The sequence below is a fragment of the Castor canadensis genome, chromosome 11 (assembly GCF_047511655.1).
Source record: "Castor canadensis chromosome 11, mCasCan1.hap1v2, whole genome shotgun sequence".
NCBI lineage: Eukaryota > Metazoa > Chordata > Mammalia > Rodentia > Castoridae > Castor > Castor canadensis.
In genome coordinates, this window is record NC_133396.1 from 101,865,836 (window position 1) to 101,937,924 (window position 72,089).

A 72,089-nucleotide genomic window follows, 5' to 3' on the forward strand; every position below is an offset into this window, starting at 1 on the left:
TTCTTTTTTCCCTTTCCTCTTTGATTTGTCTTCATGAAAAAGGGGTGATTCAAAATATTCAAGGAGTGAAGCATACTACAATACACAATTTCTGAATGTCCATACTTATTTCCACCATCCAAGGACATCCCTAATAGGATTCAAGCTATGTGTGAATCCACAATTAGGGGCTTCTCCTTCTACTAGTACAGTTTAGTTACTACACAGGAGAAAGCTGGTTAAAATAATCATCATGGTCTCATAAAGCAACTACAGAATCTGGGGCTGGGTTGCTTGTGTTTAAATTCCAGCTTTGAGGAATTTATTTAGTCATTGCAGGTCTCAAGTTTTCTCACATAAAAAGTAAGAATAATAATTTATCTACATCTTAGATTTATAGTGAGGATTAAATTAATAAGGTGCTTAAAATAATGCCTATTACTTAGGATGTTTTCAGTAAGTGTACCAAAATGGGTTATCACAAAAGGGAGCAAATAGCCTGAAAATATTAAAATATAAAAGGGCTGCTTGCTGATGCTAATTGTATTTTAGCTGCCCACAGCTGTCTTTCTTCATTTTTATTTTTCTTTTAATGAATGACTGTGGAGCATCTACTATGTCCCAGGCACTGTTCTGTGTACAACAGATGCAAAAAGGACAATCAGAATGAAGCCTGGCTTACTGCCTCGTGTATTTAGATAGCGGCTTGCTTAAGTCAGGTTCTCTAGAAGTAGAGCCTGAATCAAGGGCCCAGACGCAAGGAAATGATTCAGGAAGTACTGTCAGAGAAAAGGGAGTGACAGAAGCAGGATGGGGAAGGGAAAAGCTCAGCAAAGATGTGGTCTCAGTTGGAGTTTAACTCAAGCTTAGTCTAATTAGAGGGCTCTAGAATGACACCCTAGAGTTGCTCCTATCTTGAGGCAAAATGGGTGTCCTTGGTACCTTCCAGGTCTTTCAGGCATTCCTTGTGGGATGCCCTTGTCAAGATGGGGTATGTATCCTCTTGGCTTCCTTTCAACCAATGACAATTCTTCATAGAGGAGTGTAGTTATGAGTGGTTAGCATTTCAATATTTACATCAACTCAGAGAGGATGCAACAGTCCAGCAAAGGGAATCTGGGCAGAGCCCTGACTTTGTACTACTGAGGGTGATGGAGTATGAAAGATGGAACTCTTCTTTTGCAAATATCTTACGTGAAAGAAGACATTTTAGTGGCTTTTGTTCTAGCTGCTCAGAATTTAAACTTCTCAAACTGCTTTTAAACTGATTATTAACGTTTGTGTCTGACAACTTTCTAGGGCTCATAATGCAGTAATGGGCATGAAGTAATAATTAGCGGAATGAATTTTGTTGCTGTTGTAAACCAGAATGAGAAGTGCAGCTCTGGAAGTGCCATGTGTAAATAAGGAAGAATCTGCAATTTTAGTTTCTTGAGTTTCATACTGAGGCCATGTTCTACTTTCCTAAATTCCTGTGATATGATAACGGATATTCTCCCCCATCCTCCCTGTTGGTTTACCATACAGTATGCCAAGAATAAAAAATTATGTTTAAAATTATAGTTCAGTACATGGATATGGTTTATTTTACTTGATTTTCATCACCTATGGTAAACCATCTGTCTGTCCAACTTGGCAAATCCATTCACTCACCTCTTCTTTTGTTAATATTTCCCTTCCTTGTTTAACTCTATCCCAGATGCTTCTCATATCAGGCATCTGGTGTCCTTATACCATCCCTTCTCTGACTGGCTCCCTCACTGTGACACCTCACTAAACTCTTTTCATTTTGTAATTAATACTGACCATCACCTACTACAGGGGTTTTCTACCCAAAGCTCTGGGCAAGGCATTCTTGACCTCTTTTTTCCTCACCTGCCTTCAACAGGTAGTCAGCAATGCTATGATGGCAGTGTACCTCATAGAGATAAGTCTGTCCTAAAGGGAATTTTGGGATTTGGGTTTAGATAGGTGAAGGAAGAACAGTTGTAATAACCATTGTGAGGTCTGAAACATAATTGGCAAAGGACTTTTTCAGCTCTCAGATGATACCATCTTGAGGACGGTGGTGACAATCAGGTCATAGGCAATGAAGATCAAGTCCATGGGCAGAACAAGAACACAGGCTGATGAGCAAAGTGATACATTCCTTTGTGGTAGGGTAAGCACACTTCTGGTATTGCAGAAGGGTGTGATGAACGCAGAAAGCACTTGAATGATAGTTGTGCTCAGGCTAATGCTCTAGAATCCACTTGGCCAAATGTGTACATACACACTGTGAGTGAAAATTGTTGGGTATTACAGATGGCCACATAGCAGTCATACCCTATCACTGTGAGCAGGAAGCAATTATTGACACAAAAAGCGAGGTAGAAGAAGAGCTTAGGTGGTACAGCCTGGAGTGGCGATGACTTGTTGAGGGCCGAGGAGACAAGGGAGTATCAGGGATAATGGCCACAGTGTAATAAGCCTCACAATTGGACAGCATACTGGGGAAGAAGTACATGAGTGTGTGAAGTTGATGATTGAGAGATAACTGTCAAATGATAGTATTGGTGACAAAGAACAGCAGGTGTAAGACCAAAAAGACCACAAAGAGGATGAGAGAAATGGAGTGCTTCAAAGGTAAACTCTGTCATAGCTGTGAAACTGGGACTTGGCATTGAGGAGACTGAAATAGATGAAGTAGGAAGGTTGAGTGTCCATGTTGGAAGTAGTAGGCTGGCTCAGGGTCATCATTAGCCATATACAGGGCTTCACAAATGGTTTAGCTCTAGGTAACGGAAGTTCTCAACATTTAGACCCTGATCAAGCACTCAAAGACCTATCAAGGTTCTCAGGGACCTGGGACTGTGGGGAGAGGAGGAGAGTAAAAATGTAAAAGGAGTACTAGAAACCCTAACTAGCTTGGCTAGAAGTTTTCTGTGGATCAGAAAAGGCACTAGGATGAGAATGCACTGCCATGGACCTCCACACAAATTCATCTGGTTTGAACCATCAGTGATCCATTATGTGTCAGAGACCTAATGCAAAGGGGACAGTTAGTGTGAGTTTGTTCAAGCTAGGGACAAGTCATATATGAGGCACACCCTTGGGAGGTACAAGGACAGCTCTCATCTATTCTGAAAGGTTTTTGTTGGTAAGTCGAGACACAAAAACACTGTGTCCTTTCATGACTCAAATTCAAAATGTCTAATGTCTGCAATGGGGCAGTGAGAAGAAACACCACCTTTTTTTTCTTTGAGAAGAGTCAAGTCTGTGGACCCAGAACATTCCATTGTCCAGAGCCAACTGTTTGTTCAGTCCTGCTTCGTCCTGTGGCTCCTAGCTATCACTTGTTTAAATGTCTGTTTCTCCTTTCTGTGTGGAGGGCATTTCTACTTCTACTTTGAATCTCCAATTAAATACAATAACAGCTCTGAAACTTCAAAATATTAGTAACTATCAGACAATAACCAAAAAGTAACAAAATAGTTAAATTTATAGAAATCTCTGGCCTTAACCCCAGTGTAAATAAAGAGACGCCTGATTTTCTTTGCTCATTTCATTTGTCTCCATTTGCTTACCTATAAAATGGGATAGTAATATCTACTCCATTGTGTTGCTATAGAGATTATGTGAATTACTGTATGTAAATTGCCATGCTCAGTCCTTGGTACATAACAGGAAAACATTAAATTTCTGCTTCCTCCCTTTACCTTGTTAGTAGTGATAGTCTCTCCTATCACCACTCCCCACAAATCTGGGAGGTACTTTGTGTTTTCAGGACACACACACACACACACACACACACACACACACACAGTTTCTCTCCTTTTTATTCATGCATGGTTGTTGTTAATCCCTATGAATTGGAAAGTCCTATCCTCACTTTGCATACCCACCTGCCTTCCACCTTAGATTCTGAAGTATGTGGGGATGCGGTATGGGATAGTTAGGAATCAAATCAACCCTAGCTCCACTTACTTCAAATATTTCTCATCTCTTCAGGCCTCACTTCCCTCACATGTAAGATAAAGACAGTGTTAATATCCTCCTCAGAGGACTGATGTGGGGATTCCCTGGGTCTACACCTATACAAGAGAGTTAGAAGACCCTAGCAGAGTATGCAGTCAGCAAATGGGACCTAGTGATAAATATTACCACACATTTCACACTACGAATATTTTAGGTCTTTGTTTTAGTTCATATATTTTTTATACATAGAATGAAAAAGAATAAGGACATTTCTGACTCTTCTCTCCCAAACCTGGCTTCAAGGGTAAAGGTGATCATCAACCATCCAGCACCTGTGTGGCAGTTTGCAGTTTAGAGGAGGCTTTTCAACCCTTTGGAGACATGAGAAGGAGCTAGCAGGGAAGGAAAGACAATATTCAATCAGGGAGAGAATCCCAAGGGGCAGGGGAAGAATCTGGATGTTGGTAGGCATGGATGAGCATTCCTAGTACTTCCCAGCCCTGCAGAAATTCTTCAGGAGTCCCTGTGGCCAGGGCTTCCCACTTGAATCCTGCACTCATGCAACACTGATGTGTCAACCTGATACGTCCGTTGACCTGTGTTTTCCTGTCCTCCAGTTGAGATCTGGGGCAGGAAAAGGAGGAAATAATGGGGACTTCTATGTTTAGAGAAAATGTCCCTTCCAATATAAAAAGGGAGAAGTAGGTTCATTCAGCCAGGGTCAGACTTTCCATTACTTGCCTCCAGGCCCCATGTACAAGTAGTTTGATTGAAAGTAGTAGAGAGAAGACTAGATGTTTCCAATTCCCCTGGCTCACTCAATGTGGCACCAATTGTCACATTGGGCTAAATTGACCAATTGTGCCATTTGAAAGCTCTTTGAGATTCTCTAAGGCTAGTGATTTTTTTCTTTTTAGTATTTATATGGTTTTTTATTTCTAAGTTTTGTGACACAGAGTATACTTTTTAAAAGTGTGCCCATTCTTTCATATTTCAGTTCAGTTTATGTTTTAAAAAATTTTGGTACTGGGGATTTTGGTACTGGGGATTGAATTCAGTGCCTTGCACATGCTAGTGAAGAGCTCTACCACTAAGCTATATCCCAAGCCCTTTGTATACTCATTTTTTTCTCTTTGTCAATATTCCCAGGAAAGAATAGAAAAACAAAAGGGGGTATACTATGAGACAAGGGTCATAGGCCACATTCAGTCACAGAACAAGAATCCGGCTTCATCAAGTTGTGTGTGGAATAGGATGTATATCTCATTGAGCAGGGCTGAGGCTCCTCCAGGATTCAGGAACATGAAGCCCAAAGTCCATTGTGCTGTACTAGGCACAGTGCACAAAGAATCATTCGAAGGGAAGGACTGTAAGAAAAGCATAGAACTCACCAGGGTCTATGCTTTAGTTAGATCTGGGAGCAAGAAACGTACAGAAAGCAGGATCAGGTTCTCCCATGCAGTACTTCTTTAAGTCTGGGTTGTAAACTGTCAGAAAAGATCATTCTTTTGTGCCCTAGGGCTCTGGGGTCCCTCTTCTCAAGTCACAGTGACAGTCCCTAAGGCAGCAATAGAAAGGTCCTACAACATGACGTTTGGGGATCTCACAAGAGATGGGTCAACCCAATCTTGTATAAAGAGCCTAGAGAATCTGGGCTTCCCCACAGGAACAAGGCCTCCTCATCAGGACATAATTCAGCCCTGCTCAAGAGTTGAGGAGGACCTCTTGATCACTACTTGACCAGATTCTCTAACCCCAAGCATGTTTAATAACATGGCTTAAGTAGACATGTTGCTCATGCTCAAGGGTATCTCAGTCCTAAGAGCTGAAGGATCTATCTCGGAGGTTTTTCTCAATTTGAATTTCTAGAAAATATGATTCATTCCTTTATTGATTCAGCAAATACTCAGTGACCATCTCTCAGCCAGACACAAGGAATGCAGTACAAATGGGATTCATGCCAGTTCTGCTGGTTTTTCTGTAACTGAGCATCACTGTTACTGCCTAAGAAAAGCTGAGGACCTTCACCATGAGGAAGATCAAAGGGGCCTTCCTCAGAGTCATTTCTGCAGCCCTGTCTTTCATTTCCAGCCATTAGTGAGTCAGTAGACTCAGCCTTGTTTCCCTTTCATAATATGAGTCTAAGAGAGATCTTTTCAAGGATGAGAGAAGAATTGCATGTCCACCAGGTTTCCTAGGGATTTTGGCTCTTCAGGAATTCATAGTTCCAGTGCTCAGTTTATGCTTTTCTCTTAGAGACTCACAAAGCAGGAAAGGTTCCCTTTTTAAGTTCTAGTATACTGAGAAATGAATACTTGAAAGCAAGATAGTTTTTTGCTGGTGTCTTTGACAAGCCAAGTAATCTGAGAGAGCCTGAGAAGCATGGAAAAGCAGCCAGGCATTTAGTTCATTCCACACGATCTCTTTCAAAGTCCTCATACATTTGCCCAAGAGAAATTGGAAGTATTCAGGCTCATAAACCGTTATGAACTGAGAGATAAACACATAGTATTTATTACTACTTGAGAATGGCCAATGTGGAATCTCATCAGACACATTTGAAACCCAAAGGAAGACAGAGTGGGGCAGTAGGTCTTATTAGGACCTTGAAACAGTGAGTTAGTCTTGGACTTTATTTGTCAACATCCCTTCTTTACAGTTTTTCTGGTAGCTCTATTTCAATATGCAGCTCTTCAGAATTAGAGGGAATGGAATGGAAACCCATGAGAAAGGAAAGGAAACCCTGACACTGAAATTGTGAACTGTAAAATGACTTTTTAAAATGTGATTCTTACTGTATGTTTATCTGAAATAAGACAGGTTTAAGCTGAAAAGTCTGGAGTGAGTGATTTTTTCTGAGAAGGGAAACAATATCTAGGTAATTATATCATGTGCATATTTTGACAGCTTTGTTCTTTTTCCATTCTGAGTTTTGTGTCTCATTTATTTTGACTTAGCATGTTTGGTTGTGAAATCTAATATTGAATGCTAAAAGTTATAAAGGCGTTTTTATCTTTTTCCAGATTTTCATTTAAATATTTCTCATGTTTCATTCACCATTAACTGTGAATGATCTCTGATGCCTCTTATCAGGGTAAGGAAGTTCCCTACTATTCCTGATTTGTTTGCAAGTTTTTCATGAATGGGCTCTTAAATTTTCAGCTAGTTCCTTTTATGTATCCATTAATATAATTACATACTGTTTATTCTTTAATTAGTTAGGGGTGAATTATATTAATAGATTTTTCTAATATTGTTGCATTTATGTGCTTTATAGACTAATCCTAGTTGCCCTTTTTATACACTGTTGAATTCAATTAGCTATTTTTTCATCTATACATTATTGACTGAAAATTATCTTTTCCTACTTTATCTATTTTTGGTATCCAGGGTTTGCAATTAGCAACCGGTTTAAATGTTGGGGAAATTTCACACATTTCTATGCTCTGAACTTGATGTCCTTGTAACTACTACCAAATTCCATTTGGGGGGATTATTAACCTAATAAATTTTCTATTTCTTTCTGGTCTAATTGTGGTGTTGTGGCTATCTATTTATCTATCTATTATCTATCTAATCTACCTACCTATATACCTATGGTGTACCTCCCAAACATCCAAATATACATATATAACCCCACAAAATATATCTTATATATCTTCCATATATATATATAGTATATATAATAGACATCCTACATATAGTATACATCCTCCAAATATGCCATTTTATACACTTTTTCAGATGGATCAATATAAATTTGCTCAGGGTATGTTTATTTTTATAAATATTTTGCTTGTCTGTATCTGTCTTTGCATTGTATTTCCTTTTTATTTACTGTGTTTTCTGATTTTCTTTGATTGACGTTGTTAAAGATTTCATTTCTAGGCAGGTGCTCTAAGACTTCTGCCACCCTGCCCCAGCCCAAACTTTCACTTCTAAATTAATCTTTTAAAAAAAATCTAGATTTACTTTTTATTTTGATAAGTTTCTATTTTTTTATTATTGGCTTCTAGTTTCACTGTGTTTATTTTACCACTCTTTTACAAGCTTCTTTTTTTGTGTGTGTGGTACTGGGGCTTGATCTGAGGGCCTATACCTTGAGCCACTCCACCAGCCCTTTTTTGTGAAGGTTTTTCCCAGATAGAGTCTCATGAACTATTCACCCAGCTGACTTCGAACCGCGATCCTCCTGATCTCTGCCTCCTGAGTAGCTAGGATTATAGGTGCAAGCCAGCAGCACCTGGTGGTTTTACAAGCTTCTTGAATTAAAACCTTCATTTATTATTCTCCAGTAAATACATATCTATCTGAGGATTTTTGGTGTTTGTTTTGATATGTATACTTTTGTGAAGTTGTACTACACATTTTTTTAGTTTTAATTTTTAAATTTTCATTCTATTTTTGAATTAGCATACATTAATAATATGAGGGGATTTCATTGTGATAATTCCACACATGTATACAGCATACACTGAGTAAGTTAATCCCGCCATCATATTTCCATTCCCTTTCCTCCTCTTTACCAAATATTGTTGGGTTTCATTATGCTGTCTTCATATGTATATATGTATATATGAAGCCTACTTCTATCCTCTTCATCCTTCAGTGTCCTTTCTTTCTCCTTCCTCCCTTCTGCTTATCTCCCCAGAGAGTCCATCATTTACATTCCTGTCTCATTATTTTTATTATTATCATCACCATCATTTTAGGCCTAGATTCCACAAATAAGTGAGAACATGTGATATTTGCCCTTTCGAGCCTAGCTTATCTCGCTTAGTATGCTGATCTCCAGTTTCACCCATTTTCCTGCAAATGAGAAAATTTCATTTTTCTTTATGGCTGAACATATATATGTGTATATATAATAATTATTATTATTATTTCACCTCAGTCACAATGGCAATCATCAAGGAAACAAAGAACAAATGCTGGTGAGGATGCAGGGAAAAGGAACTCTCATACACCATTGGTGGGAATGTGAATTAGTGTAACCACTATGGAAACAGTATGGAGTTTCATCAAGAAACTAAAAATAGTTTTCATTTTTCTTCTACCCACAGTTTATTTAGAAATTTACTTGAGGGGAAAAACTACCATAATTCAAGACCTCAGACCCTCTATTCAAGTCCCTGGGTTCATGTCACACTCTGCCACTAGCTATATGACTTTGTAGAAATTACTCAACTTCTCTCTGCTTCAGTTTTCTTATTTGTGAATTGTGAGGAATAATAGTATCTATTTTGCACAATTGTTATAAATACTTTAAAGTGCTTAGAATAATGGTTATATACAGAAAGCTCTATGTAAGTATTAGATAAATACTCAAATCTATAAGGCAGGGCAATAGAAGAGGGTTTGGCTACTTTCTTTCTTTAGACCTATTTTTTTTTTATTTTATTGTGGTCTGTGAACATATAATATCAATGCTGAGGTATCACTGGGGTCAGAAGCTTGAACATTCTCTGTATAAAAGAGTTTTAGATCATGATTGTTATAACTCTTTCAAGTCACATCAGTCCATTGACTATTTGATCAATCAGTTTTCAAAAGAAATGTGTTAATATCTCCTATTGTGATTGGCTGTTTGTAAATTTCTCCTGGTAGTTTTATCATTTTTTGGTATAACATATGGTGAAGCTATGCTGTTAGGACATCATAAATTTATAAATGAAATATCTTCCCAGTGAATTAATTTATCAATGTTTTAAGTCCCTTAGTGGGTTTCATTTTGAATAGCATCTTCTTGGCTATTAGTAATGTAGCATTAATTTTCTTTTTTGCATTTGACTGAATACCACTTAAATTTCCTTATTTTCTACTTTTCTGTGTCATGTTATATTTTTTAAAATAGTGAAGTATCAGATTATTAAGTCATTCTGAGAACTTCTTTATTTTAATGACCTAGTTTAATCCATTCACAGTTATTAGAATTAGATCAATTGGTGGATATTACTGTCATCCTATTTTATATTTCAATTTACTAAGACTTCCTAACTTCTACTTATTTCCTCCCAGTCTTTTGCTTGATTGATTAATTTCTTATTTGTTTCCATTTTCTGGTTAGAAAATTATACATCCACCTATTCTGTTTTTCCTATAGTGATATGTGTTATAATTTAATTGTATTTTGACAAATCATCCAAATATAGAATTAAAAATGTGGAATTGTACTACATTATTTGAAAAATTATTTTTCTATCTACTCATAGTTCTTGTTCCTTATAGGCAAGCACTTTCAGCTCTCTGCCTGTTTTTTATTTCATGCACCTCCATATTCCTGCTGTACTCCGGATAATGTGCATATAATGGTGTTTCTTGATTCCTAAATGTTAGGCATTATCCCTTGACTTTCTAGCTCATTTGTAATCTCATCTGCGTGCATATGAACATAAACATACCCACATAGCTTCCCCTCCTGCCATCTTCTCAGTAAAAGTTAAATCTATTTTCAGAACATACATTAATATGATATGCAAATATTCACAACTGAGTTACATAGCTTACTATAAATGCACATCTCTCCCTGTGCAATTTTATCTTGCTAAATTTTTATAATTGAATGCTTTTATTTGTTTAGTTTTCAATTATCTGTAATTAATCAACATTTAAACTTTCTACCAGAACTATAAAACTTTTCACATAGCATTAGATATAGTCAAACACATCAGGTAATTGCCACAAGTCATATTTATTTATTTATTTACCCCTACTTATTTAGCTTCTTTTGTCTGAAGACTACCATTTTGGAGATTTTCCCTTCCTTCTCCAGTCTGAATTGGGTTCCCCTCTAGTATGGCTAAGGTGGTGTCATCCTTTGAGCTTTTCTTCACTAGCATTTTGGAATTCTAGGTAGAATGTCTCTTGCCTTTAAGTTACCTTATTTCCTGGATCTCTCATTTTCCTGAAGCACCTCTTCAGTAACTTTCCGAGAACAAGAATATAGGATGTTCCTTATTTACTGCATCCACGTGTGTTGTGAGTAATTTATAGATGTATTAATTCAACTTGGAAATACTTGTCCCTCATAATTATGAAGGCCTTACCTCATTGTTTTCTAACTTCTAGTATAAGTGTTTAAAGTCTAATTTTATTTTAAATCTCAGTTTTTTATTATGACTTGTTTTCCTTCCTTTCTTTAACTGGGATCTTTTAGCATTTTCCTTTGTCCATAAAGTTTTATATTACATGATAATGTTTCTCAATGTGTGTTCTTTTCTTATTTTTCTCCACTACGCTAATCACTCAATCTGAAAAATTACAGACTTCAGGATTTCAAAATATTCTTTTCATTGATCTTGTTTCCCCTCTATTTTCTCATTAATTGTTCTGAAACACAAATTTGTTAGGCCTGATACTTATAAGTTCTCACATTGTCTATTTTGTTTCTTATTTTCAGACATTTTTTTTACTACACTTTCTGGATGACTACCTCAAAATTCTCTTCTAACTTGTGAATTTATTAATGGAATAAATTGTTTCAGTTTACAAATTTTTTATAGGAGCCTGATTTTGTTTCACCAACGCATTCTGTTGTCTTATCTTTTAGAGGCTATTAAACTTTCATGTGCATATATCTTAAAAGGTTTTTCTCCTCTTTAATGAGTTAGCTCTCTGTTTTCCAGTTTTCTTATTTTTTCCTGTTTATTTCTTTTGGCATAGTTTTCTGTGGTAGAAACTGCCTTCATATCTAAGGAAGAAGCTCTAAGAAACCAATTAGAAGTTTTGGGTGTGTGGGTCTGCCTAGACAGGGTAATAGAGTGAAAAGTAGTTTTTCACTGAGAAGCGTCCAGATTTTAGTGTCTATAGGCATATTCTCTGGAGATTCTCCAGTTCCCGGAGAAGGGTTTCTTTCATGTTCTTTCTGGTGGCTGCAAACTTTTTTGGCAGGGTTGTGAGGATCAAAGGAGAAGGACATTGGGGATACAGGATGGGGGTGGGGAGCCTATCAGCTTTGTATGTAGAATTTTCTGCACAACATTTCTCTTCCACTTTGTGAGCTCTCTGGAGAATGTATCTCTCCCACTTGAATGTGGGAAGTGTACCTGTGCTGCAGTGAGTTGTATGAGGGAACCCCGGGCTCACAGGACTTGTGTCCACTACAATGCCCAGAAATCCTGCTTGCTCTGTAATCCAGAGGGAGATGCTTCTCTTCCAAGGCTACACAAATATCCTTGAAATTATCATCTGGAACACAAAGGCAGTCAGTGCCTCTGCTCATAAGATGTGCAGAAATGTAAGACACTGAAGGAAAAAAGCTGGGTGTGGTGGTGTGTGCCTGTCATCCTTAAAAGCCTAAATTAGGAGATTCGCAGTCCAGGCTGGCCTAGGCAAAAAGCAAGACCCTATCCCCAAAATAACTGGAGCCAAAAAGACTGGAAGGCAGGCAGTACAGCTCAAAGCCCTAAGTTCAAACCCCCAAACCCCAGTACTGCCAAAAAAAAAAAAAAAAAGGCGGAAGAGAAGTTTCTGCAGGGCAGTGGTGGAGTCAGCCTGTGTAATACAGTGTCGAAGCACTGAGCACCCCCTAAAGGGGAAAAGATGCATAGCTTTTATAAGGAGACATTCTTTTTTAATTAAACAGAATAGGGGGTTTCATTATGTCATTTCCACGTATACATATAATACGCTTTGATCATATTCGTTCCTCACTTCCCTTTCTTTTGCCCCTCCCTCTTTTTACCCTCCACACTCTGAGAAGTCCCCCTTTTACTTTCATGTTCTTCCAGCACCCCCACATTCTACATATGAAAGAAGTCATGTGATGCTTGTCTTTATGAGACTAGCTTATTTTGCTTAACATAATCATCTCCAGTCCCATCCATTTTCCTGCAAATGACACAATTTCATTCTTTTCCATGGCTGAATAGTACTCCCTTTTGTTGTAGATGTGTGTATATATATATATATATATATATATATATATATATATATATATGTGTGTGTGTGTGTGTGTGCGTATGTGTGTGTATATATATATATATATATATATAGAGAGAGAGAGAGAGAGAGAGAGAGAAAGAGAGAGGGAGAGAGAGACTTCACTCCCCAACACTTGTCGAGGATACAATGGAAAAGGAGAGGTATCATTTAAAAGGCTATATGAACCAAGTGTTCTATAACAGAAAACGTATTTTTGTTTTAAAAACTGGAAAGCTTGGTTTCCAACATCTTAACCCCTACAAAATGAAGAACACAGGGGCTCGGCATGGTGGCACATGCATACAATCCCAGCTACTTGTGTGGCAGAGATAGGAGGATCACAAGTCCAAGGCCAAACTGGGCAAAAAGTTAGTGAGAACCTATCTGAAAAACAAAATGCAGTAAAAGTGAGGTGGCTCCAGTGGTAGAGCACTTGTCAAGCATGCACAAGGCCCAGGTCCATCCTTAGTACTGCAAATAAACAACATGAACAATGAAAGGAAAGAAGGAAGGAAGGGAGGAAGACAGGGCGGAAGGAAGGAAGAAAGGAAGAAAGGAAGGAAGAAGGAAAGTAGAAAAAATAAATGGTAGGAATCTCTTTGCAGCTGGTAGGAAGAGACAGTTACGCTTCCATGAGAAAATGCAAAATAATGCATCAGAAAAAAAGGACCTAGAGTATACTTAAAGCACAAAGAGTTCTGAATTATTAATGGAAAAAGCGGGATTTGAAACCACATGGACTATTTCTAAGTATGAGTAAGTCTAAGCTATATGTCATGCCATTCAAACCCTTGGTCACCTTGTGCTGTGCTGGTGGAGTTTTCATTGGTACTGGAGAAGGTTTGGAGAAGAGCTGGGGAAATGCCCAGGTGAGAGTGGGAAGAGCTCCCATATTCGAACATTGGGGTAAGAAGAGACTCTGAAGTCTGCCTTGGGAGAGGAAGGATGTGATTCATGTCAATGTAATTGGCCTGGTTTGAACAGAATCAGTACAGGCTCACACAGTTCAAATAATAATAATATTAAGTACCTGATATATTCAATTCAATCAAAGTCACTGTTTGTATTTTGGAAAATCTCACATACCAAGGCACTTTTCAACCTCAGAGTTGCAATTGGTTTCTCTCTTCTTCATAGCAGGTCCCTAGGACTCGGCCTCTTTAAAGCTACACTACAAGCCACATAGCCCTAAACTCATTCAGAATACTAAGCAGGTCATGATCCTCCTAATAATGATAATAATGGTGTATATCTTTTGAGATGTTACTATGTATCAGTTTGCTCAATGACTTATGCATTTTGAGCTTCAAATATTCTTATGTGGGAAGAACCAATATTTTATAGATGAGGAAAGTATGTTGCAGAGAGGTTCAGACCTTGCTCAAGGTGAAATAAAAATCAGCCTTGGGCCCTCTGGATCCTGTGCCTCTGTATTTAAACACTGAGCTGTGGTGATTCTCTTGCTGCTTCATCAGGATCTTATAACTTCTGGTCTTTTTAACCTTGATGTGCTGTGGGGAGCATGCATCGCTCACCTTTCCCTTGTTATCTTGGATAATGCCTTCTTTATAGTGTTCTCTGACCCTACGACTGAATTAGATCTCCCTCCTTTATTTGTTCATAGCATCCTACGCTAATCTCCATCGAGCACCTCTTACCCTGTGCTGTCATTCCTATTTACCCTTCTCTTCTTATAATACAGAGAATTATTTAATATCAAGGACTCTTTCCAATTCATTATTTATTCAATAAATATTTATTGAGCAACTATTATGTGTAGCAATTACATCCATAGAACTTTACAGAGTAAGGGGAGAAGAAATATTTGATAAACAAATAAATGAGTTAATGTTTTTCTTTGGGATTATTCTCTCCTTAAAATCAGCTGTGAATTTTCTTGCTGATATTACAGAGACAGGATTTAATTATATAACCACTGTAAATGAGTTACAAAATTGTATTTATGCAAACTTTCTAAAGTTATTGTCCTTCATTTTCCAATTCTCTTTGTCTCTCTCTCTCCACCCTTTCTTTTTTTTGGTGGTACTAAGGTTTGAATTCAGGACTTCACACTTGTAAGGCAGCTGCTCTATCACTTGAGTTATGCCTCCGGCCGTTTTTTAGACATAGGGTCTTGGTTTTTGCTCCGGCTGACTTGGACTGTGATTCTACTATTTTAAGCTTCCTGCCATTGCTGGGATGACAGGCATGTGCCACCGTGCTCAGCTTTTTTCAATTGAGATGGGTCCTTGCAAACCTTTTTGCCTAGGCAGGTCTAGAAGCACGATTCTCTAGATCTCAATCTCCTGAGTAACTTGGGATGACAGACACACACTACTGTACTCAGTTATTGGTTGAGATGGGGTCTCACTAACTTTTTGCCCAGGCTTGCTTTAAATTGTGATCCTCTCAATCTTAGCCTCCAAGTAACTAGTATCACATTGGTCCCCAGCTTCAATTCTCTTTCTAAAATGATCATTGAAAGTCTTCCTAGTTAAACACTCCACCTTTAGTATCTCTGCTAGTGGGATGCTTCAAACCTCATATATACTTAAAGCTTACCATGTAGCATTTACAAGGTGCCAGACAGTTTCCTAAGCACTTTGATAAACTGTTCAGTTTACTCCTGACTCTGTGAATATGATGCTATCTTTAATACCATTTTAGGGATAAAGAAACTGAGAGAAGTTAAAAAAAACACACTCATGGCTACATAGTTAGGGTCTGGAGGAAAGAGGATTCAATCCTGGCTAGTGTGGCTCCAGTGCTTTTACAATCATGCCTTTCATTATACTCTGTTTCCTCTTTGAGGCCTAACAATGGTGTATTAGTCAACTTTTCATCGCTATGACAAAATATCTGTGGTGGCTAACTTCATAAAGAAAATTATTTAGCTCACAGTTTGGAGGTTTAAATGCATGACACCTGCCTTGGCTCAGCTCTAGTGAAGGCTCCTCAGCTGTATCATGTCATGGTGGATGGTAATGGTTAGATTGTGTGCAGGAGCAAGTGATGACATGATGGGGAAGGAAGCCAGAGAGAAACTCAGGCCTCAGGCACTGCCTCAATCCTTGCTACATTGTGACCACTCTGCACATTCTTCTTGGCCTCCTAAGTCCTTACAAGTCCAGTACCATTCAAGACTGGGCCACTCAGCTTTTCTATATCACTTCTACAATCAACAACTGTTTCCTGCTCATAGCCATGCAGAATGACCATATGGCCATTTGCAACTCCCTACTATTGTTGGTAAGACAGCCTGTATCCACTGGCATATGGGTCATTAGAAATTGATCTGCCCATGGCTGTCATCTGTGTTTGGCCTGCCCTTCCATGATGGTCTTGCTGTCTTCCACTTTTTCTGTGATGTGAGACCCCTGTTAAATCTAGGCTGCACAGACACCACTTTCAGTGAGATCAACTTTGTTGTCTTTGTGTCCAGCACAAAGGTCAAAAGAAAGTCTCTGCCACCTGTGCTTCTTACCTCATGGTGGTCATCACCACTATAGCTGACTCTATCATCTATATCAAGCTTAAATCGCTGGGTTCCCTGGGGCAGGACAGACTCATCTCAGTGACCTACAGTGTCCTCATTCCCTTGCTAAATCCTGGGGTGTACAGCCTGAGGAGCAAAGATGCTGTGTGCAGAAGAATCCTTATGAAGAAAGTGTTTAATCCCCAGTGTAATAAGCTGCTATGGCTTCTCTTCATGTATTAATTCCTCCAAAGCCTTGTCAGTCAGGAACACTGTGATTCTCCACAATGTCATGGAGCCTCCTATAGAACCTGCTCGTGGAATGTCATTGGAAGAAATACTTTCTCTCAGTTTGACTGTCATATTCCCATGAAACCAGGAAAAAGGGCTTGAGAGTTTGGCCAGTTCTTATCAAATAATACAAAAAAAGAGAATATTTGTGTTAGATACCTTGTAAACAGTTTCAGAGATTGCATTCTGCTTTGAGGCCAGGAGACTTTCAGAGGGGAAAGTGAGATGCATCAGTTTTGTTATTTCTTATACACATTTTCTCTCATGTTTTTATTTGTTCAAAAACGTGAGTACAAGTTTACTGGTTCCTCTTTTACTGGTGTGGCATCACCCTAATCCTGTGGAGCCCATGCTGAGCCTTGACTCTGTGTTGCTTCTTCTCCTTATGTCCTGAACCACCACGGCTATGGAGTGTAAGACTGGGACTTCATATCATACTGACAGGAAAGTTATTTATATGTGTATCTTACTTTAGAATTTATAAGGAGCTTTCACAGACCAGACTTCACTTGATCCTATCATATTCTGTAGGGTAGGCATTAATAAAATCCTGTTTTGTAAATGAAGAAATTAAGGCACATATAGGTCTAAGCATGCAAAAGCAGACACACCCAGTTACAGGGTCAGCATTTGGATGTAGTTTTCTATTGCTATTTCTAATGAATGGGGTTTCAAGAAGCAGAAAGTTCTTAAACAAAGTAAAGTCCTTCATTTAATGGTGTGCATAGGGATCTCATGGGTCTTTAGGGTGTTTCTGTGCATTTTAGAGAAAAGCATCATCTCCTTTAGACACTTCTGTCAGAAGTTGCCATAATAATTTTAGCACACTTTCCTGAGAAATTATCATTAATTTCTGATGTCTGACATGTGCATGTTATTTCCTGCACTGCATGACCTACAAAACTCTACCCTGACTGTAGACATGACAAAGAACACAAACTGGAAACAAATAGGTGCTAGTTCCTTTTCCAGAGTGTTCACTCCTGGATTGTCTGAATGGCTAAAGACACTAGCCCTTCTTATTGGCTGCAATTCCTCCAGTTTCCCTAACTCAAATCTTATTGAGGAAGTGTTTAAGACTTACAAGTTCTGGAATTATTACAGGGTAGAACCCAACACTAGCGATCCTAGACTAAGGCAGCCTTGTAATGTCCTGTGAAGCAGACTCACACTAAATTCTGTGAAATGTACAGGAGCACATTTACATGCATTTGGGCAGAGGCTTGATTCCTAACCCTACCAGTCTCCTAGAATATCATCCTATTCATGGTTCACACATACAGAGGCCATGATATTAAATTCCCAGTTCTGAGCCTGGTTGTTCTTATTCTAGAATCAAGGAAGAAAACACTCATCCATTAAGTATTCATTATGTAACTATTGGTATGCTAAAAATTTTATGTTTATTGTGAAATTCTAATTGTACTTGTTTATCCTCCCAAACCTAGCATACCAGTTCTTTCATTTATTTATTCAAGTGGTGTTTACTGAGGGCTTCTTTACCTGTTTATGTTAATGTACTAAAGCTAGCTCTTAGAAGCCTGGTGCCTTCCCAAGCTCTTTGATCACAGAAACCCTTTCAACTAATTGAAAATGTTTTGAGGACACTATGAGAACTTTGTCTACATTATTTTACCATAGTAGAAATTAAAAGTGAGAAATTTTGAAGATGCTTATTTATTTCAAAACAACAATGAGTTTACTATATGATAAAATAAATAATGTATTGTTGTAAAATGTAACAACAACCAACAAAAAGAACTTTTAGACGAGTATCACTGGTTTACATTTTTCAAATCTCTTTAATGCCCAGCTTATTAGAAGAAAGCAGGATTCTCTTGTGTGTTTTTGTATTCAACCTATTGCCACATCATATGTCATGTAGCCTCCAGAAACCACCTCTTTCATGAGAGAATGAGTGAAGAAGATGAATAATGTCAGTATCAGCATGCAAATAGTTTGATTTCACAGACCTGTGTGAAGAGATCCTCTGACCACTGTGAGCACACCTGGGTTAGTGTATAGGACCTTGACCTGGGTTGCTTGTTGTGAGGTGTGATAGCTAATGCTTCTCCCCCCACTCCCATCCTCTGCTACACTGGCTTTTAAGATCATAAAAAGAACTGGAAATGGGTGAGGAAACATCACTTCTTGGAGGTAATGAGCAAAGGAAACCAATGAGGAAGTCACAGGCCACATTTACCTTTGAGCATTTCTTTGGTCAATTGGAGCACTTCTTTGGCCCTCAAAGATAGTGCCTGAATGGGAGAAAAGAAATGGGATGTAGAGCTGATTAAGAGGTTGGGGGAGGGGATAATCACCCATTATTGCCCAGTATGGTGGGGAGAGGTGAGCTTACAAAACTTGTTTTCTTGTTGACTTTCTCTTATTCCTTCCTTGGTTCAAGCAGCAAATTGGAGTCTATGCTTTGCTTCAGAGAATGAGCTGAGAATCAAATTAGGTCTTTTCTTTGGATTACTAGTATCAAACAGAGAAAAACTGGTTTTTTTTTTTTAAGTAGTCTGCTTTAAGCATAGTGGAGTTCAGAGTTAGGAAAGCACTAAATTTTAAAAAGATTTTCATGTTGTACTTATCCGATCTGTGTCTAATCATATTCCTTTCTTCTTTGTCACATGCCAAATTAGCATATGTGTACACATCTGTGTTTGGATTCTGGTCTGTTATATGGATCTATTTTGGCTATCTTTGTGCCTATTTCATGCTGTTTAAATTAATATCATTATGTTATTATATTAATTATGTCACTATGAATATATTTTATAATTAATGTAATTGATGATATACACCTTGATATTTCTAAAATAGCCTTATCTATTTTGGCACATTGTTGAGCATAAGCTACACGAAAGCAGTGATTCTCGATGTCAATTTGATTGCTGTACTCCCAGCAATCTTAACAATTTCTAACATAGTATAAGCATGGTGCTCAATAAATGCTTAGGTTAAGGAATGGACTTCTGACCTAATTTTAGAGTTTATGAGTATTCATGCCACCTTTTACTGGGTTTTTTTTTACTGAGATTGTACTTTGTGTTCTTGAATCTTCCTATCAATGGACATGGCTCAGCATTAGACTTTTGATTGCTGTGACAAATACCTGAGAGAAACAGTTTAAAGGAGGAAAGATTTCCTTTAGCTTAGGATTTCAGTCAAGGTCATCTGGATCCACTGCTTAGGCTGAGTTGAGGCAGAATAGGATGGCAGTAGGAGCATGAGATAGAGGCTGTCCACTTCACAGTGGCCAAGAAGCAGAGAGGATAACAGCCAAGGTCAAGATATGCCTTTGAAAGGCACCTCCCCAGTGACCCACTTCCTCCAACCAGTTCCACCACTTCCCAATAGTCTATTCAAATTTTTAATCCATCAATGAATTAAAACATTGATTAAAGCATTAAAGTCCTCATGATCCCATCATCTTTGGAAATGCCCTCACAGACATACCCAGAGGTGTGCTTTACACATCTCTCAATCCAATAAAGATCAATCATCAAAGACTTCACTTATGCAGCTATTCCTTTCAATTAATTTATTAATTAAATTTTTAGATTGATTTATTTGGCTGTATTTGGGTTTGAACTCAGATCTTAAACTTGCTAGACAGGCACCCTACCACTGGAGCCGCACACCCAGACCTTTCTAAATCTAGTTATTTTTCAGATAGGGTCTCATGTTTTTGCTCAGGACTAGCCTCAGACCTTGATCTTCCTACCTATGCTTGCTTCCCTCCTAACTGGGATCATGAGTGCACACCACCACAGCTGGCTTATTGGTTGAGATGGGGTCTCCCTAACTTTTAGGGAGTTGGAGCTGGCCTGCAACTATGACCCTCTTAATCTCTGCCTCCCACATAACTGAAAATATAGGCATGAGGCATAATGCCTGTCTCCAGCTCTTCCTTTATATCCTTTAGTAAATGTACACAGTATTTTCTAGAAAGATCTTGTGCATTTTTATTATGTTTTCAAAAATGCTCAGGTAATTTTGTTATCTTAGATGAGATATTCTTAAATAGTATCTTTATTGAGATACAATTAATATGTCAGTGGTTTTTAGTATATTTACAGAGTTGTACAGCTGTCTCCACTAACTTCATAACATTTTCATTATTCTAAAAGATACCCTTTTCTATTCACTGCCACTCTCCATTTCTCCCCTTTCCTTAGCCAGTGAAAAAAGCATTAATCTACTTTATATTTTCATGCATTTGCCTATTTGGACATTTCATAAAAATGAAATTATGTCATATGTGGTCCTTTGTGACTGACGTCTTTCACTCAGCATAATGTTCTCAAGGTTTGTTCACGCTGTAACATGCATCAATGTTTCATTCTTTTTATTGCTGAATAGTATTCCATTATTAGATAAACATTCCACATTTGTTTATCCATTTATTATTGACAGAAAATTATTTTTTCCTACTTTTAGCTAGTGCAATATTGCTTCAAATATTTGTGTTCAAGTTTCTGTGTGGACATATGCTTTCATCTTTCTTTATTTTTGTTTTTGATATATGCCTAGGAGTGGACTTGTTCCTAAATTGAGCTTGCTAGCGTTTTGCTGGGATTTTTGTATCTATATGCATAAAGAATATGACCATAGATTTTGGATTTTTGGTATCAAGATAATACTGGTCTTTCAAATTGGAAAATATCTTCCTCTTTTGAAAGAGTCGGTGAACGATACTTTAATGTTTCATAGACTTCACTAGTGATGTTATGGAGGTCCAGGTTATTCTTTATAAAAGTTTTATTAGCATATAATAGTTGTGCAGGGGGATATATTGTGATATTTACATATGCGCTTACAATATATCTCAGATTTACCCTACCCATCATTCTCTGACTTCCTTCCTCACCAATTCTTGTAACAATTTCAACAGGTTTCATTCTTCTATTTTCATATATGGATACAAAATACATCTACCATATTCGCCCTTTCCTTATGCCCACCCCCTCCCATTGGTACATACCCCTAGAAAAGACCTATTTTGCCCTCCTGCCCTTCATATTTTTTAATTGTATATTGGTGGTCCAAGGGGGTTTCACCTTGGTACTTTAGGTCTATATATCATGCTTTAATCAAATTAATCCCCCTGTTACTTATTCATTTCCAATCACCATTCTCCCCTAATATTCAACAGCTTACAGTTATTACATTATATTCATATGTAGATGGGATGTTTCAACACTTTTCATTCTCTAACATTTTCTTTCCTCGTATTGCCTCCCATAGTCCCCTCAGACAGACTCAATAATACAATTTTGTTCTGTCACTATTTAAAGATATATGTGATCATATTATCTATATATACATTTAACTTATAGGTCCAGCTTCCACATATGAGGGAAAACATGTGACCTTTGACCCTTTGAACCTGGCTCACTTCACTTAACATGATGTTCTTTAGTTCCATCCATTTAAGTACAGGTAATTTTTTATGGGTCGTTTGTTTACTGCTAATGCAATCTCTTGACTTCTTATAGGTCTACTCAGATTTTTCTATTCCTTCTTGAATGAATTTCAGTAATTTGCATCTTTTAGGAATTTGCCAATTTCATGCAGGTTATCTAACTTGTTGGTACACAGTTGTTCATTGCACCCTTATGATGTTTTGTTTAAGTTTACTGAGGATTGCTTAACATTCTACCAGATATTCTACCCTGAAGAGTATTCCTGTTGCACTTAAGAAGAAAGTGAGTTTTGATATATTGGAGTGGAATATTCTATAGAAGTCGCTTTCTGATTGGTTATGATGTTGTTCAAGTCTTTTATTTACATATTGGGTTTATGCCTTGCTTTTCTATTCATCTCCAAATACTGACAGGTGTGCTTCATATATTTTAAGACACTTTTGTTGGGTGCATGTACAATTTATAATTCATAAGTTGGCCTGAGGAATTGAACTTTTATCACTATAAAATGTTCTTTTCTCTTCTAACAATGTTGGTTTTAAAGTCTGTTTTGTCTGATATAACATTCCAGTGCTGTTTAAAAAAAATTACTGCTTGCATATCATCTTACTCCATCCAAACATATTTGTGTCTTTGAATGTATATTTTTGTCTCTTGTAAGCACTAGTTGGATCATAATCATATTATTGAATCTATTTTTATTAATTATTGCCTTTGGATTGTTCAATTTACTTCTTTTTAATTAGTTACTGGCCAGGAAGGATTTACAGTTCCCATTTTAATATTGCTTTTTAAAGATGTTTTGCCTTTTTGACACTCTCGTCTCCAATTACTACCTTTCTAAAGGTTTTATTTAAAAAAAAACTACTCTCTATAGTTACATTAGATATTTTCAGACGGAATATTTTAATGCCCTCATTTCTTTACTGTGTTTTCAAATATGTTTGTTTTCCCTGAGCATTATAATTAATTTTTACCTTAAAACAATCTAGTTTCTGTTAATACCAACTCATTTGCAAAGAATACAAAAGCATCACTCCAAAATGCTCCTTTCTCTCACTCTCCTTGTGCTATTACTGTCGTGCATATAATATTTTATACATAAGTCCATCAACACATTTTTGTACTTCTTGCTTTATTCAATCATATTGTAAAGGAGATAAGAGAAGAAAAGGACAGCAACAATATTTTATTCACCTATGTATAAATTTTTTATCTTTCTTCCTGATTCTTAGTTGGAATACTCAAATGCTTTGTCACAAAGTCCATTTGGTATAGACTTCTGGTACCTGCTCATGGGTAAAGGAAATTCCTTCCTAGTGTTAGTTTGATAAGTAATCAGTTGAGTGCTAGATTTATATCTAATGTTTTGTGTTTTTATCTTTTGAAACAATCACTTGAATTTAGCCTTTAAATTTTATGTAATAAAAAGATGTTTTTATTGATGAATCATCCCTTCATTTCTAGCCTAAGCACAATTTGGATATGTTGTTTTAACTATGCATTCCTTTTGTTAAGATTGTATTTGGAATATTTGCTCCCATATTAAAATTTTAGTTTTCTTTTATATTTATTTCTAATAACTGCATTTAATATTATAAATTTATCTCCATAACTGCTTTTAGTACATTCATCTGATTTTGCTAGTGTGCAAAGTCTTTTGGCCTTTTAATTCCAAATGGTTTATCATTTTCTTTCTTATTTCATCTTTCACTAATTATTTTTTCCAAGTGTATCCTTATATTCGAAGATGTTTGAGGAGTGGTGAGAAATAATAGGAAAGAGGGATGACTCATCTTTGTGGATGTTTTTTAAATTTGTGACACTGATTGTGAGAGCAGTGTGTTTGTGTTGGAATTTGTTGAGATAATCCTTGGGATGGTCAAGCTTTGCAAAAAATTCACATGTAATTGAAAAAAATTGTTATTTGTGCTAATTTTACCCTCTGCAGACTTTAAAATTTTCTGACATTTTGCCTACATTATCAGTCTCTAAAATATGTTTGCTAAAATATTTTACAATAACACTTTATTCATGTCATTTTGTTAGTATTTGCTTATTATATTTTCAAGTTTGTGTGGTAGAGGCACACTAATTAATAGTAGCTCTCTGTTCTTGGTGAATTATTCTTTTCATGAGAATTAAATGTGACTATTTTTTATTTATTTTTGGTTTTTCTCTGTGAATTTTAGTTAATTATATTTGTATAATTATTATAAGCTTATTCTTGCCTTTGCATTTTGCATCTCCTTTCAGCATGCTTTTTTTTCCTCTTTTCTCAGTCTTTAATTTGATTGATTAGCTTTTAAGTGTCCTATTTTTTCTATACTTTTTTGAAAGCTTTACATTCTCTGGCTATTCATGTAGTGATATTTAATTTTAACATTTAAAAACTATTTATTCTTATTTTTTAAGAAATCTTGCACATACATAGTTGAAATAGTCTAAATATTACTAAAAGGCATAAAAGAGCAAAAAAAATTTCTCTGATACATTCCTCCCTACCCTTTTCTTCTGTTTCACAGAGGCTACATGTTTAGGTGATAAAACATGTAGCCTCTGTGAAACAGAAGAAAAACAGACCCAATAGGATGCCTGTGCGTGTGCATGTGTGTGTGTGTGTGTGCATGTGTGTGTGTGAGCGCGTGTGTGTTAGATTTATTTCTGTTGGATTTATTTCATGGAATTAGCTCACATGATTATAGAGGCTGCAGGGTGAACTGGCACATATAATATTATACACATTTATGGCGTATGGCACGATAATTCACTGCACGTATACAATGTGAAATGACCAAATCAGGGTCGTTAACATTTTCATTTTCTCATTTATTATTTCTTTGTGTTGGGAACATTTGAACTCTTTCCTTCTACTTATTTTGAAGTATGTAATAAATTGTTTTAAACTATAATTATCCAATTTGCTACAGAACACTAGAACTTTTTTTTTCATGGAGGAAGTACTTCATGACCTATTTGCCTTTCTTCTCAAGTTTCACTCATTTACTTCTTTGATGACTCGCTGGCACTTTCTTCACTTCCAACCTGGCAATTCGCCTTACCTCTCCTCTCTCTGGATCCACTCTCTCCTTTACTCTATATCTTTTTTCTTACTGTACACCCTCATTGTGCTGAACTTCTTCATGTATACCTTTATTTTATTATCAGTGGCTTACAAAAAAACCATAGAGGTAAACATTACTCAGATATGCGTTTGACAGTTTTCTTATTTTACCATTTCACTTGACTGGTAATTTGCTGAATTTATCTCAGTGTTTTTTTTCTTCTGTTTATCAAGACTTTTTGTTTTCCTTTCTATTAGCATATATTAATTGTACAAAGGAAAGCGTTTCACCGGGACATTTCCATACACACATAGAATGAACATTGATCATAATACCCCTCTATGACCCTTTCTTATTTCTCCCCCGCTCTTTCACCTTCCACATTCCAAATAGTCCCCCTTTGACTTTCATGTCCTCCTCTTCCCACTGGATTCCACATGTGAGAGAAAACATATGACATTTGTCTTTGTGAAACTGGGTTATTTCACTTAATTTCGTCATTTTCAGTTCCATCCATTTTCTTGAAGATGACATGCTTTTGTTATCTTTTATGACTGAATAAAACTCCATCATGTATATATACCACATTTTCTTTATCCATTCATCCATTGTTGGCACCTAAGCTGATTCTCTAACCTGGCTGTAGTGAATAGTGTGGCAATAAGCATGAGTATTGAATGTATGTCTATAGTAAACTGACACTGATTCCTTTGGGTATATGCCCACAATGGTGTGGCTGGACCATACGGAAGTTCTATTTTTAATTTTTTGATGAACCTCCATACTGATTTTTATGTGGCTGGATTTATTTACAGTCCTAACAGCAGTATGTAAGGGTTTTGCTTTCCTCACATCCTCACCAAAAATTTGTTTTTTGTTTTCTTGATGATAACTGTTCTGACTGGGGTCAGATGAAATCTCAGTGATTTGTATTTACCTGACGGCTAAAGATATTGAACATTTTTCATATATTTATTGGCCATTTGTACTTCTTCATTCGAAAAGCATGTGTTCTCATTGTGTAGAAAGGGGACATAATGAAATACACTGAAAGCACTGAATAACGGGGTGGAGGAAATGGTAAGGGAGAGTAATAAAGGACGTTATTGTGACTAAAGTACAGTATATTCACAGATGAAATACCATTGTAAAACCCTTTGAACAATGAATATGGACTTAAAAATGAAGGACAGAATTGTAAACCAGGTTCTGTTCAGGAGTGGGTACTAGTGGGAAGGGGGAGAGTGAATGGACGGGATAAAAGAAGGTGAATATGGTCGATGTATTTTGTATACTTATATGAAATAGAACAATGGAACCTGTTGTAATTGTTTAAAATTGTGGAGAGGGTTTGAGGGAGAGAGAGATGGTGAGGGCAAACTTAACCAAGGTACATTGTAAGCATATATGTAAATGTCACATGAATCCCCCCTGTGCAATTAATACATGCAAATAAAATGTTTTAAAAATATTAGGAAAGAAAAGTTTCTACCAAATTCATTTGCTCATTTATTGATTAAATCATTTTCTCTTTTTGTGTTTAATTTTTTGTTCTTCATATATCTTGGGTATTAAAAGACTTTAATATAAGAGCTGAAACTTTGAAACTACCAGAGGAAAATACAGGGGAAACACTTCAAAATATAAGCATAGGCAATGACTTTCTGAATAGGATCTCAAGAGCTCAGGAAATAAGAGCAAGAATTGACACATGGGATTGCATTAAATTAAAAAGCCTCTGCACAGCACAAGAAACAGTCAACAGAGTGAAGAGACAGCCTACAGAATGAAAGAAAAATCTTTGCCTGCTTTTCAAGACTTTTCATCAAATTTCTTTTGCAATACTCTATTTATTTATTTATTTTGTTGGTACTGGGGTTTGAACTCAGGTGCTCTATCACTTGAGCCCACACTCAAGGTGTGTTTCAATATGGTCTTGCATTTATGTTTAGGATGGTCTGGACCAAGATAATCCTATTTATGCTTTCTGAGCATGACATCATGGCTAGCTTTGTATTTATTAAGATGGGGGGGGTCTCACAAGCTTTTTTGCATAGGCTGACCTTGACCCACTGTCCTAATATCCACCTCCCATGCTGGGATCACGTAGTGAACTATCATGCCTGGCTTCTTGTACAACTCTCTTACTTTAATTTTTATTTCTGCTAACTTAATTTCTTAATTTTTAAGATTTCATTTCCGATTTTTAATTGTGGCAAGAGATACACAGTATAAAATTTCCATATTAACTATTTTAAGTACTCAGTTCAGTGCTATCTAATGCAATCATAATGTTATGCAACCATCACTACTGTCCATCTCCAAAACTCTTCAACTTATAAAACTGGACTCTGTACCTATTGAACAATTAATTTGAACCCTTGGCAGCTACAATTTTCCCTCTATCTCTATGATTTTGATGATTCTAAGTACTTCACATAAGTGGAATCATAGATTGTCATTTTGTGACTGGCTTATTTCACTTAGTATTAATGTGTTTAAGTCTTATCCATGTTTTAGAATGTGTCAGAGTTCCTTCTTTTTAGAGGTTATCTAATATCCCCTTGTATATCTATACTACATTTTGTTCATTCACTTATACATCAGTGATAAAGTTAGGTTGTTGTTGTTGTGTGTGTGTGTGTTTCTGGAGTTTGAACTCAGGGTCCAAGTGTTCTACCACTTGAGCCAGGCCCCCAGCCCTTTTTGCTTTAGTTTGCTTTTGGTGGGGTCTTGTACTTTTGCCCAGGATGGCCCTGGGTAGCAATCCTCCTACCTCTGCCTTCCAAGGATCTGGGATTACAGGTGTGATCTGGGAAACAAGTGTGCCCTGCTTGTTTTTTGACATAGGGTTTCACTAGCTTTCTTTTCCAGGGCTGGCCTTGAATTGCATTCCTCCTATATCCACATCCCAGGTAGCTTCCTTTTCATTTTTCAATTGTAAATGTTTACAGGTATAAAATTTTAGCTTCTCACTGTATTGACTGTGTTGCCTACATTTTGATATGTTTGCATTTTCAATCATGTCCAAGTTTTTCTACTTTCCCTTGTTTTTTCTTCCTTGATGCACTGGTTACTTTAAAACATGTCCTTTAATTTCTACAAATGTGTGAATTTTCCAGTTTTATCTCTGTTATTGATTTCTAGTCAATCAATTGTTACTGATTTCATTCCCTTATAGTTACATGATGTCTGTCTTTTAAAACCTACTGAGACTTAATTTGTGGTTTAATATATGGTCTAATCTGGAAAGCGTCCCATCTGTACTTGAGAAAAAAGTGTATTCTGTTGCTGTTGGGCAGAGAGTTCTGTGTAATCTGTTAGATCTGGTTGGCCTATTGTATTGCTCAACCAATCTATTTCTTTACTTGTCTTCTGTTTGGTTGTTCTAACCATTATGAAGGAGAGGGGTACTGAAAGTCCCTATATTTGAAGACATGTCCATTTATCTCTTCAATTCTTTCAGGTTTTCCTTCAAGTATTTCAGTGGCATGTCATTAGATACTTAAATATTTATAATTGTTTTACCTTCTTGCTATATGGAACCCTTTATTATATTGGCATTCCTTTTGAAACCTTCTATCAGTCTCATCTTTTCACTGGAAAGTTTAATCTACTTACATTTAACATAATTAATGATAAGGAGGCTCTTACACCTGTCCTTTATTGTTTTCTATATGCCTTATAGTTTTTCTGGCCCTCATTTCTAGTGTGCTTTTGTGTTTTGTTGTTTTGGGAGAGTGAAGTGTTTAAGTTTCTTTCTCATTTCTCTTTTTATATATTCACTTGTTTGTTTTTTATGGTACTGGGGTTTAAACTCAGAGTCTCATGCTTGGTAAGCAGGCACTATGCCACTTGAGCCATTTCACAAGCCCTCCTTTTAAAATATATATTCTATACCATTATTGTTGTGGTTACCACAAAGATTGCATTTAGCATACTAAATTGTAGGACTTTAATTCGAATATTTAGCAGTGTAACTTCAATAACATACAAAAAATAAACTCCTATATTTGCTCTGTCTCCACAGCTTTCAGTTGATCATGTCACAACATCTCATCTCTATACACTGTGTATATAAACTAATAATTCCTTTACTTATTGTTGTGTTTTTTTGAGACAGGGACTTACTGTTTAGCTTAGGCTGGCCTCAAACTTGTGATCCTCCTGCCTAAGCCTCCCAAGTGCTGGTATTATTGATGTGTACCACTTTGCCAGGCTCTAATAATTATTTTAAATATATTAGTCTGTTATTTTATGTGGATAGCAAGATATGGAGTTATAAACCAGAGTTACAATAATACTATCTTGTAGACTAATAATTGTACTTTCTATATAAGAATGAAAGTAGAATTTTTAAACCTGTTGAATCATCATAGAAGGGGACTAAGGTAGAAAGAAGAAAAATAAAGAAGATGAATCAATTCTGTTTAAAATACAAATATATATGGAAATGTCATAATGAAACACCCTGTATAGCTATCTTAAGTAAACAAAAATGACTTTTTCAAAAATGGAGAACAGGAAGGTAACACAGGTCTTGTCTATGGGAGGGGGGAGGATATAAGGAAAGGGCATAGAAGAGTGAATATGCTAGAAATATTATGTACTCATGTATGAAAATGGAAAAATGAGACCTGTTGATACTATACTCCAGGAATGGGGAGAGGGAGGATAAAGGAGTATAATGGGGGGAAGTGAATTTAACCATGATATATTGTAAGAAGTTCTATAAATGTCACAATGTACCCCAGTACAACAATAATATGGTAATCAAAAATTACTTCATTTTAGTGTACTGCTCTTATATCATGTATATAACAAAAATAAACCATTGTTACAACACTAGCATTTGTAACTGACTCTGTATTTACCTTTATAAAGATCTTAAATTCTTTATATTGCTTTACGTGACTGTCTGGTGTCCATTCATTTCACTCTGAAAGACTCCCTTGAGCACTTCTTGCAGGATAGGACTAATGATTACTAATTCCCTCAGTTTTTGATCATTTGGGGATATCTTAATTTCCCCCTCACCTCAGAAGGACAATTTTCCTGATACAGAATTCTACATTGGCTTTTTTCAGTTCAACTTTCTTCATTTACCATTTGGACTATAATGGCAACTTCCTTGTGATCTCCAGTTTCTGATGAGAAAGCTGTTGATAGTGTTATTGAGGATAACTTGTGCAGTATTCCCCTCTTATTTTAATGGGATATGTTCCAAGACACCCAGGGAATGCCTGAAGTTGCAGATAGTTACAAACCCCACATATACTATTTTCTCTTATTTAATATATTTTCCATCTTAACCAAATATTTATCACTGTGGGGTAAATTTGCAGTTTAATATCTGACAGCAAAACTTTTTCTTTCTTCATAATTATATGGATAGCAGATTCATTCTTACAGTAGATCTTAGAAACCTCAGCGTCATTTTTGTCTTTCCTTTATTAACTCAAGAATTTTTATATAAAGAAAGTACTTTTCAGCTTTTTTTATACAGTGTCACTACTCTTGTGCTTCGGATAATTATTAAGTAAAATAAGGGTTACTTGAACACAAACTCTGACACTGTGACAGTTAATATGACAACCAAGATGGCAACTAAATGACTGCTATGGTTGGACATGATTTGAGTGTATCCTTCAAAGATTACTAGGGAAGTTTGGTTCCCAGTGTTGAGCTGGTAGAACCCTTAAGAGGTGGTGAAAGGTAATTATGTGAGAGAGGAACCACCCTCTAAAGAGCTTAATATTGGTCTCCTTGAGTAAGGTAGTTCTGAAAGTGGGTGGTTAAAAAGTAAAGCCACCCCACTGGATTGACCATTTCTACAAGTGGACATTTTTCTGCCATGTTGTGATGCAACCAAAGGGGTACTCCCCAGAGGTTGAAGAAGTGGTGTCACCCAATCTCAGACTATCAGTTTCTAAAATTGTAAGACAAATAAACTTTTCTTTGTAAAGTATCTAACATCAAGTATTTTGTTATAGCAACATAAAATGGACTAAGCTTGTGACTGATGGTTGGATATCCTATCCACTATGAATGCAATGAATTGAGGAATGATTCATATCTTTGGTGGGATGGAGTAGGATGGCACAAAATTTTATCACGTTGCTCAGAAAAGAATCTCATATAAAATTTTGAATCATTTATTGATGGAATTTGTCATTTAAAATTTATTTTTAGACCATGATTGACTGTGGGTAAGTGAAATTGTAGAAAGTGAAACTGGGTATAAGGGAGGACTACTGAATGTGAAAGTAGCTGTTCTCTTGGCCTGAGTTACTTTGAGTTCATTTTATTTAGAGTTTGCTGAACTTCTTGATGTTTATATTCATGTCTTTTATTAAGTTTCAGTCATTATTACTAAAATATTTTCTTTACTCCTCTCTTTCATCTACTTCTGGAGCACCTACATGTATATGTTGGTCCATTTTATGATGTTCCATGTTTTTATTGGGTTCTAGTCATCTTTCTTGAACATTTTTTGTTCTGTTTTTCAGTTTCAGTAATTTCCATGAACTCATCTACAAATTTGCTCATTTTTCTTCCTGCTCAAGTCTGACTTTGACTGTTGATAGTGAATTTTTTTTCCTTTTGTGTATCTTTTCAGTCTCAGGATTTCTTTTTGGTTTCATATGTTTTCTTGGTTGTTTCTATATATTTTTAAGGGGGGGTTGTTGTTTAACATCTTTAAAACCACAGTTTAAAGGTCTTTGCACAGTAGACCTGCCACTAGATATTTTTAAGAATAATTTCTGGTAGTTTAGTTTCTTTCTTTGAATGAGACATACTTCCCCATTTCTTTGTATGTCTTTTGATTTAATTCACTGGGCATGAAACTAATAAGATGGGAATTCTAGGAATAAGATTCTTTTCTTTCCCAAGATTTTTGTTTTTCATTATCTTTACTTTTTATCATTATAGATTCTGTACCAAGGAGCAACTTGGGATGTGATTAAGATCTTCTCGAGTGTTTGCTAAGCTGGCATTTTTCCCTGGGCTAGAATGGTCATTTTCTAGCTGTTTTTGAATGCTTGAGTATTCGGTGTCTGGCTCTCAAAAGGGAAACAGTGATATGAAGGGCTCAAAATGGTGTTATACCCTGAAAGTCATGTCATCTAGAGGGTGTGTGTTGGGGAGCGGGGCTTGCAAAGACACGAAAGAAATGCAGCAACAATGCTGCTCATTTCTTTGCCTGTTAGGAGAAGCAGCAATTAGTGATTAGGGCACAGGTCCTTGATATTTAGAGGTAAGTGTCACTTGCTCGTGCAAATTGTATGCAGGAATATATGCACAGCTGTCTTCTAGATGGCTGGTGGAGGAAGATGGGTAGATGCAAAAAGCTGATATTGATGGGAATTGACTAAAATTTGTAGGTCCCCCCTCCCCCTAGAAGTCACAGTCTTCATCAGACTCCAGAATTCCAAAAGTTACATCAGGCACACTCTGCAAATGCAGTTGTTTTCTGGGTGGGGAATCAGGTTTTTGATACTCCTTTCTCTGCCATTTCCCCTCACACTTTCTGTGCTAGTGCATTTTAATGTGTAAACTATCTTTCTACTTTTTTAGAGCTTTGCTTTTCTATAGCACTCTCCTTTTCTTTCACTAATATTATTTTGACCCCCTTCTGAAAATATTTATATATATATATTAAGATTTTAATGTACATTTGGCACTGTATCTTGTTCTTTTATGTTCCTTTTCCTTTGTCATTTTTTATGATATTGATGTGTTTTTTCATGTTACTAGCTTTCCTTGAATTTTTGGTGATTCTTGTCAGTCCATTCATAACTAAGAGTGATGCGCTAACAAGCTGTTTGGAAGATCTGTGTGCACGTATGCATGTGTAGTGGAGCAAGGGAGACATAGAACTGGTGAGCTTTATTTATCTGTGTTAAAGCTAGTTTCGTTAAGGTAAGTTTCCTTAATAGGCACTGAACTGTACAGATATGTAAGTCTTTGCTTTTGAAATGCTATGCTCCACATGGAAAAACCCTTCAGTTTTCTGATTGAGAGCTATAAGCCTTATTGTGAGGTTTTCTAATGTCCTTATATCTCTTCTCCAGTTTTGAAAAATTATTATAGAACATCTCTTGCGCCACTTCATCTCTCCAAATCTCTCCAGAAAATAGCCCTCCAGCCTTTTGCTCAGGTGGTACTGAGGTTCTGATTGTGTAACATCTCTTAAAAATTTTTTGGCAATACTGGAGATTACGCTAAGGGCCTCACATTTGGCTAAGAAAGTGCTCTACCACCTAAATCACACTTTGGGCACAATTTTTTTTTATTTTTAGGTTTTTTAAAAAAATTGAACATTCTAACATACAGAGATACTTCCTACTTCCCTTTCCTGGAATTTCCAATGGTGAGTTGGCATATTGTTGTTTTTTCTGTTTCAAGTTCACACAATCACTCTTCTATCTGCAAAGTCACATAGGAGTCAGTAATGATTTACTGACCTGTTCCAGATTCCAAAGTTTGGTTGAGCTCTCATTTGCTATCATTTTCTATTCTTTTACAGCAGAAATGAATATAATTTACCTTCTTAACTCAAATTTAATAGAGTTTTCAGGAAAAGAAGCTAGTAATGGGTGTATGTAATCTGTAGAGAGAGAATTCTCTCTGCCCTTAAATTACATTTGACATGATTCCTATGGCTTTTATTTATTTTAAACAATGGCTCATATTAGTAAGTATGTACAGTTTGTGTCAAATGAAAGATCTGAAGTTAATTTTCTTATGATAAATGCTTTTATTAAAAATTGAGTATTAACACTTTTTAGCTCAATACTTCTAGTCTCTTTCTCCTGTCTTTGTACCCTTTTCTTTTATACTGATCTTTGTTATTGCTGTCTGGCTCTACCAGAGTCTTTCTCTAAGTGTTGCTCTTGACTGATAACCATCAACACTGTTCTGAAGTCCTTAAGAAAATGGAATGATGGGGAGAAGTGCTTTGGGCTATCTCCTGCTGATTCCCTCTGAAGTTTAATTGTTCTTGTTTTTCCCATCTCAGAATATGAAGTAACATTTGTGACTGCCACATAACTCACACATATCTCCTAGATGCCTTATTAATCTAATTGAACTTGTTTTGCGTATTTATTTCATGCCTCATAGTTTGTGGTCTGCTAAGTATTCTATTTTTTTTTAAATCACTGCTATAATCCTCTTTAAGAAGTCTCTCCTGTCACTTCTATGGTTTGGCAGAAGTGAGGTTGAGGCATGAAGAGAGTATATATCTATGTTTTAAACATCTAAAAACCATAGATTCCATTATTTGAGGGGATGTGGTAGTGGGGGGTTTGAACTCAGGGTCTTGCTATCACTTATCTATGTCTCCAGCCCTTTTAGCATTGGTTAATTTTAGATAGGGTCTCACATTATGCCTAGGCTAGACCATGATCCTTCTATATGTGCCTCCTTGCATAACTGGGGTGCAGGCATCTGCCACCATATCTAGCCATTGGTTGAGATGGGGTCTAACAAACTTTTAATTAATTAGTTTCTTAATTACAGTTAAGTAATGAATCTTAACAACTTTTATAGATGAATTTACAGCATGGCTTTAATTTCATCTCCCAATTCATATAGGACAATACCTAGGATAAATTAAATATGTAATAAAGAATATGAAGAAAAGAAGAAAGTGTTAAATAAGGATGACATATTTCTCCAGAAATATTTTGCTTCTCCATCAAACTCAGTTTCTCAGATGAAAGATTTTATAAGCAATTCATTCAAATATACATAATGAATAAGAAGTAGAATCAGAAATCAAAATGGAGTTTTTTCCCCCCAATGTTTGTTGTTTCCTTTTAATACTTCTCGTTTCTAAGAACTGCTACTTAATATTTTTAAGTAGATGACGAACTTTGCAGATACAGATTATCTATTACTGAGAAGGCTGAAGGGACAGGGTAGAATTTTCAAGGCTAATGTAGAAATTTAAAAATATAATATTTTTATTTACTGAGTAAAAGTAAGTAACCATTGTGAAATGCCAGGTAACTTCGTTTGGGATTCTTTTGGATTTCACCATTAATTTCCAAAAAATATAGTTAAATCTATGTTAGACTGACCCTTTATTGATTCTTTGAGAAATTAAAATATTTAGACACAGTCCTAGCTTTAGAAATGGAATAAAGGAGAATGTAGTCTGTGAAAAATCAACATCACTTGGTACAAGTATTTTATTAATGTGGGTAGAACTGTTCTTGTAGCTAAGACTCCACTTAGTTAGGCATCACTAACTGCCCCACTTCACACTTCCATCCAGAAGGACATCAGGAGAAATGTTCATTATGGTTATATATGAATGTATGAGTTTGGAGGTGAGGGTCTGAGAGACTGATTTCTTCTTCATGGATATTCATTAGAGGGTTCACAAAAGGAGCGATGGTTCCATTTGGTACTTCAAAACAAGTAGGATAGCACCCTGACTGAATAGACAGTGACATTAGGTGTAAGGGATTCACATTAAGTGACAATAAGCCACAGAAGGTCATGAGTGTATGAGGTGAAAGGGAAACCGCAAGTCTCTAGGTACTGTTGAACTGTGGTGTGTGTGGAGATGGATGACAGACTGTAGGGAAGAGGGTTGCTGGAAGTGAAAGTGACTAGTGAAACATGGTCTCTTATTTCACATCCTAGAGGACCTTAAAAAATAGGATGGATGGTTTGATGAGTATTTTTTGATTGAATTACTGAATTAGCAGTTGGCTACATTCTCCTTAATCATCCAATTCTTTACAATCCTCTCATGCCACTAAGTCTTGCTCTGCATTCCCTTTGATCCTGTTTACTAGTAGCTTCTATCCATTTTTCAAAGATCTCTGAAGGCAATCCTAATTTCTCTTTCCTGGATTCAAGCATTCAGATATAATATCACCAACAACCATTGACATTCTTACAATATGAATGCCAATATGATTACTGGTACTGTCTTTCTTTAACTAAATCACCAAGGGCTTTTAATCACTTTCCATAAAAATGTTTTTCTTACGGGATACTTAAAACATGTTCATTGCATATAAATAGCACATTTTCTTAATTCATTCATCAATGTGGTATTTATATACAGTGAAATTTTATTCAGCCACAAAGAAGAATGAAATTTTGTCATTTTCAGGTAAATGGATAGAACTGGAGAACATCGTCTTAAGTGAAGCTGGCCAGATTCAGGAGGCCAAAAGCCACATGTTTTCTCTCATATACAGAATATAGAACTAATATAAATACAACAATATTATGAACAACAGGTCACACTAAGGAGAGGTTATATATGAGAGGGGTAGGGTAAAAGAAGGAAATTAAGAAGGTAAATATAGTTGATGTACTTTCTATACAAAAATGAATATAGAATTTTTAAACTGGTTGAAACCACCAGAAGAAAAAGACTAAGGTAGAATGAAGAAAAGTGGAGGCAATGAACTAAATGTCATGAGGAAACTCCCTGTGTGCTATCTTAAACAAGCAAAAATACCATTTTTTCTTTTTTCTTCTACAAAATCAAAGAACAGGAGGGTAGAACAGGTCCTTCCCAGGAGGAGGTTGGTAACAGTGAGAGGGGAGAGGTGGCTGAGAAAGGGTACAGGAGGGTGAATATGGTGCAAATACTGTGTACATGTGTATGTAAATGGAAAAATGATACCTGCTGAAATTACTCCAGGAATGGGGGAAGGAGGGATAAAGGAGAACAGTGGAGGGGGTGAGTTCAAATATGATATATTTTTGTAAATGCCACAATGTACCCCACTCAGCACAACAATTTAAAAAAGAGAAAAAATATCCACTTTCCCATATGGCTAACCTTGAACTTATATTTTAAAAATCCACATTTCAAAGGGCTGCTGAGTTTTACAGATGCTTCTGTCTGGTATCCATTTTATTTATGGTGACTAAGATGCATAAGAACTGCAGAAGATGAATAAGTATTAAACCTACATAACTCTAAATGGGTAAGGGGAAACCGTATGTTCAAAACGTGTTATAGATTATACTTAAGACTTCGCTGTTCCCCAGAGCAGTCTTCCCTCACTAATTATGTTTGTTCTCCTAATCTCATTCTGTCCCAGCTGCTCAGGAAGACAGCCCATTTACTTCCCAACACCAGCAAGTTCCTCATCCCTGTTCTTTTGTTTGTGCTTTGGAGAACCATCTCCGTTTCTCAAGTGGCTGAATTTGTAGACCCTTTGATCCTTCTTCATGTCACACAATCAGTGTTTAATCAGATCCAGAATCTTAACTATAGTGATCATGGTCACTGCTTTGCATTCTCCTGTCTAGAGAATTTTGTAAGACCCTATCTGACAGGGCACATCCTGTCAGGAGAGTTTTCGGCCTATTGCCCTGCACAGAGCATCCCTGACCTCTTTGTTTCTCAGAGTGTACACCACAGGGTTCAGGAGGGGAGTGATAACAGTATAGGTCACAGAAATCAGCTGATCCTCATTCCTAGTGTTCTCTGACTTAGGCTTGAGGTAGGCAATGGAGGCACAGCCATAGTGGATGATAACCACAGTGATATGGGATGCACAAGTGGCAAAGGCCTTCTTCCTGCCCTCAGCAGAGGCTATCTTGAGGATGGTGGATATAATGAGAACGTAAGAGATGAAAACCAAGCCCATGGGAATCAAGATCACCAACACACTAATGATCAAAGTTAGGATCTCATTGGCAGTGGTGTCAATACAGGAAAGCTTCATAACAGGTCGGATGTCACAGAAAAAGTGGGCCACTTTGGTGGTACAGAAAGGTAGCCTGAACACAGCTAACACTTGTGTCATTGCTATAATGAGGCCTATGCTGCAGGCTCCCCCCACCAGCTGGAAGCATACTCTCTTGCCCATGATGAGTGAATATCTCAGAGGGTTGCAAATAGCCACATAGCGGTCATACCCCATTGCTGTGAGCAGGAAACAGTTGTTGATGGCCAAAGTAATGAAGAAGAACATCTGAGTGGCACAACCAGCCAAGGAGATGGGCTGACTCAGGCTTATAAGGTTTAAGAGCATCCTTGGTATAATGACAAACGTGTACACAGTCTCTGAAGCTGACAGCACACTGAGGAAGAAGTACATGGGGGTGTGGAGGTGATGATCAAGGCTAATGATAGTCACAATGATGGCATTTCCTGCCACGGTTAGTATGTACAGTGTAAGGAACACAGCAAAGAGTGTAAGTTGTTGCTCACAGAAGTTGGAGAAACCCTGAAAAATGAACTCACTCACCAAAGTGTAATTCTCTTTCTTCATGAAATCATATACGGTATCTAAGAAAGAAAAAAAGTTTATAAGGATTCCAAATATGTGGTTTTGTCAAAAAGTAGAGTGGGTAAATCCTTGTGGTTAATGTACCACAGGTTTCTGCTTATTTATACATGCATTCATACTTATTTCTTTGGGGAAGTAGAAAGCTGAGAAGTGTTCTTTCCTCAGAAAGAAGCAAGTACATGGCTTTCAGAATTATATGTCAGAATTACATGTTGTAAACTCATTTCCTTCTTTTATTATGTGCTAGCTTATCTTGGGCAAGCATTGAACATGTCTAAGATGAGTTTCTTCATCTTCATATGGGTGTAGTGATGATAAAATCAGAGGATTGTTGATAGAGAAAAATTTTATGTTGCTAAGTATAACACTTAGATTGAAATGTAAACAATATTGAGTAATTTAAGTTCAATGGTATCATGAAGCATTCCAAGCCCTGTGACTAGTAATTCCTAAGCTCCTAGGCTTTGGATGGAGCTCTTGCTACTGTGACTCACACACTGCTTTTTTACACCAGTCTTTTGACTCTGATGCTGCTGCTTCTCTCAGATCTTCCCTATTTTCTTCCTTAGATACCACTCATGTTCAAAAACAAACAAACCTTGTCCTCTGTGAAATCCTTTTCTCCTTACCTCCCACCTCAGGTCTATCTGTCCTTGCATATCTGGGTTGCAAAGCACAGTTTACTGTTTTTTAAAAATTATAAGCACATTATAGTGCATTAGTAATTATGAAATTTATTCACATACATTATTTAATTTCATTATCATCCAATGGACCAAGCAGGACTAATTACTGTTTCTCCTCAGTTGCAGAATCTGAGTCTAGCTGTGTTTAGGGAATTGACCAAAGACATACAGGTATCAAAGGACTAAACTAAGATTGAAATCCATGCCTCTGATTCCTTGTAATTGTTCCTCTCACTACACAAAACTGCAATATAGAACTGTCTCCATCACAGCTACACAGGACTATGTGTTCCCATTCTTTATGATCACAGGGTGGCCACTGCAATGTAGGACACAAATATCTGCTGAAATAATCATTTCAAATCATTTCTCCATCACACAAGTTGCCTATTAGGCAATTTAGCAGAATGCTGGAGCACCATAGTGAGATTTTTCTTTAAAGAATGGAAGGCATAAGTGTTTTTAACCTCTGTCTCATTTTCCCTGATGTCTATGTATGCCTGTGGCAGCAATAAACAACTAAATAATCAGGCTACATTTCAACATTGGGATTATAACATTATAATCCTTGGAGAAAAATAGAACATTATAATTGGAAAACATACTGGTCATGCAACTTTTCCAGTAGCCTTTGCCCTGTTACCAGAGAACATATAATTACGTAATAGGTTAGTTATAAAAAGTAAGTTTAAAAATAGGATGATGGAGTCACTTCAAACATGCATTTTGCTGGAAGTAAAGCAAATGAACCACATTACAAAATGATTTATTATTGGGTAAATTTCAAAGGTAAGCTTCTTTAGTGCTTTAAAAATTATATTTAATTTAGCCATTTTCATAAGTATACCATTTTTCATAAAATAAATTTACAAAAGTTATTTTTTAGAAATCAGTGTGTACAGTTGTGCTGCAACCCTTCAGAGCATGATATGAAAAGAAATCAGATGGATCTGCAAAAAAGTAAATCTTAGATGTCAGAGACTATTTTTTGATAAGGAAAGTTGTTTGACCCTAATGTGTATAACATGGCAAGTAACTATAAACATGGTTTATGAAGCCTTATAATCCATGTCTCTGTAGATTATGAATTGTCTGAAGACAATAATCTAGACAAGGTAAGTAGCAGAGTCACATTTTTTATTATCATTTTAGTTGAGATATTCTTTAACCCTGGAAACTCATCATTTATTGGGATTAAAAATCTTTGAAAGTGAAAAACAAAGGGGAAAAAACAAATATTCTTAAATACCAGGGATCCTGTCCAATTTAGTAGTTTGACCCTTTAAGAACAGTAAAACACATACATGTATTTTACTTCTCATATGGCACCACTGAAGTTTTTTTCCAGAGTCTCACTTACGTCTCTCCCTGTGAATCTGTGGATCAACAGAAAAAAGGAGGTAACGGTCAGAGATGTGGCCCATGGATCACAAATATTCACAAATCTGAGTCATGAAGAGAAGACATCTGAATGTGATGACATCTGCCACAAGATAAGCCAGGGGTGGAGGTAGAGAGAAAGATACAAGGAGGTCTTTGGATGCTAGATTTTTTTCCTCCAGTTAGAGGTGGAGATTTTGATGCCAAAGAAAGGTTCTCCAAGGAGTAGCTTCTGGGTTTTTGGGTGCTGTTCTCTGAGCACTTTGAGAGTCACCTTGGGACTAGGTGGCAGGAGACAACTTATGCCAGGGGACCTTGTTACGTGTGAATCACATTCACCAGATTACTTGGATTTGTGCTCTCGGAGTCTTAAGGCTATTTTTTCACTTCAAGTAGGAACAACAGTGGCTTATTTTTCAGGTTTCTTTTTTTAAATAAATTTACTATTTTTATACAGTTGAGCCTTGGAAAAAACATGGTTACAAAGCCCAAGTGAGCTCTAGGTACAGCCACTGTCTAGGGAACTATGCAACTCTCACTGTGAAGAACTCTGCTCTATGATAAGAAGCTAGATTCCCTACTCCCCTCTTTCTGAACTAAAATAATCAATTTTGGCTATAGTTTTTGTCCTGTAGGAATCAGAGATGGTAGATCAACACTCAGAAGACAATAGAAACTTCTCTTGAAGATCAGGAGACCACTGAGTGTCTAAACAACCTGAGCTAGAACATTATCCTCAGATACCATTGGACAAATAATTAAGCACACTGAGCTTCATGATCCCTGTCTGGGGTTCTCTTAGTACTTGTTTCCCTGCTCCAAACCCATGTGCTTTCCTGGAGAGCATTTTACTGTTTTTTCTTTCATGTCCACCCCTTCATCAGATCCTGCCAAATCTCTTCCAAGTTAATTTTTCCATACCTGGCAAAAATGAAGTGCCTACATTCATATCATGATAAACTCAAAAATGTCCCATGTACTTATTCTGTTTGTTTGTTTTTGTACTTCCTATTCTTTCTCTCCTGAATTTGTGATGCCTTTTAAATTTAAAAAATTATGAAATGAAAATTTTATAGCAAATATAAAAATGTTATTAACATTTGCTCCTATTGTAATGAGTTCTGGGGACTTAAGTTAATGAAATACTACCCAAACTAGTTTTTTAGAAGTTTCAAACACTTTAATTAAATTAGCATTGATAGAGTTAGCATCCAAACTTCTCTTCTTGTTGTTTGTAGCTGAGTAGAATCTTTACATGAATTATAACCTGCAATGTTTTGGGGGGTAAAGTATTATTGGACAATCCCTCATTTTCTGGTACCTTGTGGATTAAAAGTTGTTTTCTTTCTCTGCTCTAATGAGGGGGAACAAATCATCACTGAGGCCAAATTATCAAGTTTTTATAACTAAGAGTTCATTGGAAACACAAGTCAGTACTGAATAAAAAAGATCTGCCATAATGGAATGGGGATATAAAACCCCTTGCAGCAGAGACAATTTGGGCAGCTCTATCAACACAGAAACAGGGCAGAGAGAGAGAGATTTGGATTGCAAAAATTTTAAAATTGAATTTAGAATACTATGCTTATAAACAACCAGGACACAAAGCAGGACAGGAATTAGGAGTCTGCTGGAGGTCGACAACTAAATGACCTCCAGCTACTGGACAGCAGTTTTCTGAAGGTTTGGCTGCATGAACACTAGAAAATGGTATGTCCTGAGACTGTGCTTGGTGCCTTTACCTCAGCCCAGCACTGAGTAGAATTGTCCATGAGCACAGATGTAGTTATCCAAATTTAAAGGTGCTTGTATTGAACCCCAGATGTTCCAATCATCTATTGCTGTATAACAAACTACCTCAAACTTAGAAGCAACAGTAATCATTTACCACTGTCTCTGTAGGGGTGTGAGCTCAGTAGGCTGCTCTCATGTAGCATCTCTCATGTAGTTTAGGTCTGGAGGTAGCTAGGGTTTGCTCACTCATATGTCAGTTAGTTGACATTAGCATGAAATGCCTATAAATAGCCTCCTCATGTGATCTGGGCTTCCTCATTTCAGTGGTCAAGCAGTCACAAGGGTCCACCCAGTCCTGTTCATGTATCATTGACATGCTATGAAAAAAAAAAGCATGTGAAATGAAGAACATGTATCCATTATTTGAAAATACAGTAAGACACAGTGAATTAGCAGATGGACACTGTATTCTCATAGAGAATTTAAGCTAGTTGTCCCTAAATGGGACAGAAACCAAAATCAAAATTATACTAATCAAACTTTAGATTCTCCCTACTGAAGTGTTCATTTAAACCTGATTATAGGCATTCATAGAAAATTGAAGGGAGATCCCAAAAAGGGAGATTATAGATCACCTGCAAAATTAAGGAATTTGAGGTGATATGAATTGGAGTTGAAAAAACAAAAGGAATATACATTTAGTGAACTACATATTTATAAAAGGCAAACAAAAATTCTTAAACAGACATTCTGCTGTTCCAACAGATATATATGTGTCTCTTCAGTTCAGAAGTACAGGTCTGGAAGATCCAAGATGGTGACAAGAGGGCAGAAGCAGACAGTGTGAGCTCTATAAATCAAAAATTTTGCTGAGACACTGGAAACATGCTTGGCAGAAAAAAACCACCAGGAAAAATCAAAACTCCAACACCCTGAATCCCCAGCCTGTACAAAGCTTCTCCATGCCATGCTACAGTGAGAAAACAAGAGGGCTCCTGCACCAACAGATGCTGGCTCCAAACCTGCTGGGAGATGTATAACAACAGTTTTACTATTGTAAGTTAGCTAATACTAAATTACACAGAGACCAGGGACAGAAACAGCACCAAGTGTATTGATGGGAAGATGAAAAGGGATGGAAACCATTCTCCCCACAAAAACAAATTAATACAGGATGCAGAGTGAAATGAAGAAAATGGATACTCAGTTCCAGCCAGACTCCAACAAAACAAAGAGAAACTATGCCAAGGAACCCAATGAAGCCCACAAGAACACTCTGAAAGAAGAAATCCTACAAGTAATCACTGAGAATTCCAAGGAGATGTTATTAGACATGGTCAACCAAAATGTACAGGAGGCACTCAAGAAATTTCAAGACAACAAAAGTAAAGAATATGAGAAGACACAAAAACAAATAAGTGAACTCATAGAAGCCCTAAATAAACATGAAAGTGAAACAGAGAACACCATAAATAGAGAGATAAATGAATTAAGGACAAAAATTGACAATATTAAAGAGTAAGTGACTCAGGATATGGAAAACCTCAGAAAAAAAAATGAAACAGAAACACAAAACACAATGGAAGGCCACTCCAGTAGACTAGAACAAGCAGAAGACAGAATTTCAGAACTTGAAGATGAAATGGAAACTAAAGGAAAAAATAAAGAACTATTAGTTAAACAACTCAAAACCTTGAAAGGAATATGCAATAACTCATTGACTCCATCAAAAGACCAAACCTGAGAATCATGGACATTGAAGAAGGAGAACAGGTGCAAGCAAAAGGAATTCGTAAGATATTCAACAAAATAATAACAGAAAATTTCCCAAATCTAGAGAAAACTATGCCCATTAAGGTACAAGAAGCCTCCAGGACACCAAACAGACTTCACCAAAATAGAACTACCCCATGACATATTATCATTAAAACAACAAGCACAGAGAATAGAGAAGAATATTGAAGGCTGTAAGGGAGAAAAAAAAAAAAAAACCAAATAACATACAAAGATAAACCCATCAAAATCACAGCAGATTTCTCAACAGAAACCTTAAAAAAGAAGAAGAGCATGGAGTGAGGTATTCTGGGTACTGAATGAAAATGACTTCAACCCCAGGATACTCTACCCAGCAAAACTATCATTCAAAATAGATGGAGCAATAAAAGTCTTCCATGATAAGCAGAAACTAAAACAATATATGATCACCAAGCTACCACTACAAATGACTGTTCAAGAAATTCTGCACACAGAAAATGAAAGCATACAAAACCATGAAAGGACAGGCATTACCAAACCACAGGAGAAGAAAAGATAAGGAATCAGAGTGTAACACTGATTCAGCTGCACACAATCAAACCCTTACACAACAAAGATAACTAAATGACAGGAATCACCACATGCCTATAAATACTAACACTGAATGTTAACAGACTTGATTCCGCCATCAAAAAGCACCATTTGGCAAACTGGATTAAAAAGGAAGATCTAACAATCCTTTAGCTGTATGAGACCCATCTCATCAACAGATATAAGCACTGGCTTAGGGTGAAAGGCTGAAAGATTTACCAAGCCAATAGCCCCCCAAAACAGGCAGGAGTAGCAATACTTATCTCAGACAAAGTAGACATAAACCTACATTTACCAAATGAGATAAGGAAGGACATTCCATACTAATAAAAGGGGAAATACACCAAAAAGAAATAACAATGATCAACCTATATGCACCCAACATCAATGCACCCAATTTCATCAAACATATTCAGAAGGACTTAAAAGCATATAAAAACTCCAACACAGTGGTAGTGGGACACTTTAATATCCCCCATCACCAATAGAGAGGTCATCTAAACAAAAAAAATCAATAAAGAAATCCTAGACCTAAATCATACCATAGTCAAATGCAACTAGCTGATGTCTACAGAATATTTCATCCAACATCTGCACAATATACATTCTTCTCAGCAGTCCATGGAACCTTCTCCAAAATCAATCATATCTTAGGACACAAAGCAAGCCTCAGCAAATATAAGAAAACAGAAATAATCCCATGCATACTATCTGATCACAATGCACTAAAACTAGAACTCAACAACAAAAAACAACAGTAGAAAACATGCAAACAATTGGAAGCCGAACAACACATTGCTCAATGATCAGTGGGTCATTGATGAAATGAAAGAGGAAATTAAAAGATTCCTGGAAGTTAATGAAAATGAATACAAACCTAAAAGAAACTATGGGACACAGCAAAGGCAGTCCTAAGAGGAAAGTTTATAGCCATGAGTGCATATATTAAAAGGACAGAAAGATCTCAAGTCAATGACTCAATGCAACACTTCAAACTCCTAGAAAAACAAGAACAAGCAAATACCAAAACAAGTAGAAGGAGAGAAATAATAAAAATAAGGGATGAAATCAATGAAATAGAAACAAACAAACAAACAAACAAACAAAAACCATACAAAGAATCAATGAAACAAAAATCCGGTTCTTTGAAAAAGTAAATAAGATTGACAGACACCAGGCAAAATTGACTAAAATGAAGAGAAAAAACCCAAATCAGTAAAATCAGAAACGCTAAGGGGGAGATAACAACACACACACAGAAATCCAGGAAATTATCTGAGACTACTTTGAGAACCTATATTCAAATGAATTTGAAAATCTTGAAGAAATAGACAGATATCTAGGTACTTATGACCATCAAAAATTGAACCAAGAGGATATAAATCACCTGAATAGACCTATAACACAAAATAAAATTGAATCAGCAATAAGAGTCTAATAAAAAAGAAAAGTCCAGCACCTGATGGATTCTCTGCTGAATTCTATCAGACCTTTAAAGAAGAAGTAATACCAACCCTCCTTAAACTGTTCCACAAAATAGAAAGGGAAGGAACAGTACTTAACTCATTTTATGAATGAGTATTCCACTCATCCCAAAACCAAACAAAGACACCTCCAAAAGGACAACTATAGGCCATTCTCCTTAATGAATATCAAAGCAAAAATCCTCAATAAAATAATGGCAAACTGAATCCAACAACATATCAGAAAACTCATTCACCATGATCAAATGGCTTCATCCCAGGGATGCTGGGGTGGTTCGACATACACAAATCAATAAATGTGATACAGCAAACAAACAGATGCAAAGACAAAATGACTTGATCATCTCAAGATGCAGAAAAAGCCTTTGACAAGATCCAACATCACTTTATGATAAAAGCTCTAAGAAAAGTAGGAATAGAAGGAATGTACCTCAACATTTTAAAGGCTATATATGGCAAACCTACAGCCAACATCATATTTAATGGTGAAAACTGGAACCCCATTTCCCCTAAAATCAGGAATGAGGTAAAGGTGCCTACTATCCCCACTCCTATTCAACACAGTACTGGAATTCCTAACCAGAGCAATTAGGCAAGAAGAAGAAATAAAGGAACATGAATAGGTAAAGAAACTGTCAAAATATCCTTACTTGCAGACAACATGATCCTATACATTAAAGACCCGAAAAACTCTACCCCAAAACTCCTAGACACCATAAACAGCTATAGTAAAATGGCAGGATACAAAATGAACTTCCAAAAATCATTAGCTTTTCTATACACCAATAACAAACAAATTGAGAAAGACTATATGGAAACAATTCCATTTACAATAGCCTCAAAAAAATCAAATACCTTGGTATAAACTTAACAAAAAATGTGAATGACCTATGAAAGGAGAACTATAAACCCCTGAAGAAAGAGACCGAGGAAGACTACAGAAGGTGGAGAGATCTCCTGTGCTCATGGATTGGTAGAATCAACATAGTAAAAATGGCTATACTACCAAAAGCAATCTACATGTTTAATGCAGCTCCCATCAAAATCCCAATGACTTACATCACAGAGATTGAAAATCTACCCTAAGGTTCATTTGGAAACACAAGATAGCATGAATAGCCAAGGCAATAATCAGCAAAAAGAGCAATGCTGGAGGCATTACAATACGTGACTTCAAACTATATTACAAAGCAATAGCAATAAAAACTGCATGGTACTGGCACAAAAACAGACATGAAGACCAGTGGAATAGAATAGAGGACTCAGATATGAATCCACACAGCTATGCCCACTTTATTTTTGAGAAAGTCACCAAAAATATATGATGGAGAAATGACAGCCTCTTCAACAAATGTTGGTGGGAAAAGTGGTTGGTTATCTGTCTACAAAAAACTGAAACTAGATCCATGTTTATCACCCTGTACTAGTATTAACTCAAAATGGATCAAGGACCTTAATATCAGACCCGAAACTCTGAAGTTAGTACAGGAAAGAGCAGGAAATACTCTGGAAGTAATAGGTATAGGAAAGGACTTCTTTAAGAACCCCAGAAGCCCAGCAACTAAGAGAAAGGATGGACAAATGGGACTTTATAAAATTTAAAAGCTTCTGCACAACAAAAGATATGGTCTCTAAACTAAAGAGACCACCTACAGAGTGGGATAAAATATTTGCCAGCTAGCTATACAACAAACAAAGGACGGATGACCAGAATATACAGGGAACTTAAGAAACTAAACTCTCCCAAAATCAATGAACCAATTAAGAAATAGGCAACTGAACTAACCAGAACTTTCTCAAAAGAAGAAATTCAAATGGCCAAAAAACACAAGAAAAAATGCTCACCATCTCTAGCCATAAAGGAAATGCAAAACAAAACCACACAGAGGGGGCGGGGGGAAGGGCGGAGAAATGACCCAAACATTGTATGCACATACGAATAAAAGAAATAAAAAAAAACACACACAAAGATTCCACCTCACCCCTGATAGAATAGCCATTGTCAAAAACACCACCGACATCAGGTGTTGGTGAGGATATGGGGAAAAAGGAACCCTGCACGCTGCTGGTGGGAATGCAAGCTAGTGCAACCACTCTGAAAAAATATGGAGGCTTGTTAAAAATCTAAACATATGATTCAGCAATCCCACTCCTGGAGATATACCCCAAGGTATTCAACACAGGTTACTCCAGAGGTACCTACACACCCGTGTTTATTGCAGTACTATTCACAATAGCCAAGATAGGGAAACAGCCAAGATGCCCCACTACAGACAAATGAATTAAGAAAATTTGGTATTTATACACAATGGAGTTTTACTCAGCCATGAAGAAGAATGAAATCTTATTATTCTCAAGTAAATGGATGGAACTGGAGAACATCACTCTGAGCTATTTTAGCCAGACTCAAAAGACAAAAAATTGTATGTTCTCCCTCACATGCAGACTTTAGATCTAGGGCAAATACAGCAATGTGGTTGGACTTGGGTCACATGCTAAGGGGAGAGCACATACTGGAGATATATGGATAGGTAGGAAACCCAAAACTTGAAAGTGTTTGATATCCCCACTGCAGAGGAACTAATACAGAAACCTCTAAGCGACAGAGGTCAACATGAGAAGGGGATCAGGAACCAGTGTAAAGATCAGGTAGAGATGAATCAACTTTGGTTGCAACATGTTTATACATGGAAGCAATGCTAGAAATCTCTCTGTATAACTATCCTTATCTCAACTAGTAAAAATGCTTTGTCTTTCTTTTTATTGTTTATGTCATCTCTTCAAAAAAATTAGTGATAAGAGCAGAACAGGTTCTGCCTGAAAGTGAGAGGGTGTGGGAGGGAGAAGGAGGAAATGGGGGGCAGGGGAGAGAAATGGCCCAAAGAATGTGTGTATATGTGAATAAATGAATAAAAAATTTAAAACACACAAACAAAATTCCTAAATAATCTTCAAAATTAACAAAGTTTTGGCTAGGTACATAAGAAAGCCACCTCAGTTTTCCTGCAGGTCTATGTGTCCACAGGTAGGTTTGACATCTGTCATTATTTTACAAAGTGCTACATGAAATATGTAAGTTGTGAAGCACCACAATGAAGTAAACATTTGGAAACCCGTGAACTCAACTCAACTCAAAAGCCACACTTAAGTGTTTCTCTTCTTCTCTGTCTCCTTGCTCCATGTCCCCACCAGTGGTTACTATTACCCTGTTTTTCATGCTTATTTTTATTATATGTGTACTTAAACAATTCATTGTTTAGTATATCTATTTTTGATAAAAATAATCAAAATATACTCTATAATTTCAAGACTTGATTCTTTTTTAAAAATTCAAGGTTACATTTCTATGATCCAGGTTGGAGCTGTAGTTCACTAACTTAACTAAAGACCATAATGTTTTCATCCATTCTGCTACGGGGGAAAAATAGGGTTGTTTCCAGATTATTGTTGTTATGAACTATAACATTTTAGGTATTTTGATACCTGCTCCTTGAGCAAATGTGCAAAAGTTCCTCCAAGGTTTGTATATTTAAGAAGAATTAAAATTGTAAAATTTCTCAATTTTATAAGATATTGCCAAATTAACTTTTGAAATACTTGTAAAGCTTATACTATAACTAGCAGAAGTAAGAGGGGTGCAAGTTGCTATACATCCTTTCAAACGGTTATCAGAAATCGTAATTTTTGCCAAAGTAATGAGTATGAGATTATGTCTCATTGTGGTTTTCATTTATATTTTCCTGAACACTGGAGAGATTGAATATCTTTTCAAAGTTTACAGGCCATGTGTTTTATTTTTTTTCACATTTTTATTAGCAGATATTAATGATACAAAATGGGGGATTACTTTTCCATTGGTTTACATGTCTGTTTTTGTGCCAGTATCATGCTGTTTTTGTTACTATGGCTCTGTTGTACAATTTAAAGTCAGATATTATGATACTTCCCTGCATTGCTCTTTTTACTCAGGGTTGCTTTGGCTACCCTGGGTCTTCGGTGCTTCCATATGAATTGTAGGATTGATTTTTCTATTTCTGTGAAGAATTACATTACATTAGAATTTTACAAGTGGTTTCATTGCTTTTGGTAGTATAGCTGTTTTCATAATAAAAAGTCTGCTGATTCGTGAACAAGGGAGGTCTTCCCATATTTTAGTGTCTTCTTCAATTTCTTTCTTCAGCACTTTATAGTTTTCATTGCAGAGGTCTTTCACCTCCTTAGTTGAGTGTAAGGTATTTCAGTGTTTTTGAGGCATTTGTGAATGGATTGTTTATCTGATTTCCTTCTCAGCTTACTTGTTCTTGTTGTATAGAAATGGTATTTACTTTTTTAAAAAATTTAATTAATTTTTTTATTATTGTTGTGTTGGGTAGGAGTACATTGGAGTATTTGCAAAAGTTCTTACAATGTATCAAATATGCCATACCTGAATTCACTCCCTCTGCTGCTCTCTTTCAGTGATTTTAAGATTTTTTTTATTAGTTCTTTTTTTCTCTTTATTCATATATTCATATGTGCATACATTGTTTGGGTCATTTCTCTCCCTTTTCACCCTGACCCTTCTGTCTCCCCCCCAACCCCTCACTTCCAGGCAGAACCCATTCTGCTCTTTTATCCAATTTTGTTGAGGAGAAGACATAAGCAATAATATGAAAGACAAAGCATTTTTTATTCATTTATTCACATGTGCATACATTGGGTCATTTCTCCCTCCTGCTCCCACCCCCACCTTGTCCCCCCCTCCCCCTTTCCAGGCAGAACCTGTTCTGTGCTTTTCTCTAGTTCCGTTGGAGAGTAGAAATAAGCAATAATAAGAAAGACATAGCATTTTTGCTAGTTGAAATAAGGACAGATATACAGAGAGATTCCTAGCTTTGCTTTCATGTACAAATGTGTTACAACCCAGGTTGATTTCTAACTGATCTTTACACTGGTTCCTGATCTCCTTCTTGTGTTGATCTCTGTCACTTTAAGGTTTCTGTATTAATTCCTCTGGAGTGGGGATATCAAATGCTTTCATGTTTTGGGTTTTCTGTCTAACCCCGTACCTCCCGTATATGTTCTCCCCTTGTCATGTAACCCAAGTCCTACAGCATTGCTGTATTTACCCTAGACCTAAAGACAGCATATGAGGGAGAACATATGATTTTTGGTCTTCTGAGTCTGGCTAACCTCACTCAGAATGATGTTCTCTAGCTCCATCCATTTACTTGCAAATGATAAGATTTCATTTTTCTTCATGGTTGAGTAAAATTCCATAGTGTATAAATACCACATTTTCTTGATCCATTCATCAGTAGTGGGGCATCTTGGTTGTTTCCATAAGTTGACTATTGTGAATAGTGCTGCAATAAACATAGGTGTGCAGGTGCCTCTGGAGTAACCTGTGTCGCATTCCTTTGGGTATATCTCCAGGAGTAGGATTGGTGGATCATATGGCAGATCTATGTTTAGATTTTTAAGAAGCCTCCAAATTTTTTTCCAGAGTGGTTGCACTAGCTTGCATTCCCACCAGCAGTGTACAAGGGTTCCTTTTTCCCCACATCCTCGCCAACACATGTTGTTGGTGATGTTTTTGATGATGGCTATTCTAACAGGGGTGAGGTGGAATCTTAGCGTGGTTTTAATTTGCATTTCATTTATGGCTAGAGATGGTGAGCATTTTTCCATGTGTTTTTTGGCCATTTGAATTTCTTCTTTTGAGAAAGTTCTATTCAGTTCAGTTGCCCATTTCTTAATTGGTTCATTGATTTTGGGAGAGTTTCTTAAGTTCTCTGTATATTCTGGTTATCAGTCCTTTGATATATAGCTGGCAAATATTTTCTCCCACTCTGTGGGTGGTCTCTTTAGTTTACAGAACATTTGCTTTTAATTTTATGAAGTTCCATTTGTCCATTCTTTCTCTTAGTTGCTGGGCTGCTGGGATTCTACTGAGGAAATCCTTGCCTATACCTATTAATTCCAGAGTGTTTCCTGCTCCTTCCTGTACTAACTTCAGGGTTTTGGGTCTGATATTAAGGTCCTTGATCCATTTTGAGTTAATACTAGTACAGGGTGATAGACATGGATCTAATTTTAGTTTCTTGCAGAGAGATGACCACTTTTCCCAGCAGCATTTGTTGAAGAGGCTGTCTTTTCTCCATGGTATATATTTGGCCCCTTTGTCAAAAATACGGTGTGTATAGTTGTGTGGTTTCATATCCGGGTCCTCTATTCTGTTCCACTGGTCTTCATGTCTGTTTTTGTGCCAGTACCATGCTGCTTTTATTGCTAGTGCTTTGTAATATAGTTTGAAGTCAGGTATTGTGACGCCTCCAGCATTGCTCTTTTTTGCTGAGTATTGCCTTGGCTATTTGTGGTCTCTTGTGTTTAAAATGAACTTTAGGGTAGATTTTTTAGTCTCTGTGATATCAGTCATTGGGATTTTGATGAGAGTTGCATTAAACATGTAGATTGCTTTTGGTAAGATAGCCTTTTTTACTATGTTGATTCTACCAATCCATGAGCATAGGAGATCTTTTCATCTTCTGTAGTCTTCCTTGATCTCTTTCTTTAGGGGTTTGTAGTTCTCCTTGTAGAGGTCATTCACATCTTTTGTTAAATTTACTCCTAGGTATTTGATTTTTTTTTTTGAGGCTATTGTAAATGGAATTGTTTCCATATATTCCTTCTCAGTTTGTTCATTGTTGGTGTATAGAAAAGGTAATGATTGTAAGTTGATTTTGTATCCTGACACCTTGCTGTAGCTGTTTATGGTGTCTAGGAGTTTGTGGGTAGAGTTTTATGGGTCTTTAAGGTATAGAATAATATTGTCTGCAAGTAGGGATATTTTGACAGTTTCTTTACCTATTTGTATTCCTTTTATTTCTTCTTCTTGCCTAATTGCTCTGGCTAGAAATTCCAGTACTATGTTGAATAGGAGTGGGGATAGTGGGCACCCTTGTCTCATTTCTGATTTTAGGGGAATAGTTTCAGTTTTTCATTGTTAATTATGGTGTTGGTTGTAGGTTTGTCATAAATAGCCTTTACAGTGGTGTGGTGCATTCCTTCTATTCCTAGTTTTCTTAGAGCTTTTATCATGAAGTGGTGTTGGATCTTGTCACAAGCTTTTTCTGCATCTATTGAGATGATCAAGTGGTTTTTGTCTTTGCTTCTATTAGTGTGCTGTATTACATTTATAGATTTGCATATGTTGAACCACCCCTGCATCCCTGGGGTGAAACCAACTTTGTCGTGGTGTATGATCTTTCTGATATGTTGTTGGATTTGGTTTGCCATTATTTTATTGGGGATTTTTGCATCGATCTTCATTAAGCAGATTGATCTATAGTTCCCCTTTTTGGAGGAAGACAAAGTATTTTTGCTAGTTGAGATAGGTTCCCTGTACAGAGAGATTCCTAGCATTGCTTCCATGCACAAGTGTATTACAACCTGAATTGATTCATCTCTACCTGACCTCTTTACTACTTCCTGGTCATCTTCCCATATTGACCTCTGTTGCTTTAAGGTTACTGTATTAGCTCCTTTGCAGCAGGGACATCAAACACTTTCAAGTTTTGTGTTTCCTACCTATCCCCGTACCTCCCAAATGTGCTCTCCCCTTAGTGTGTGACCCAATCGAAAAACATTACTGCCTTTGCCCTAGATCTAAAGTCTGCATATAAGGGAGAACATATAATTTTTGGTCTTCTGAGCCTGCCTAACCTCACTCAGGATCATGTTCTCCAGTTCCATCCATTTACTTGCTAATTATATGATTTCATTCTTCTTCATGGCACAGGAAAATTCCATTGTGTGAGAATACCACATTTTCTTAATCCATTTGTCAGTAGTGGGGCATCTTGGCTGTTTTCATAACTTGGCTATTGTGAATTTTGTGTGTTGATTTGTATCCTCCTACTTTATTGAAAGCATTTATCAGACCTAAGAGTTTTTTGTAGAGTCCTTAGAACCTTTTAAGTATAGAATCATATCTCTCCATGCAAATAGGGATAATTTGATTTCTTTTCCTACTTATGTCACTTTTATTTTGTTCTGTTTGTCTGGCTAAGAATTCAAGCACTATATTGAGTAAGAGTGGAGAGAGAGAGCAGCTTGTCTCATTCCTGTCTTCTGAGGAAATGCTTTGTTTTTCCCCAATTAGTACTATGTTGGCCATTAAGTGTGTTATATGTAGCCTTTATTTTGTGAGATATGTTCCATCTATTTATAATTTATTTAGGGCTTTAACCATGAAAGGATGTTGAATTTTGTCAAAAGCTTTTCTTGAACTTATTGAGAGGACCATGCAATTTTTGTCCTTTATTCTATTTATGTGGCATATTGTGTTTACTGATTTGCATGTGTTGATCCATCCTTGTATTCCTGGAATTAAAACAACTTGATAATGGTGTAGAATCTTTATAATGTGTTGTTCAATTTTATTTACAAGTATTTTGTTGAGAATTTTTGCATCTATGTTCATCAAATTAGTGTAGTTTTCTCTTTTTGTTATGTCCTTACCTGGTTTTGATATCAGGATAATACTGGCTTCATAGAAAAAACATGGCAGTGTCCCTTTCCTTTCTATTTTATGGAATAGCTTGAGGAGAGCTGGTGTTAGTTACTCTTTGAAAGTCTTACAGAATTCGGCAGCAAATCCATCCATTCCTGTACAATAATTTGTCATACTGCTTCAATTTCTTGCATATTTCATATCTTTTTACGTGGTTAATATCCTTCTGGCTCAATTTTGATAGCTTATATCTTATCTTCTAGGTTTTCCAATTTATTAGAATATAAATTTAAAAATATTCCCTAATGATCCTCTGAATTTCATTGGTGTTTGTTGTGATAGCCTCTTTGTCATCTCTGGTTTTATTAACTTGGGTTTTGTCCCTCTTTTAATTCCTTTGACTAAGGGTTTGTTTTGCTTCCTTTGTTCTTATACTCCAATTCATTAATTTCTATTCTGATTTTTATTGTTTCTTTCCCTCTACTGCTTTTGGTTGGGGTTGGTCTTGGTGTTGAAAGAGCTTAAGGTATACTGGCAGGATATTTATTTGGGATCTCTCTGATTTTTTTGGTAATACTAGGATTTGAACTCAGTGCCTTGCTCTTGCTAGGCAGGTGCTCTACTACTTAAGTCACACCGCCAGCCCTTTTTGCTTTATTTATTTTCGAATAGAGTCAAGCTTTTTGCCCAGGAAAGTCTGAACCACCATCTTCCTATTTTTGCTTCCAGAATAGCTGGAATGACAGACACACACCACCACACCCAGCTTCTTATTGGAGTCTCACTAATTGTTTGTCTGGGCTGATCTCACCCAATCCTTCTGAACTCCACCTCCCAAGGAGCTAGGATTATAGGTATTAGCCACCATGCTCTCTATTTTTGTAATAAAAGCACTCATAGCTATAAACTCCATCTTAGCACTGCCTTTTCTATGTCTCAAAGATTCTGTGTTTTCACTTTTGTTTGATTCTAGGAATTATTTTTCTTTCCATATTTCTTCAATGATTATGCAAGAGTTTTTTGCTCAGTCTCCATGTGTTTGGATATTTGTAGTTTCTGTTGTTACTAATTTCTAGTTTTATTGCATTGAAGTCTGATAAAATACGGGAAATTATTTCAATTTTCTTATATTTGTTAAAACTTCTTTTATGTCCTAAGTTATGATCTATTTTGGAGAAATTTCCATGGGTTGCTGAGAAGAATGTGTGTTATTCAGCTGTTGGGTGGAATATTCTGCAGATACCCATTAAGTTCTTTTGATTTATAGTATCATTTAATTCTGAAGGTTCCCTATTGATATTTTTTTCTGGATGACTGGTCTATGAGTGAGAGTAGGGTGTTAAAGTTACTCATTATTATGATGTTGGATTCTACCTGTAATTTTTTATGTCAAGTAGCATTTGCTTTATGAAATTGGATGCACTGATGTTCAGTACATACATATAATTATATATATATAAAACTGTTATATATTCTTGCCTAATTTTCCCTTTATCAATATGAAGTGATTTTTTTGTCTCTTGTGACTAATTTTGGTTTGAAGTCTGCTTTGTCAGATATGAATATAACTACTCCTGCTTGCTTTGGGTTTCATTTACTTGGGAGATCTTTTTCCATTCTTTCACTCTAAACTTATATATGTTTTTGCCAGGGATGGGTGCTTCTTATAGACAGCAAATGGTTAGGCCTTGTTTGTTTAATCCAACCCACCAATCTGTATCTTTTCATTAGAGAGTTGAAACCATTAATACTCAGAGTTATTATTGAATATATGTGGTAATTCCTGCCATTTTATTGGTTTCATAGTACTTGATTCTTCTTACTCTTCATTTGCATATCTACTCATCTTGTGAGATTTATTACTCCCTATATTTTCATGGTTGTATTTATCTTCTTCTTCTGTGTGAAGGATTCTTTTAAGTATCTTCTGCTGTGCTGGTTTAGTTGTCACAAGTTGCTTTAGTTTTTATTAATCATGGAAAATTTTTGTATCTCCTTCAATTGTGAAGGATAGTTTCACCAGGTACAGTAACCTATGTTGACAGTTGTTTGCTTTCAGGACTTGAAATACTTTGTTCTTTGCCCTCCTTACTTTTTAATTTTCTGTTGAAAAATTTTCTTATTCTGATAGGTTTGCCTTTATAGGTAAACCTCCCCTACAGCTTTCAATATTCTTTTCTTATTCTGTATGCCTAATCTAGTAACATGGGGAAGTTCTTTTTTGGTCTTGCCTATTTGGAGTCTTAAAAGCCTCCTGTACTGGAATTACTATCTCTTTCTCAAGATGTTAGAAGTATTTTGCTATTATTTCATTGAATATAATTCTGATGCCTTATTTTGCACCTCTTTTTCTATGCCAGTGATTTGTAGGCTTGTTTTTTAATGGTGGTCTTGCATGTTCTATTCATACTTTTTTTTGTGTGTGTTTTCCTCTCTCTTTGCTTACATCTTCTAACACATGCCTTGGTATTCTGTGCTCAATTTGAATCAGTCTATTGGAGAGGCTTTCAACAGTGTTATTTTATTTCACTTATTGACCTCTTCATTTCCAGAATTTAAATTTGATTTTTTCAGAATTTGTATATCTTTATTAAGTTCCAGTGTCCTGCATTGTTTTCTTTCTTTCTTTTTCTCTTTTTCTTTTCCTGTAGGGAGGAGGGAGTGGATACTCAGGGTCTCATGCTTGATGATCATGTGGTCTGCCACTTAAGCCACATCCCCATCCCTTTTTTGCTTTGGCTGTTTTTCAGGGAAGGTCTCATATTTTTGCTTGAGACTGGCCTTGGACCACAGTTCTCCTGCCTATGGCCTCCAAAATACCTGGGATCACAGAATGTTCCACCACATCTGGCTTATTGATTGAGCTAAGGTCTCACTAACTTTTTTTGGCCTGGGCTGGCTTCAAACTGTGATCCTTCCAATACTTCCCTACCAAGTAGCTAGGATTAAAGATGTTTTCTTTATTTCATTCAGTTCTTTATTTAATTTCATTGATCATTCTTATAACCACTTTTAAAATTCTGTGAAGTCATATAATTTGGAGGGTATGGGCTTAAGGCCCTCAGACTGGCCTGGCAGCTAACACACAATGGATGCAGTTCCTGCTGGTGGGCCTCAGTGCATTCAAAGCTGTTCCACAATTCACCTCCCTTATAGGTGGTAGGAGGACTGGGCTTCAGGCCCTCAGATTCATCTGGCAGTAAACATGCTCTGGGCTATAGTTCTTGTAGTGGGTCTCAGGGCTTTCAGACCCTGCCTGACAGTTCCCACCACCCTGTGTGGGAACTAGCAGCCAACACATACAGCCAGGAGGCAGGCCCTAGAAGTCAAATATGATGCCAGAGTAGGTATCCTAAGACTTCCTGACCCATGATTTATTTCTTGTTTTCCAGTTCCCAGGGCATCTCAGTGAACAGTTTGTCCCTCTGAATATGGCACCTCAATATACCTCTTTGAAATATGGGGAGTAAAACAACTTCTTTCATTTCTGATGCTGGCCTGTCATGTACCAAATCCCCACACTGGGTTTAAGGCTTGGGGGAAGTGATAGCTTTTCCCACAACTAGGTCTGCCAGCCTGTCACCATAGTTTACCATAGTTTGCCTTGTGGTGAAGACTTTGGTCTCCTCCTCTCCTGGGGAGTCATGAGTGTAGCTATAGGTCATTTTCTACTTTACTCTGTTGCCTGTTTCTCCATGTTTTTCAGCTATCCTTTCCCTCTTTTGTGGCTTCTGATGTTCTTCTGTCTTTCTCTTCGAATACAGTCTCTCTTTTTTTACTCTAGTTTTCTCATTTGTGGAGTCAAATTGAAAAAACTTTTACTCCACAATTTTGCCCTGCCCTCTTTGGCTATTGTTTTTTTTTCTTTCACTGAGAAAGAATCTCACTATGTAGAGGCCTCAAACTCACAATCCTTCCGCCTCCTCCCCCAAAGTGTTAGGGTTCCACTCATGTTTTATTTTATGTTTAACCTGTGTTTCTAATGGGTTGTTTGTGATTTCCTTATTCAGTTGCAGCAATCTTTATGTATTCTGGGCACCAAATTCTTGTATTTAATATATTTTGCAAATATTTGCTCCCATTTTGTGGCTTTTCTTTTTCATTTTCTGAATGGTTTTTTATTTGAACCAAAATTAATGTAGTCAAATATATCATTCTGTTTTGTAGCTAGCACCTTTATGTTTCATGAAAAAATAGTTTATCTCAATGTCAGCATAATCTCCTTTAACTTTCTCTTAAGCATATTAATATTATACTTTTCATATTTAAGTCTATCTGGAATTTATTATATATGTATTAAGATAGAATACATATATTTACTTTTTTGAAATATGTAATTAATTATCCTAGTACCTTTTCTGAGGCGTGCCTCCCTTCCCACTGACCTAGAATTCTATGCCTGTAACACATATAAAAAATCCATAAAATGTGGGCTGGAGGAGTAGCTTAAAGGATAGATAACCTGCTCATTAACAAGCATGAGGCCTTGAGTTCAAACCCCAGTACTGCCAAAAAAATCCATAAAATGTATCAAAGACCATAATGTAAGACATGAAACTTTGAAATTACTACAGGAGCACATAAGGATTCTTTGATTGAAGACCTAGGCATAACTAATGACTTTTTGAATAGTACTCCAATTGCTTATGAAATAAGAGTAAGAATTGACAAATTGTATCTCATCACATTAAGAAGCTCTTGCACATCCAGGGAAACAATTATCAGAATGAAGGAACAGAATCAGGAAAAATTTTTACATTCATTAGACAAAAATAATATCCAGAATTTATTAAAAACCTCCAAAATTATACACCAGAAAACCAAACAATTTAATTAATGAATGGGTTAATCAAATGAATAAACAGTTCTCAAAAGAAGTACAAATGGTTAATAAATACATGAAGAAACATTCAGCATTCTTAGCCATAAATGAAATGCAAATCCAAACGACACTGAGATTCCATTTCACCTTAGTCAGAATGGCTATCATCAAGAAAATGAACAACAACAAATGCTGGCAAGGATGTGGGCAAAAATAACCATTATATGCTGTTGGTGGGACTGTAAACCAGTGCAGCCACTATGGAAATCAGTATGGATGGTCCTCAAAAACTAAATATAGAGCTACCATATGATCCAGATATACCACTCCTGGACATATACCTGAAGGAATGAAAATTAACATACAATAGAGATATCTGCACAGCCATGTTTTTTGAACACTTTATATTCTGCTCCACTGATTAACTTAACTCCCTGTACCAAAATCACACCATATTAACAACTATAGCTTCATAATAATCTTAGTTAGCAGGGCCTTTTCCATGCAAATTTCAGAATTACTGTTTTGGAATTGCACTAAATTGAAAGACCACTTGAGATAAATTCCCAAGTTCTCCATTTATTTAAGCATCTTAATGTTTTGTCTAGAGTCCTCAAGACCATTAGCAAGCTAGGTGACAGAAACTCTGTTGCACTCATAGTTTGTTACAGAATAGCGTATAAAGGTAACAAAAAGAAAAGGTTTATAAGACAGTAGAAGAGAACTGGGCATAAGCTTCTAGGTGTCCTTTCCCAGTGCTACATGGGCATAGTTTGTTTTCCCAACATCAACACATGATAACATACACGTGTAGAGTGCTACTGACAAGGCAACCCTGATCTTTGGTATCAGGATTTTTTTTTAGTAGTCAATAATGTAGGGATGAAATACAACATAACTTATCTATTCAGACTCTAGTCTCTCCAGAGCAAAAGCAGGTGTTCATCATAAATCACATTATTAGAATAAGCTGATCAGACAGTTATTACGTTTCCAGGTCTCTGGCATACAAGAAGCACTTTGTCAGGTAGGTCATCTCCTAGGAGCTGTCTCAGTCCTAAAAAAAAAGAAAAACTTTTATTGGGAATGTGCAGGGTTTGAGCAACCAGGGCCTTCTGAGTTAACATTTTCTTGCACAAATATCCTTAAACACATTTTTATAATTTTTTCATGTAATTTTTTAAAGGTTTTTTGGGAAACTTTTTAATATTCAATTTCAAACTTGTAGACAAGTTCCCAGAATAGTACAAAACCTCCTAAACATCTTCTTCCACATACCTCAATTATTTACATTTGAAACCTTATACTTTATCATTCCTTTCTCCCTATGTCTTCCTTCTCTTCTGTCTTCCTTTTCCTTCTTTCCTTCCTTTCTTCCTCCCTCCCTCCCTCCCTTCCTTCCTCCCTCCCTCCCTCCCTTCTTTCCTTCTTTCTTTTCTGTCTTTCTTCTTTCTCTCTTCTATTTTTGGCATCATTATCATATATATACATATATATATATTTCAAATTATTTGAGAGGAAGTTGAATACATTGTGTCACTTTACTACTAAATTCTTTGGTGTCTGTTCCTTAATAAGAGGTACATTCTCTGACATAACCAATATACTTATTTGAAAATCAATGTATATATTCAGAAAGATAGATAGAAACACACACGATGCATCAAATACAGCAATACTGTCATCCAGTCCACAAATCACATTTAAATTACACCAAACATCTTAATGATATCCTTTATAGCTAAACTTTTTCCGGTATTTGATCCAATCCAGGATTACTGATTGAATTTTGTTCTGTTATTTCTTTAGTGTCCTTTATCTGAAACAATATCTGGCTTTTCTTTATCTTTCTTGACCTTGATACTTTTGAAAACTACCGGATATCTTGGAGAATGTCTCCTAATTTGACTCAGTTTGGATTTTCCTGAAGGTGCGTTATGATTTTTCTTCTTGTATTCATCTTTAGTCTTTTCCCCAGCTCTCCCTTTTTTATATTCATCTAGGTTTAACCTCCTTCACAATTAGATTTAGATTATGAATTTTAATAAGCTTGTCACAAAGTAGTATTGTATCATTCTAATACACCTTAGAGCCACATGATCTATATTTGTCCCCAATTAGCAGTTTTAACAGCTGTAATCTCGTGTTTAAGGTAACGTCTACCAGGTTTGTCTTTAGTGAAGTAATTATTTCCCCTTTTATGTAATATGTCATATGATATGTTAAGTGACATGTCAAACAGTTTTAATTCTCTGGTGATTTTCTAACTGCATCACTCTTTTTATAGGCTTGCGTATATTATAAACAAGATATATTTAGATGCTAGTAGATTTATGTTATATTATGTATGTATATGATATTACATAACCTTAGATGCTACTAACATTTATGTTGATGTCCAAATCATCACAGAATTGGCCTGTGGCAATTGTTTCAGCCTGTCTCCAACATTCTGTTAACATGTTTCCACATTCTTTGAGCACTTCTTTCTATTCTAGCCCAACAAGAGTTCCAGGCTCTTGTACTTTCCCTGCACTGGCCCTGGGCTCAGACAGACACTTCTCCAAGGAGCTCTGGCACCTTTTTGTGGAGAATGGTATTTAGAAACCAAGATCTGGATTCCAGGATAACTCATTGCCACTATTGTATAATTACTTTTAGACTCTCTAAGTAAAAACAAAACAAAACAGAACAAAAAACCCTAAAAACTGGGCTGTTTTTATGTTAATATCTTAAACACCATGAGTTTTATAAGCTTGGATCACCAATTCAAAACTAACATCTCAGAGTATATTTAGTGTTCTCTTTCTATATTTATAACTCTTTCCTCAATTGCTAACCCCCACCACAGAAAAAGCACACTTGTTAAACAGAATTTAGAAATGTTCTACATATATACCTATATTGTGATATGTATTTATGTATGTATGCCCTTTTAATTTGTAATTCAAATACACTAAATTTTGCATATTGTTATGCTATTTGATTTTTCATGTAATACTTTCTGGACATTTCTATAACTCAGTACATGATTTATTGTATTAATTTGAACAACTGCATATTACAGGGTAAAACCATGCCTGAACTTATTTGTCCTCCCCTAACTTTCAATGGACATTTAGGCTGTTGGTTGTTTTTGGCATGTATTAGGAGCATTGTAAAGAGAATCACTGTTATATGTAGTTGTGCACTTGGGGAGCATGTATATGTACTATACATTCCTGAAGGTAAAATCTTGATCAGTGATTCATGAATTTAAAACAATGGCTATTACTGAGCTGAAACCAAAACAGGATGTACCTGTTTACACACTCAGCAACACTGGGAATGTTCTTCACCCATACATTTGTCAATCTTGAGTATTTCTATCTCTTTAAAAATTTGACAAAGTCATAGGTAAAAATGGTACATTTTACCTTAAACTTTTATTGCTTTAATTATGAGTGAGGCTGAGTGTCTTTTTATATGCTTATTGGCCTTTGTACTTCATTTGCTGTGAGTGTCCATTTACATATTTTGCTCATTTTTCATACTTTGTTATTTGTCCTTTTCTTATAAGAATTCTATGATAAGAAAATATGCCTTTTATTATACATGTTGCAAACATTTTTCTTCCATTTATCATTTTTACTGGGTTTGTAGATTTGAAATTTTGTCAGCATTATATTTATGTATTTATCTCTTGATATCAGACTTTATTGCTTTTACATTTTGATTACTGCTTAAAAAGGCCTTCCAAACTCCAAAATTATTTTTTAAAGTAGTCATGCTGTCTTCTATACTTGTATACTTCCTATGCTTCAAGATTTGATTCATCTGAATTTAATTGGGTATAAGTTAGGTGAACTTGTTAAAACCAAACTGGATATAACTTTTTTATTCTCAACACCATATATGGAATGGTAAAGAATAATGTCTCATATTGGTACTACTTTGTGCTAGTGTATGTTAGATTTTCCTCACATTTTTTTTAGATATTCTTTTCACTGGTTTCTCATTGCATTCTTAAAACTTTGGGGAGATTCATCATCTTTGGTCTATATAAAACTGAAGCTTGCTATCCAAAGTAAGATCTGAAATGAAAATACTGCTTCATATACAGAGTGCAGTTTTCTTATCCCCATGTATTTGGCCTATTTTATTTGATATTTTCTTACATTATATTTTCTGAAGAGCTATTGTTTTCTTCACTTCTGTTTTTTTCCAGCTCATTCCCAATGGTATTCTAACTCAAATGACCATTCAACTTACCATGTCTTATATCCTGTATCTGCATTTCCCCATTATTTTAGGGTCTCTTATGCTGCTTCTCCCTTCTGTCCTCGCTTTCTTTCCTCCTCATCAAGATTCCACAGATTATCATTATATTTATTGCCTTGCATCTACCTTTAATTCACGTTCCTATTTTACCTGCCATTAATACCAACACAGATTAAATCAAAATTTTCTTTTATATAGAGCACCCATGCAGCTCAACTTAACTGCCAAAAAATACCTTACTGTGATGACTGGCTTTAATTAAGATTCGTGACTTTAAGTAAGTGGGTTATCAGTGTTGCTGGGCAACATGTTTCTCACGTTCCATTGTTTCTCTCACCCTCTTCAGCAGATGACTTCATTTTTTATTTCATTAAGAATTCAAAGCAGTTAGAAGAAACCTTCTGTGTATTCCCACAACTGCATCTACCCTACTTAGCAGATTTAGATCTATTCCCTAAGAGAGCCTTAGGTCCTTTCACTGTGGGTGAGTGAGCACTCCATGGTCTTCTAACAAGGCCATCTTCTTACTTGTGCACAGGACCCTACTCTCTCTTGTTTGTTTAGGACACTGCTGCCATAATCCTTCCTTAATCTTCTTCTAGTCACCACATTTTCATTAGATCACTTTCATTTATAGTCACATTTGTTTTAATGTCTCTAATAAAAACAAATTAAAACAACCTTCTTCAATCCCACAGTCCTCTGCAGCTATAGGTTGATTTATTTGTTTCCTTTTATAGCAAAACTCCTTGAAAAAATTGCATTATCTTCAATTCCTCCTTCTCAATTTCCTATTTTTTTGGTACTGGAGATTGAACTTGGCCTTGAGTTGGCTACCAGTCCTCTGTGCTTTTAGTTATTTTTCAGATAGGGTCTCATGCTTTATGCTCAGGCTAGCCTTGGACCACAGTCCTCCTATTTCCACTCCCACATGCTGGTGTTGTAGACATGACACTGCCCAGCTCTATTTTTACTCTCAAATGGCTTTTACCATCACTCTACTGATGCAGAATTTTTTCGAAGTGACATAACACCTTATATTTCCAAATCTAATTCTCAATTCTAATTCACAATACTTGGCATATTAGCAGTATTTGACCCAGTTGATCAAGACCAATTGATCAATTTCTCTCTCTCTCTTTCTGTACTGGGATTTGAACTCTTGTCCTCAGGCTTGTTAGACAGGCACTCTACCACTTGAGCCATGTCCTTAGCTACTTTTGCTGTAGTTATTTTTCAAATAAGGCCTCATGTTTTTGACATGCATAGATGGGATGACAGGCATGCACTCCACTCCTGGCTTGTTGGTTGAGATACATTACAATAACTTTTTGTGACCTAGCTGTCCTCATACCATGATTCTCCTGATTTGAGTAGGAGGAATTACAGACTTGAGCCATTGTGCCTAGCCATAATTTTTCTTTTTGAGAATCTTTTCCATGTGGCTTCAGTACATATATTCTCAAACTTCTCATATCCTTTAATTTGCTCCCCCTAGTGCTTTTTCCTTTTTCACTTTCTTCAGCCTCTTAATGAAGTATCTCGGTGTTCAGTCACAGACTACTTCTGTAATGATCTCTTTCTCTGTGGCTTTAAACATTAACTAAATTTCTTTATTTTTATTTTATTTATTTTAAAATTTTTATTGTTGGGTTGGGGGAATATTGTGGGATTTATAAAAGTTCTTGCAATACATCAAATATATCATAGTTGAATTCACCCCCTCCATCATTCTCCTTTGTCCACCCCTCCCATTCCTGGAACAGTGTCAACAGGTCTCATTTTTCCATTTACATACATGTGTACATAGTATTTACACTATATTCACCCTCCCGCACTCTTTCCCCACCTCCCTCTCCTCTCACTAGTACCAACTCCCCCAGACAGGACCTGTTCTCTCCTGTTCTCTGATTTTATGAAAGAAAAAAATGACATTTGTTGGTTTAAGATAGCTTAAACAAACAAATTTTCCTTGTGACATTTCCGTGTATACTTGTATTATAACCAGAATTGTTTCATCTCCTCTATTTTTCTTCTTTCCCTTAGTCCCCTTCCTATGGTGGTTTCAACAGGATTAAAATTCTGTGTTCATTCTTATATAGAAAGTACATCAACCATATTCACCTTCTTAACTTTCTTCGTTTATCCTCTCTCTCTCCTATATGACTTCCCCTTAGTGTGACCTGTTTTTCATAATGTTGCTTGTATTTGTGTGAGGTCAATATTCTACATATGAAAGAAAACATGTACTCTTTGGCCCTCTGAACATGGCTAACTTCACTTAAGATGATGTTCTCCAGTTCTATCCATTTAATCTGCAATTGACAAAATTTCATTCTTCTTTATGGCTGAATAAAATTCCATTGTATATAAATTTCACATTTTCTTAATCCATTTATCAGTAGTGGGGCATCTTGTCTGTTTCCATAGCTTAACTATTGTGAGTAATGTTACAATAAACATGGGTGTGCATGTGTGTTTATGTAACCTGACTTACATTCCTTTGGGTATATCCCTAGCAGTTGTATTGCTAGATCATATGGCAGTTCTATTTTTAGTTTTTTGAGCAGCCTCCATACTGTTTTCCATAGTGGTTGTACTAATTTACATTCCCACCAACACTGTATGAGGGTTCCTTTTTCCCCACATCTTCACCAACATTTGTTGTTGTTTGTTTTCTAGATGGTAGTCATTCTAACAGGAGTAAGGTAGAAGCTTAATGTGGTTTCGATTTGTAGTTCCTTTATAGCCATGGATGTTGGGCAAAACATTAACTAAATTTAAATCTCCAGCTCATTCTACTTTTATGACTCCAAAGTTGTATGCTCAACAATCATCTCATTATGTCTACTTGGGTGTCTATTTGGGATCTCAAATCAGCATGTCTCAAATTGAACTGGCCAACTCCTCACTCAAAGGTATGCCTCATTTGAAGTTGCCATCACCTCTAATTTATACAACACAGTACAAGGTCCTCATTGTCTCTCCTTGCTTCTCCTTTCACTCTTCACCTTAAATTTTCATTTAGTAACAACTAGAATAAAGATTTTAATGCATAAATTAGATCAAGAAATCTCTATTGCTCAAGTGTCCCTATGATAGTTTTACATTCCTCTCAGAATAAAAGTCAAAGTCTTTCTGATAGTTTATAAGACCATGATTTGGATCTCCTCTTAGTCCTCTTAGTCATCTTTCTCCAGTTACATATATCTTCTTGTTTTCCTCAGATGTGCCAAAGGTAATCCCACTCAATGTCTGCCCTTTGCTCTTACCTCTGCCTCAAAGATTCTTCCCCTGGGTTTGTGTATGAATTATTCAGTTCCTCACTTCACCCATTTTTCTGCTCAAAGGTCACTTTCTCCAAAGATCCTTTCTCAACCAACCTACCTCAAGGAGTTTCCACTTCTTGTACCGGGAATGGATATTCTTTTGTCTTCTTTTTCTTCAGCGTACTTATCACTTCTCCAAGTAACCATATTACTTATTTATTTTTTAAATCATCTACGTTTTTCTTTAAATATAAGTTCCATGACAAGAGGAATTTTGTGGCTCCCTACTTTCCAAAATTCTACCTTTTAATTGCAGTGATCTTAGTCTCTCTGTACTCTGGTCTCCATTTCCTTGTGTCATGAATTCTATGAACTTTGTTTGACATTCTTCTCCCTCATTCTGGATTCAGGCAAAAAAGTCAGGGTGATCACAGAGCACACCTCATCTGTTCTCTCCTTTCAAGACCAGCCCTAGACTGTCTATTTTCCAATGTTCAAAATGGTAGTTTCATGTATTTTGCCCTATTTTCCAGTTGTTAATAACAAAATCTTAAGTTCAGTCTTTGTCAAACCACTATAGCCAGAAATGAAAGTGTATGATAACTTGTTTAAAGAGAATTTATGCTATAATTGATAATATGCTTATAACACTAAAAATTAAAATATATCCTTATATATGAGTTCAAAGACATAAGCCTTAGCATCTAACTCATGCCTATATTCTTGATATAGAGTTTGTTATATAAGTGAAAAAATACTCAGTTTCTATACAAATTTAATTAAAACATTTTGTTTCCCAAACATGCCATTTTACTTAAAAATTATGCCACCAATAAAAATTCTACTAAAATTTTTTTAATGATAAAATACTTTATATTTTACATATATTCATTTATACATATATATATATATATAGTCTTTGTTCTTAATCATTATACCAAACAAAACTTTATCTATAAACACATCTTGATTTATATATCTTAAAAAAAAAGTTGAGTGTTAACTTTATCATTGTTTTCTTATTCTGCCATCTTGATGCCATCACCTCTAATGTTTGTATAAGTAAATGTTTTTTGCTTCATTTTATTTAGCATTTTTTTCTGGCATATAATTTTCCATCCCTTGTTTTTTAGTTTATGTTTTGTTTCAGAGTGTGGTAAGTACTAAAGAGGCCGTAAAACTGTGTCATCTAATGGAGAATGACATTCTTGGGTGCCATCATAAATGGAGGTGGTTAGGGAAGGAATCTCTAAGGATTCCTTGAAGCTTGGGTGATAAGCAGTGAATGATAATGAATGAACGAATGAATGAATAAGAATCTGGACAAAGAAATCACTAAACTGAAGGAATTACAAACATAAAGTTGAAAGAAGTTAGTGAAGTCATCGGGAAGGATTAATTATCAAACATGAGGTCAGTGTTAGTAGTATGGATGGCAAGATAGGTAGGGCTTTTGAGGCCATCGTGAGGAAGTAGACTCTATTCCAAGTACAAGGGGAATGCATGGGATAGTTTTAATGACCTGCTTTTCCTTTTCAAGAGATACCTTTGGCTATTATGTAAGATATTTAAAAAGAACAAGAGTAATAAGGAAAGTATAGTGAGAGAAGATTATTTCTTGACAAGGATAGTGTTAATGGAGATGGAAGGAAATAAAGAAATTCACAATTGGTTTTGTAAATAGAGCTGACACCATTCGTTAAGAAATTCCAGTCTAGATGCACTCCACCACCAATCTTATTTTTATTCTTTCAATAGTTTGGGGAAAAACTTGTTAAACAGTTCTAATTTACATAAGTGTTTCAAAGTTTCTTCGGTAGATGAATAGACTGATACCAGCCACTGAGATCTTGATGCTCCCTTTCCTAAAACACTATTGTGACTAGGAAACTCCTGTTATTACATAATCTCTTAGGTGCTCCTGGTCTGCTTACAAATATGCCATAACTATGCTAAGATCAGTCTGGCTATACACAGCCTACACTAAAGGTTAATGGCAATTGTATACCCTTTGACACTTCTCTGAAGATTATTTTCATATAACCTTAGTTTGCTTTACACTCTGTCTTGTTGGTAGTATGCATATCTTTTTGTTCCCTTTTTGGATCATAATGAGGGGACTGGAGTGAGAAAAACACTCAAGACAGATTCTTTGGCTTTTGGGTTGAGCACTATGTACAAAGGAAAATGCCATAAACTACTTCGGGGGAAGTATAATGATTTTTCATGTGTTTTATTTGGAATGAGCTTAGATATCTAAATGGAAATGTCAAATGTAGGCAGCTAGTTAGACAAACCAAGATTCAGAAAGAATCACAGCTGGAGTGATAGATTTAAGATTTCTCCTCATTCCCCTCAGTAATCAGCCTAATGTTATAAGAACTAATCTTCTGTAACCTCTTCTTTAGGAGAAACAGTAAAGTTGTCACAGAGCTAACCAGCCACAACAAAAGTCTCAGCTCTAGCTATTTCTAGACCATAAAATGAAATTCTATCAAACTTTTAAGGAATGAGTACCTCCAATGGTCCTTTTAAAGGGTGCCAATTGTAGGCTGAGTGTGGTGGAATATGCCTGTAATCACAACTACTCAGGAGGCAGAGATCAGAAGGAACAAGGTGTAAGGCCAGTCCTCGCAAAAAGTTAGCAAAACCCCTTCCAAACAAATAAGCTTGGTATGGTGGTACACACTTGTAATCCCAATTGCAGGAAACAGATAGAGGACCATGGTCTGAAACTGGCCCTGGGAAAGACCCCATCTGGAAAATAGCTAAAGTAAAATAGGGCTGAACACATGGCTCAAGTGGTAGAGCACCTGATTAGCAAGCATGAGGCCCAGAGTTCAAACCCCAGTAGTACCAAAAAAATAATAAATAAATATGTGCCAACTCTAGAAAAAATAAAATTCTTCAAGTTATTTTATGAAATTGATACCGTTGAAAATCAAAGCTTGATTTGGCTCACATATACACACAAAAGCAATACTGAAAAATTCACCAAAGTAAATAAGAGAAACTGGCAGGACACTAAAAATAATAGGGCATTATGGAAAGATGTAATGCAGTATTGTATGAGATGAAAAGAAAAATCTCAAAGTCAAAACACTTGGAATTTGAATCCTTGCTTTATTACTTGCCAAGCATGGGATCTTACACTTGTTACTTAATTGCCAGGTCACTCAGTTTCCTTTACTGTAAAGTGAATATACTAATGTTATGTACACCTCCAAAGTGGAGATAATAATAGTATGTAAATCATAGGATCGCCATGAAGAGTAAATGAGTTGATTAACATACATCCTTAGAAAAGCATCCGACACACAGTGAGCATTCAATACATTATCCTAGTAATACAAAAATAGTCCTGAATTTAAAATCAATCAATGTCACTGTGCAAATAAATAAAGAGAATAAGAATATTTTCAGATACTGAAAAGGATAGATGATAAAATGTAAAATCCATTCTTTATTTAACATACCCAATTGCATATGATTAGATGAATAATTATGACATTATAAAATATGTGCATCTCAACAAAAAATCTAGGATCATGTTTTATAAAGGAAAATGAGAAACAATCTCATTAAATAAAATAGTAAGAGGAAACAATCACTGTTATTGCTTAACTTCATCCATGTACTGAGCAATGTAATCAAAATCAAGGAGAAATAATTTAAAAACATAAAAATTGGAAAAAGATAGAATCATATTAATTTCTAGATGGTAGAATATTTGGGAAACTCAAAAGAATCCTCTGAAAAACTATTGCATGAAGAAAAATAATTCCATAAAACATCTGGATTCAAATTTATCATTATCTTAGCTATATATAAATGAAATCCAATTGACTGTATGATAGAAGAAAATATATCACTTTTCAATAGCAAAATTAGACAAGATCGGGCATGTTCAAGATGGTATGTCCATTATATTCACCCCCATCAACCTCTCCTTTCATCTATTTCTCTCCTTCTGGTTCCTCCAAAAAAGTCTCCCTTTCCTATTCATGTAATTTTTTTCATTTTGGGGGTTCTAGAGTCTTCTTTCTTAAATACAGTGATAAACCCTGGAATAACACACAACCAAAGGAGAACTCTGAGATGTGGTAGGGAGCTGGTGTGCTAATTTAAGGCCCTGGGAACTAGAGGGACAGAACACTGGCAGGACATCTTATATATCTCCCACCCCCCAGCAGAGAAAAACCATTAACCTAGCAACAGAAGGTGGCCTAGGTAGGCTCAGTCCCACCCAGATCACAGTGGAGTTCCTCTCATGCCAAATCAGCCAGCACTGCTGGCTAATGGAACTGATTTCTAAGCCTTGCTGACAGTAAGAGGCCAAGGAAGGCTCTCCCTCCCCACAGGGCCTATGATGCCTCTTCTCTGTGGAGAGACGCTTGGGCAACTGAGTATCATCTACACAAACAACCTGGTTCAGGAAATTCTTTTCCCTTCTGGAAACCCCTGGGCAACTTGGTGGCACTGGCAAAAGAAACCCTATCAAAGAACCCTACTCTGGAAGCCTTGCTAAGACTGCGGGACTGATACTTCTCTCATCCCCAGAGACACAGGGCAGCAATGTGAGTGGGAAGGGGTGGGGGTCAGGGTACTGTAAGGAGATTGTGGCACAAGTTGGGCCCTGGAAAGGCTCTCCATCCTCCACACAGAGGCATGTGACCCTAACAAGCATCCAGCCACAGAAGCATCTTTGTTCCTCCAGGCTGAGACTTCCCTCCCCATCAGTAACTCAGCTGATGGGGAGGGAAGCACCAGGAAGGAACAGTGGGAGTCCAGACAGTACCAGAAAAACCAAGCAACCAAAATAACACTGGAAAGCCTCAAAAATTAAACTGTCGCTGAAGCCACAGCTCACAAAAGTAGGCCAAGAAAAGTGGGTGACTATCTGCTAAAATAAAAAGAGTAAAAGAGAATTCAGAGTTTTCTCATATAGTAGACCAAAAATCTAGGATATAAACTATAAATCAATAACAGGAAGTCAACAGGAAAACCTGTAAAATCATGAAAATTAAGCAATGTTCTTCTAAAAATAATCCAGAGGTCAAAGACAAGCTCTCAGAGAAAATTAAAAAGATACAGAGAAACATAATGAACAACCAAAATATTACATATGGTAATAAAAGAGAAAAGAGAAACTTGTAACATTCAATGAGTATGTTAGCAGGACACAAACCAATGTTCTAAGTTCTCACCAGAAA

General features: G+C 36.3%; 1 protein-coding gene and 1 pseudogene across 1 annotated transcript; one reads left to right on the forward strand and one right to left on the reverse strand.

Annotated features, from left to right (window-relative positions):
- Positions 1-13,610: 13,610 nt before the first annotated feature.
- LOC141413644 (olfactory receptor 10J4-like) lies at positions 13,611-16,576 on the forward strand (annotated as a pseudogene).
- Positions 16,577-37,453: 20,877 nt separating this feature from the next.
- Positions 37,454-38,383, reverse strand: LOC109699314 (olfactory receptor 10J1-like). The gene has a single exon (XM_020183955.2). It carries the CDS (start codon positions 38,381-38,383, stop codon positions 37,454-37,456), a length of 930 nt encoding a protein of 309 aa, XP_020039544.2.
- Between the last annotated feature and the right edge of the window lie 33,706 nt (positions 38,384-72,089).

What these genes read in the sequence shown, in the direction of transcription:
- LOC109699314 (XM_020183955.2), bottom strand. Translation starts at nt 38,383, where the DNA reads ATGAAGAAAGAGAATTACACTTTGGTGAGTGAGTTCATTTTTCAGGGT.